At 40.3% G+C, this 72089-nt stretch overlaps 3 protein-coding genes across 7 annotated transcripts; all 3 read left to right on the top strand.

Moving 5' to 3' along the window:
- The first annotated feature begins 22999 nt into the window (after positions 1-22999).
- Positions 23000-27736, top strand: zc3h14 (zinc finger CCCH-type containing 14). 2 transcript variants are annotated; one of them, XM_027284597.1, is made up of 18 exons: positions 23015-23069; positions 23166-23212; positions 23420-23462; positions 23590-23704; positions 23790-23830; positions 24220-24391; positions 24485-24806; positions 24906-25066; positions 25165-25265; positions 25352-25510; positions 25810-25890; positions 26007-26169; positions 26303-26508; positions 26608-26743; positions 26826-26965; positions 27054-27136; positions 27283-27389; positions 27519-27736. In XM_027284597.1, exons 2-18 carry the CDS (start codon positions 23177-23179, stop codon positions 27520-27522), a joined length of 2070 nt encoding a protein of 689 aa, XP_027140398.1. In that variant the 5' UTR covers positions 23015-23069; positions 23166-23176; the 3' UTR covers positions 27523-27736. The 2 variants fall into 2 exon arrangements, with proteins under 2 accessions (XP_027140397.1, XP_027140398.1); XM_027284596.1 differs by having other exon boundaries at positions 23000-23212.
- A 6014-nt stretch (positions 27737-33750) lies between these two features.
- batf (basic leucine zipper transcription factor, ATF-like) lies at positions 33751-38911 on the top strand. The gene is made up of 3 exons (XM_010735250.3): positions 33751-34111; positions 35160-35264; positions 37994-38911. Exons 1-3 carry the CDS (start codon positions 34049-34051, stop codon positions 38198-38200), a joined length of 375 nt encoding a protein of 124 aa, XP_010733552.1. The 5' UTR covers positions 33751-34048; the 3' UTR covers positions 38201-38911.
- Positions 38912-39259: 348 nt separating this feature from the next.
- On the top strand, positions 39260-57921 carry flvcr2b (FLVCR choline and putative heme transporter 2b). 4 transcript variants are annotated; one of them, XM_019270621.2, is made up of 11 exons: positions 39260-40459; positions 44031-44172; positions 47006-47146; positions 48098-48165; positions 48745-48848; positions 49602-49712; positions 51182-51287; positions 52370-52481; positions 53815-53870; positions 55528-55680; positions 57321-57921. In XM_019270621.2, the coding sequence occupies exons 1-10, from the start codon at positions 39872-39874 to the stop codon at positions 55609-55611; spliced, it is 1512 nt and encodes a 503-aa protein (XP_019126166.1). In that variant the 5' UTR covers positions 39260-39871; the 3' UTR covers positions 55612-55680; positions 57321-57921. The 4 variants fall into 4 exon arrangements, with proteins under 4 accessions (XP_019126166.1, XP_027139787.1, XP_019126165.1 ...); XM_027283985.1 differs by lacking the exon at positions 39260-40459 and adding an exon at positions 42285-43364; XM_019270620.2 differs by lacking the exons at positions 39260-40459; positions 55528-55680 and adding an exon at positions 42256-43364.
- The last annotated feature ends 14168 nt before the right edge of the window (positions 57922-72089 follow it).

Genomic DNA, 72089 nt, shown 5'->3' with positions numbered 1-72089 from the left:
CATAAACACAAACTTACCAAGATGATCACTACCATCTTGGAAAGTCAGATTCTCGTAGTTTAAAAGGTCCAGTGTTTAGGATTTAGTGCCACCTAGCAGTGAAGTTGCAGATTGCAACCAAATGAATACTCTTCCATATTATACACTAATTAAAACATACTTATGGACATTGTATTCAATTCCTGCATGAAAGTACTCTTAAAATCTTACACACTGGACCTTTAATGCTCCAGTCAACTGATTGTACACACACACAAAGGACTGAATTTGTATACAAGACTCACTTTTGGTCTTACTCTTACTACTGTGGTGCCATTTTTATCGTGAGGCTGTCAGGAGAGAACTTTGTCCATATCACTGACATGGAAAGCACCAGCTGTAACCCCCTTGCCTGACCTCTATAGCCCTCTAACCCACATCCCAATCTGCAGACAAGACAGGATAAAACATGGGGCACAGCCCATCACCATGACTAAGAACGCTAATAGAGAAAAATATATTGTTGGTGCAACAGATGACAAAGATTAAAAATGTGTTCTTCATGAACACAAAACAACTAACACCACACCAAAACAAAGGGGGATATCCTGTTTTTCCAGAGCCCACTCCTCCCAGAATAGCCCAGCATGCCAGGGAGGTTGTTATCGCTCTTATCACAGCCTGCATTATAATGGTCTATGTGGCAAGGAAACATCCCTTATTGTTTTCTCACAGGCTTCCTTTCAGACTAGGGGTTGAAGTGGCTGAAAGAGCCCCCTACTAATGGTATCAGCGTTGTTCCCTCGCATTAAGACATCGTATCTCCATCAACGTTTTCTGCTAATGTTACACAAACTCCGCCCACAACCTTTCCCTAAATTGCTGGAGCATATGAAGGAGGGTGTCTTGTACAAACATGTACAGACACACACACACACTTATAACACAATCTCATCCCCCATTTGTAATATCTACTATGGTTACACAACCTCTAAACACTTGACATCCAGTGTGTCAGCAATGTTTCAGGAGCTATAAGTAAATAGCATAGCAATACACGAACTAACATGCCCCTTGTGCACATGCAGTGCATATCTTAGTAAGAATGCCATGCATCTATATGCACTGCAGATTGCTTTCACTCAGCTATGGTTTATGTATTATAAACACACAGGCACACACACACCAGACACATTCACACATGAGTTACACCCATATCTATGTCACTCCCCAGAGCGTGCCACTTCTCATATCCACACTCACTGATAGTTTGGTATGTGAAAGTATCACAGGCTCATAACAAGCAGCTTTACACAGCAGCTGCTGGCACACCTTACTCCATAAGTAAACCCACGCTCCGGGTATTCGTGGCATGCGATCCGGCCCACGTCAGGGGCATTGTGCACTTGTGCGGGGGTCAAGGCAAACTTCGGCGAGGTCAAAAAGTCAGTAATTTAAACACCAAGGTTAAAACTTTCAGTTATGGTGAACGGGTTGGGCAGAGGATTTGGGATGGGATGGTGCTGCAGCTTCATTTTTTCCCAGTGGAGGAGCTTTACACGCTGCCGGGCTGAAGATCTGTTGTTGTGTTGCAAAGTTTGTTCTGGAAAGACAGTAAAGACTTTGGTGTTTGCTCTATTTGGTTCACTGCAATTTTCTTCTTTATCGTTCTATCTCTAATGTTGCCTTCTGGGCTCATTTCCAAGGTGCTCATGCACAATGTTCTCTAACCCTAAGTTCAAACATTTGCGGCGAAAACACACCGCAAACCGCGAGTCCAAGTGTCTGAGTATCATTTGAATATTTAAAAAAAAAAACTCTGTTTTGCTTCAGGTTGGGCCCTACTTGCATCACTGCAACACAACACAGAAGGAAAACATTGGACAGGATTTGATTCTCCAGCCAGAAGCACCAGCTGAGCTTCACGAGGCATAGCGACACTCTGAACACGCGTTCTGAGTATTTCTAATAGGTGTCAATGATGGCTCATGATTTGATTTGTGGTCTGTGATGTGTTTCAGCTGCAAACGTCTGAACATGAAGTGTCCCCTGACCTCATTAATGTATGGAGTTATGGTACATACAGGAACAGACTTTATAGTCCTGGTTTATATTTATCCTTCAGAGCCAAACAGAAGATCCAGACAAAACACACAATGACACAAATGAGCACAAGTGAACGCCTCCACATGTAGACTCTGTCCAAACAGACTGCTTCTAACTGTAGGTTTGCATTGAGTCCTGTCATTTTCCAATATAAACACAAGTGAATTTAATGTTGGCGCCTGTGAATGCAAACAGAGAAGTACTCCCTGCTCACTTGTGAGTCAAGGTCATTACGGTGGAGTGGTGCTGACACCGAATGCACAGCATAGTGAAAGATGTGCACCTGTCTCGCTAACTGTCAGGGCCAACTGTCGAGGACAGACGGTCGTGGGAAAACTCGGAGCACGCTGTGCTCTGATGTTTTGTTAGGCTGTCTCAGCTGAGAGAAGAAAAATAATGATTTGCCAGCTGAGGGACATGAGCTAAATTTACAGTCCGGTGGAGCACTTGACTTGGCAAATGTGCCATAGCAAGAATATTCTATATATATATTTTAATCTACTGAGAGTATTTATAGAAGAACTGATTTAACCAAAGAATAACATCAATTTAGATGTTCCGATAAGCGTGTATCTTTGTTTTTGCACCCCAAAGGCTGTAAGATTATATTATATAGGGACATATAATGAAGAAACAACTGAAAAGCTTGTTGATTCATCTAAACAAATGTGTTATTTTAACATTTCTGATGAGAATTTATAATAAATCATATTATAAATGATGATAAATGAGTGAAATGAAGAATTTAAACATGTAGTATGCATGCAAAATTCTTCTGTTTGATGTTGAGCATTGTCTTTACTGTGGTTCAGGGGAGGACAGCTGACTTGGTTTGGCACACCACGTTCACACGTTCAACCCACGCTGTCTGAACTTGGGTGGTGCAGGAGAAGTGTCTATCTCCAGACTGTGTTTGGCTGCACGTGGTTAACCACATTTTTCAAGTGAATTGTTTACATCTCAGCAGTGACGTGGTAGGGAAGTAGACGCTCAGCTCTGTGTAGTCACCACACTGGACTCTTTCCCTTTCACATTCACGTTGATAGCAAATTATTCCTCTACCATGAACAGGTTATGGTGCTATAGTGTGAATTGACCCTGTTACTGCTGCTACGCAAGTCAAGCTCTCAGTGAAATAGTTTAACAGTGAACTTAACAGTTATTTAACACTTACACACACAAACAATAGATCCTTAATTTTAGACAAAGATACACAGGATATGAGCAGCTTCTCATTTCTGGCACAGCACTTCTCGAATTTTTTTTTTTTTTTTTTTTTTTGGGCTGGTATAACAGCTGTTGCTGACAGATTGTTATCAGCTGTAACACACTAGCTAATTCAGCTAACTTAGCTCCATAAAGTAGCTGAAAACATGAGAGTCCTGTAAAAGGGGGATGCATTTGACGATTGCATGCATTTTGTTGCATGCTGAAATGCTACGGCTAAAGCTGCATGTCCCAAGACAGCTGCAAGTTGCAAGTCAAGTTGCATCCTCCCAAGTTGAAGGCATGAAAGTAAAGAAACAGCATTGTTCTTGTATTGCAGATTAGTAAGGGTGAGAACTAACAGATGAGCACAGTGGTACAAACTAGTACATGACGTAAATGGTGCACTGGATGTTTGGATATTATGTTACCAGATAAAAACAGTTGAAATCCATTATTTACACCATGGCTCTTGTGTTTTTAGTTTTGAAAGGCTAAAAAAATATTGCAGGTAGCAGGTCTCGCTGCCTCTGTGAGTTCACAGCACAGTTACAGACACGACAGTCCGTTCAGATCACAGTTTAATACAGTAATGTCTTCCGTGCTCTCCTGGCTGCCTGGCATTTCATGCCAGGTATAATTAGTCTGGTAACAAAAGTTCAACTCAAACAGGCTTCTGTGTACCGTGTGCTTCTGTCTCTCAGGTCCAACACTGCTGCGTTAAAAAGGAAAGAGTGATTAGACAACCAGCTCCAGCTGTGTCAATTAACTCACCCGGTGCTGCTGGCCTAAACCGTCCCCACATCTCTCACCCCTGCAGCTGAATGCCAGGTTGTGGGGTACTCCAGCTTCCTTCCACAGTCCAAAGACAAGGCGACTCGTCCAGGGTGTACCCGCTGGAATAGGCTCCAGCCCGACTGTGACCCTGATGAGGAAAAGCAGTTAGGATGGACGGACGGACAGATGGTTGGTTGGTTGGTTGGTTGGTAGGGTCAAAGTAGGTGTTACCAATAACACTAATTAAGGTTCTGTATCATTGGTAACACCTTTGTTTACCCTACTATCTAATGTCAAAATGGCTGCTCTATTGGACAGCAAGTTGTTGGTTTGTTATATGACAGGGTAAACTAGTGAGTCTTGCAGCCTTTCAGATGCCTGCGCTCATCCACCACCTGGCCTGTGCTTTTCAGCGTTGACGTCTTTACTAACTTTTTTAGTGGCGGGAAAGTGCTCTTACTTTCTGTCAGGTCTATTCACAAACCACAATGACTCAACAAGTCAGTTCTGGCAGGAAAAGGTGAGAATGTGAGTAACTAACCTAAATGGCTTCATTGACACCAGATCTCTCCAGGGATCTGACTGAAAAAGTTTACTCATCAGAGCCAAAGGTCACCAGCGTGACGTGGCTTCAGATGTTTTCGACAGTATCTCTTAATTGGTCGGGGTGCCGTGCCAAGACTCGGTGTGAGAGTGAAGAAGTGAAGCGATGCCAGCAGAATAGCCAGGCCACAGGAGGAAGGAGTATTGTTCTTGGCATGGATCGAGGCTCCGAGATCCAAGCTCCCAGATGGACTCCAACAGGCTCCAGCAATAATACACATCGAGAAAGAATAGAGGTCACCTCAGGATACACACAATAAATCCATTGTGACTGGCTGTCTCTTCCCCGAGATATTTCACTGCTCGCTGATCTTATCTACCTATACAATGAGGAGAAATACTTGGTGAGCGATTAGTTTGAAAGCCAAACAGCGTTCAGGCATTAAAAACAATCATAAGTGAAGGTTTAAAGTGTATTAGTGAGCTGAATCTGGGCCAGATTGTGGCATCAGGCGAGAACCCACGTATTTACTGCTTTCCTGAAAATGGCAGATACAACATTCATAAAGCACTTGGTCTAGCTTGTATTTATTATTAATATTATATTATTCATATTATTCAAACTCACTTATGTCCGGAAGTGGCTGGATGGTGGTGACGAGAGAGAGGTCCTTTTTATTTCAGTGATGTTCGTGCACTTTATTGCCGACAGAAAATATACTCAAAGACCATTTTAGTAATTAATCCTCCTGTGTGGAATAGTACACCTTTGTGTCCCTGAGTGCTATGGTTCATACATTTCGTAATTATTTTATTTCCAGTTTTACAAAGGCGAGAAGGAGAAAGTCCTTCATAAATGTTGTATGTAGTGAATTTGGAGAGAAAGCGTGGACCCTTGAGCTCCACACTATGTTAATTTCGGACCTGACCTGACTGCATGAACGTGCAGAGCACTGACTGCTTTCTTTTTCTACTTGCACCACAATCACACACAGTATCCTCCTCATTTAGTTTAATCTTATTTTGTGTGTGTAAGAGTTATTGAGATCCAGTCATTTTTAGGCTCTTGTCCAAGTTATGAAAGTACACCAGCACTCCACTGTTTACTTGAGAAATGTGTGTGTGAGAGCTATTTCAGGAACTGGTGCATCAAGGGGTCAGTAAAAATGACTACGATGCATGTGCAGGATATTATACAAATGTTCTTTTTGAGTGCCTTGAGATGCTTTTACATGCAGATCTGACTGTCGCCACTGTAAACGGTAACATTAGTATCAGTTGAATGCTTTATAATCGCTGCAGGGATAAAGTAAACAATAAGAGGTACACATCTAGAAACTTTGCTGACTCAAATGTGTACCTATGCAAGTAGGATGCTGTGTAAACTCTGAACAGCTTGCTTGATACTCAGATGACATATGTAAGTCAACATGCTAGCAGACTAACGTGATAAAAAAGTCAGATGATTATATCCAATAATATCTACTTGTGGTAATAATGTCTAGACAAACAGACAGACACGAACATGCAGATATAAGAAATAATGTGAATGGGCACGCCGCAAAATAAGAGGCGCAATGTCCACCCACAGTATTTCCACACATCGTCCTCAAATGTCACTTTCACATTCATGCAAGCCAACACAGAGCCTGATATAATCTAGATTTAACCGTACATGTTAGAGTGTGAGTTTATTCTAGTGGATATTTAACCCATGCAAGCTGTGCTGGACATCGCTGAATGAGAGAAACTTCTCTCTCCATCTCTCTGTCACTCTTCACTTCTTCTATCTCAAGGTTTTTTTCTCCTAGGAAAACAAAAAAAAATGCAGCAGCCATAGCGACAGAGAGCAAAGGAAGACCTGGCCCGGGCCTGTCACCTTTGGAGCATCCTGATTGGTCGAGGCCTGCTGTGTGAGCTTTGTTGCCGTGTGGACGGCGAGGCAGGCAGTTCTCTCAGCGTTGCCGTGGACGCAGAGCTATCTCAGCAGTCCTGTCAGGGTGGATTTACACCGCAGGCTCAAAGCTGATTTTTTTTTTTCATCCCTGTGACACATTTTGTGGGTGGATAACAGGAAACCTCAGTAGAACAGTTCATATTAACATTGGTGAAAAAGATCTGCTGACTTATTGAGTGTTTATTGACATGGGAAATGTCAGAGATGTTTTTAAAGTTGTGGAAAATCAGATGGCCTTCAGTCTTTCTTTTCACATGAAAAGCAGTGTGCTGTGGCACAAGTGAAAGAGACATTCTAGAGCATGCAGTCTATGCACGTATGAATGGAAATCAACTTTTATAATCATTCGGGAAGTATCTTTTCAGAGACCACATTACATATACCGAAGATAACGAGCAGTCACACAAACACATTAATTAAAACAGAAATCACAAATCATTTTTTGTCCCTCTGAGGAATGAGCCTCTAAATTTAGGTTGTGTTTCACATGATTTGATAGCCTGTTCTAAAACCCCTTGATTTTCATGTCACAGAAGTTTTTAGAAATTCAAATAGTTGGTGCTCATTAATGTTTCCTCATTCGGAAAAAAAACAAACATTTAAAAGAGATTAAAAAAGATGCACATCATCTTTCTGTGCCATGTCCAGAAAGAAACTAACTGGCACGACAAAGCTGTAGGCCGACATGTTGTTGTTCGCCAACTTCCAGGAATAACAGCAATTAAATAGGATGAAAATGTGAAGTATGGAAAACACTCACATATTATCCCCTAATGAATTTAATCTGGTGAAAATATTTGCAGTGGCTTATTTTCACATCCAGCAGATACTGCATTGTACATTATAATTTATTTGGAGTCATGTTTTATACAGTAAGTTCACTCTTCATTCACTTTACCTTTCAGCTGGTGAACACAGTTGAGCATTATCTGTTGTTTGGCTCTGTGAGGGTAATGTACAGTCGAATTATCAGAACCTTTTCAAGGAAAACTGCTGTAAGCTGTTCACCACAAGTACATTTGTCATGAAGCCTTATCCAGCGTCATGTGGTCATTTGAAGAACTGCAGTTTTGACCCTGAGGTTGAACAAAATAACCCCCAGCCAAACAGAAAATAGCTTACATAAACAGACTGAGTAAATAAGGTCAGGCTAATTATCTGTAGTAGTGTAGTGTGTAGTAAAACTGTAAAAGGAACCAGTCTGCCTTAGGGTGGTTTTTACTTGAATTATCTATGAAAGGTCACGGTCTCACTTTGAACTCATCTAACAATGTTAAATATCTCTCAGATCAGTAGTTTGTAACCTTTTTGGTGTCAATGACCACCAAACTGATGCACATCCAGCTTGTATTTGATAAGATGTAGTTATTCCACAGGTGTCTATAGTGTAACAGTGAAGTGTGGAACCTATGAACAGATTAGTCACTCTTATACATTATTTTACATTATCACCACAGATGCACAACAATAATACAAAAATACTTGACTGCATACTGCACAATGCATTGTTTGCACAACCTGGAACTTGCACATCTCACTACCTCACCATGGTGCTACACTGTTGTTGTTTTCCTATTTATTGTATATACTTTTCTCTAAATTTAAATGCCTTTACTTTTTATATTTTTATATTCATATATATATAATATATTTTTTTTTTATTTTTTTTTTTTTTTTATTGGCTGCTCCGGGACCAGGGGAAACCAATTTTTGTTTCATCCCATGTTTACATGTGTTGTGATGACAATAAAAACTCCTTGAATCCTTATTACTTTAACCATTTAGTCAATGAAATGATCATGAAATTCAAAATGTCCTTCACTTTCTAGGCACTGGAATCCCCTCGAGGACCCTCGGAGGTCCCTGGACTCCATGTTAAGAACCGCTGTCTTCGATAACAAGGCCTTATGAATGAAGACACAGGTATGCTAGTACCTGTCAGCGATGATGACTATCTGACCTTTAACTCACACTGGAGATAACAATAGCGGTCTTGAGTGATTAAGTGGATGGCACTGTGGCAGCAGCAGCAGCAGCCATTATATTTTGCTGTTTCAGTGTAAGAACAATGTTAAACCTCTAGTGTAGTTCCCATCCAACCGTACCCACATATCCTGTCGAGGTTCACAGAGAGTGTTGGTGTCAATCCCAGCATGCACTGTGTCATCAGGTTCATTCATCTTTCATTCTTTCACTAAAGTTCAGGTAGGAAACGGTGCAGATGTGAACCGCTTTCTCTGCCATTGTTAGTCATCCTACCCTTGTTTGTTATTGCCCCGTGGCACAGTGTTGAGAGATGAGGTTAAAATACAGTGAATAAGCACTGACAGTTGTTTCCTCCATAGGAAGAAGACATACAATGAGTTCACTGATTCTGTTGTTCCCAGGCTGGATCCAGATTGAGGCGATGACTTCCTATGACTCCTCTGACTCACTTTTGTCTGCATCGTGGATCCAACAGTATGTTGATCCAGAGACCCCATGTGTCTCAGGCAAACGACTCAAACTCTCACCATGTTTTCACAGATTTCTGTCTTCTCAGCACTGCAGGTGCAATGAGTGATGTGTGTAAAAAGAACTGCTCACCTTATTACAGATGTTTACTATAAATTCAGAGACAGCATGGCTGATTAATGTCTGGTAATTTGATATACGCAGTCTTAAATTAGTTCTTTCCCTTAAGTTAATGTGTTTTTTTTTTTACAGTAGTCTGAAGACAAAGGCAAAGAAAGCCAACCAAAATATGGTCATATGGTGAAGTGAGTAATCCAACGCTGGTTTGGCAGACAAAGTCAAACATGACAAGAACTGAATGTGCAACTTGAAGTCATTATCAAACAACACTTCTCCTCGTACCTTTCTTCTCAAAGACCACAAATTACATGTGCACCATCCAAGAATGTATCTCATTTATTTAAACAAAGAGACAGTGTCCAAACAGTGTTTGTGTCCATGTTTTAGTGCATTCTGTTTTGTATTTGTGAATCACAATGTACACAGGCAATAAATGTCACTCCTACAGTCTAACAACACTATTCATAGCCAGTATGATAAATGCACTTGTGTGTAATTGTGTGTTTTTGTCTACATGCACGGGCTTGTTTCATCCAGCTGCAGAGTATGTGGCCTGTAATTACCTGCTAATGTGTCACAGCATTAGACAGAGCTGTGACCCCTGATGGTTGTTAGATTCCCCAGAGAACAGCCCGAGGCTTTCTCACACTGCATTCAACCTGAACTTTCAACTCACATCAGTAACACAATGGATAATAGCCGTACACACAACCATATGCAGACACATGCATACCAACTCTCTACCAATCAGGGCCTTCACAAAGACTCACAACTCACAGTTACATACAAAATCGGCAAACAGCCATAACTTTATGCATATTTGTTTTTCCAAAATGCCTCTCTGTTTGCTTGCAGGTGGTTCCGTGTTTAGTATTTCTCTATATTTCATTAGCAAAATACAGCAAACCATAGTAGCCTAGTTTAGTGATAGGACATCAGAGGTGTTGTACATGTACATGTACCAGCGACTCTAAAAAAAATAAAAGACTGCAAAAGCTACAAACACAGTCGTGATGTGACCAAATGGGCAGCTGCTGAGCTTTTAAACTTATAAACAGTGTTTGAGTAGGGCTAGATTTGTATTGAACTGACTTTATCCACTTTTGAACTTTGTATTTAAACATACACAAGATGAGATTTGTAATTACTTTAACACACATTCAAAAGGCACTACCAAGCGGCAACCTCTGTGGCTGTGAAGTAAAGTTAATGCGGAAGTGCCAAACACTGCAGTTCCTCAAACGGCCACTCGAGGCTGGCTACAGAATGAGTCAGTCAAAGTCTATGTTAAAATGTTCAACTTCACAGCAGAACTAAACATGTTTACAGCCTGGTACAAAAATAGTTTTGGTCTCTATAGCTTATTTCTTTTATGTCTCTTTTTTTTTTTTTACTCACCTGTTCTAGTAGGCTTAAAGTTATATCTGTTTAACAGCGTGGCTGCTTTGATTGACAGTTAGAAAAACGGATATGTCACGGAAATGACGTCCATATTTATCAACACCCATAGTTTTTTTAATCAGTTTTGGACAAAATAAGCAGTGGGCAGCAGAATCATGAGAGCCTTAATTAACAGCATCATGCAGAATGTGAACACGCGCATCACAAAGACAGACAGCATTCACAGTGCTTAAAATGCTTTTTCGCTCCTTTTTCTGACCAGCTGCCTGGAAGATTTCCCATTTTTAAGACTCACTCTCAGCTATTATCATTCACGCTGTCACACCAAAACCACTTATGTATTTTTTACCACCTTATTTAAAAAAAATCCAAACTCACTTTGATGTAATGATGGGCCCTTAATGACCTTTTTACCCTTGTTCAGCCAGAGTAGGTTTCCAGTCCTGATTTATGTTTGGATTACTTGTGACAAGCTAATCAAGGAATTTCCCACTGAAGCCCCTTAAAATTGATGAAGCTAAGAAAAGAAGATTCCTGGTACTGTCCCTGAGGGGATTTCTTTTTTCAGAACACGAGATGAGATAAAGGAATTAGTGGGACCTGAGAGACATACTGCATGGCCCTTTATGTTACATCTTGATGTTTAGAAGAGACCCTTTGTAACAAGATTAGAAAAAAAATGTCAAAACATAAGAAATTGTACAGAAAAATAGCTGCATTCGCAAAGGGAATTGTATACTGTCGGTTTGAGGATGACTTGCTGCATGACAGCATGAAAAGAAATGTCACTTTCCTGTTAAACCGTGATTTTGGATGCTCAGAATGATCATCATTTAAATAACCACTCACTATTTAAACCCCCTAAAAGCATGACCTTGTTTAGGAAGCTAAATTTGATGAGATATCCAACTAAACAGCAAGTTATAAAATCAACTATCCCTATTTTTCTGTCTGTGTATCGTGGAAAAAGAAAAACGTCTATGTCATCAGACTCTGCTCCTCATCATTTAGCACCCATAATCTCCCAAGGCTTGTCTAACCCTCTGAGATAAGTCCAGCTCTTCAGTGTTAGCCTCCCTTCTCCCAGCCGTCAGGTGTAGTGTGTCCGACAGCTTTATTCATGCAGTAACACCAGCAGTGAAGTTCACGCAAAGGTAATTAATCTGGAAACCTAAGGCTGCTCCCCATTCACAGCGCATTCGCTAGATAATTATAGCTACAGGCCTTTGGGGGGTAAGGGCAATGAAAGTGCTGAAAGACAGGCTTAAACGAGCGGCTGAAAAGTTATATTTAAAGTTTTTTTCTTTACCCTCCAGAGTTTCATTTGCTCATTTAACCAGCTGCACTTTGGAGAAATGAGAATTATGATACTGCGAGAAGAGACTGTGACAAGAACGCACTTGTGTACTTTCCCTCCTGAAAACAGAATTTCAAAATCATTACAAAGAAACTAAGCAACATATTTCTCCTCCCATCTTTACAAAGAGGGAGGCACGGCAGGAGGTTTGTGGTGGTGCAGGGGTGGAGCTGTGTAAATAATGGTGCTGATAGATGAGTTGAGAGGACAAGGTCACAGTTCAAACCTGGAGGCCATGACGGGCAAAATGACCATTTTAACGAACTTGTTGTTTGGACAGTGCCGACATCTGTGAGATTCCAGATCAGCTCAAATCCATGTGAAAAGTCCAGACCGCTTCTAATTAGGTAATTATTGAAACGATTGTCTTGTCATCACCCATTGACATCAACCATTTCTGCACTTCAGAGACAACATTTGTAGTATTGACATGCAGCCATTACAGCACCCTTCTGTCTGCATCATCCTGCATGTAATGACCTTAAACACATGCCTTAACGCCTGACAGGAGAAGATCACTGTTAAACTGACTATAAGGCTCTATTAGCCATAAATATTGAACGCAATCAGCTCATCAAATGTTCTCCCAGTTGCACCAGAAGGCAAGAAAACATTGGTTTAACTGCATCCTGTTCCTCCATGGTCATGTGCCTCTTGTGGCCAGTATCTTTTTATTGTTATAAGTGGCTAATGTACTATAACGTAGGGGGAGATAAAATGTCTCATTGTTTTTTTAAGTGAATGTCTTCTACATTTAATTTCGTAACCACAGCAGCATCAGAGAAACAAGTGCATGCATTAGGAAATGCATTAAGGTACGCAGAGCGTAACATTTTTGAAGCTACAGTTGATGGTTGTAACAAGACGGGGGGCATCCGTCATATCAATACTTTCAGTACAGCTCCACCCACCACAAGCAGACAACAAGTGGCATGCTCTGTGGCTACAGATCAAGTTCAGTTCAAGTTTACAGTCTGGTCCAAAAAAACGGTCTCTGTAGTTGACATGACAGCAGTACTGAGGGTGAATCGAAAGTACAAATTATGCATAATTAAGAACAAAATCCCTTTGACTGACAGGTGTGTGCTGCTACAGGTGGCTCGTTCGAGCAATCGGGCTAGTATAGTAGTTGTAACCGCTTCTTACAGTGCAGTTTTGGATGTTTGTGCGTTCACACTGAGTCATAGTGAGATACTTCACACCCTTGACCTGTCTAAATGAATATTTCCTGTAGCAGGGAAGAGTCCTTCATGTGTGTGTGTTAGTGCATCTCTATGTGATTTAGTGTTGTGTGTATTGTTTTACAGGTCGGGATGATAGAGATCAGCTGCAAATAAAACACAAGTTACAGGACATAATAAATCTGTCAGAAGAAACTTGTTGATTTATAAACTGTAATATTAATAATAACAATAAATATCTTGCTAAACCAAAAACAAGGGTCATATTAAACTTTGATGACAGTCAAAAATAATCAGACCTTTAACCATGAACTGAAATATAGTTATCCAAGTTGCAGATTGTCTCCTAATATATTCAAAAGTATCATGTTAATTATGAGATTTTCAGCTAAAATCATATCTCGGCATTCATGGAGGAGATTAGTCTTATCAACATCAGTGATAAACTAGCTCTGCAGGGTATCTTATTGTGAAACTTCTCCCTCCTTTGGTCTTCTGATGAAAAGCACGGCTCGGCATCCTGCTAATACTCTAATTAAAGGCAAACAGCCGCACAGCTTGCTCCACCACATAATCAGTCAACCTCTTCACCGAGATTCATTTTCACAATGGCATGCATTATCTCCCTTATTGTGTCTTTTTAAGAAGATTATTAGTTGAAATAGGCTGAACATGGTGTGCTTTGCATTGTAGGAGGGAGGGGGAGAGAGGCTGTGTTCAAGAAGGTCAAAGAAAACCTTTGGCTTTATGTTTACTGACCAGTTCTTTAAAAACAGTTTTGATAGCTACACTAGATGACAGACTTTGTGTCATTTTCTAAAATATTAGAAACCTCAGGATAAAGTGTCAGGTCCATAGACAAATCAAAAGTGTTATTGAAAGCTAATGAAAAATGAGGGGTTGAACCTTGGTGCAAACAAAGAGGCTCCACATATGTTGTCTATTCAAATGGGAAAATGCACTCGTTGAGGCCAACCAGCTGCAAATGCAATCAGCGGAGGCTGTTACACGACTCGGTGAGGCGTGCCAAGATGTGAAGGTTTTTTTGTTTTTTTTACAGGCTTCAGCTGAAAAGTGCCTTGAGTAGCTGCAAACTTAAGCTGTCATTGCCATCGATTGAGACCAACATATCCTCACCAAATGAAAAGTATTACATGTGCACATGTCTGTCTTGTTGTGTTGAGACCAGGGTCAAAGCAAGCTCCAAGAAGAAAAAGCATGTGGAAGGTTAATATACTTTTAATGTTGTAACATATCAGAGAGTCATCATCCTGGCTATTGTGCACTTGTCCTCATACACATAGATCACAAAGTTCTTTAAAAGTACAAATTCAAGCATCAACTGAGAGGAGGGCATTCACGCCATGCAGAGACCCAGATGTAGTAAATTCTGAACAACTGCTTTATATTTTTAGAGAAGCAATAAAAACTGAGAAAACCACATGCTCTGCTTTAACCCACATGACTCTCTCTCCATTCTCTACATGTCAAGGCCAAGTACCTTTGATTTCTTTCCAAATCAACCAAGATGACACCTTGTTATTAAAAGATTCATGTTAGACTATGACCTCAGTGTTAGGCAGAGGGAAGACAGTAAAAAGAAAAGCAACTGACAGTGTAGAACATGTAGATTATATGTAAAGATGTGGTATTGTCAGTGCTTGGTTTCCTGTCAGCTCTCATTAACATGTGTACTTTAAATTACCAGAATTTTCACACCTTGTTTTTCCACATAATCAACAGATGCATCTGATGTTTTCCTCTTCACTCAATGTAGGGTTGTGTCTATAACCACAAGATTTGTATTTGGCAGTGGTGTTAATGTTTACTTTTTCTGCCATTGTGCTCCATTGCATTTTTATTCTCCCATATCTTTTTATTTGTTTGTACTGCTACACAATTACAAGGGATGCTGCATAGGAAATTATATTTTCTGATTGCTTATAGATACTTTTTCGAATCTTCTTCTGAAAATGAAAGTGAAAGTGCTGATCCCCCAACATATAATCTCTCCAAACATGGTGGTGTTTTATTGGGCTTGCAGTGTCAACACAAGGCAAGCGAGAAAAAGAAAATCACAGATCTTTTGTGTGGAAAGAAATGTAAAATCTGAAAACCAGTTGACTACATTTGCAACTGCGTAACTAAGAACTCGCTCTGTAAACATTCAGTTATCTTAAATGTTAAAGGAATACCTACACAGTTTGCTTTCTTGGTGAGAGTTAGTTTTGGACACAGCCATGCTAGCTGTTTCCCCTTGTTTCCAGTCTTTATGCTAAGCTAAGCTAACTGGCTGCTGGTTGGCGTACAGACATGAGAGTGGTATCAAGCCACTTATACATAAATTTCTCCAAATGTCATTATTTCTTCAAAAACCCTGTTTTCTCCATGTCCTCAAGCCACATCTGTATACAATATTGCTTTTAATTTATGTCATCATATGATCCACGAAACCCCCCTCTCTGTACTCAGATCATAATCATATTAAAGGGAGAGACAATGTGGATTTGTTCTAAACAGCCAGCTCACATCTCATGAAGAAGCAACCAAAACATACCCCAGTCTGTGTGGGAGGTTGCTGTGTGTAAAAAATAGAAAAGGTTCATAGAGACAGAAACAAAACATTCAGTCCTCACAAATGATGCTGCTCTACTGTGGGCCAATTAATAATACATTTCTCGCATCACAAAGTTCACATATTAAACCCTGTGGTTAAGAGTTCACAAAGTTCTTTAAAGGAACACTTTTCTAGGTTGTATACTATTCTGAATATGCTCTTGAATGCAAAATCAAACCTTGACCTGCACTCCTACACAAGACAAAGACTGATATATGAAAATGTTTCCAGCTGTGTGACTCGGACTCATCCAGACTCGGTGTTGGGGAGCCTGCAGTGACCCGACAAGTCCCTCCACTGAACCTCCAGCAGGTTTTGGCAACCGCGATTAGACCAGCTGTAAATCTTAGTGGGCTTTCTCTTTCTTGCCAGACTAATGAGTGAAAGCGTCACCACTCAAGCGCTGTGAATCAGAGCTTGGTTAAACCTTTGGCATCTGGGTGTAATCAAATCTTGTCCTCAGTCAACCTTTTTAGGATTCCCTAACTTGCTGCAGAAAAGATAGATCAAGGGAAAATAAAATTTGTTGCACTTGTAACTGATTGCATGTTTTCATTTTTTTTTTTTACAGCAAACCAATAATTCCACTGGAGTTTTATGGCATCTGTCTCACTCTAAGTGTTTGTACACAAAATCTTTGCAGCTGTTACACTGTATGACTCCAGCCTTCCTTTCCGTGCACGTATGTGTGTGTGTGCACGATATGAAAATGATTGTGCATCGACACCCAGCTGCAGCAGCTTCATTCATACAGGTGTCATCTTGTCCAGGAAAGCCTGTATTAGATTTCTTGACATTGTCAGAGCAGGTGCAATGAATTATCTTCCTGTGCACGCCTTTGTTAAAGCCTTTTTTTTCTGTAATCTTCTACCTCTCCTTCCTTTCTTTTCTCTCTTTTCAGCCTCAGGGCAGGATCTTGACTTATCCAAACTGTAACGTGAAACTAAAAGAGTATTACTTTACTTAGTGGTGGACAGGTTTTAGAGGGATGAGAGATGAGCGGTGCACTGTGTCTCTAGGTCTGGGAAGTCGGTGGCAGAACTATCGTCATTGCAGCACATGTGGTTGAAGAATTCGCGGAAGTTAATCAGCTGATTCACAACTGAAGATGATAGTTTATGGCAAAATTTCGCAGAAAGAGGAAGTAAAATTACCACAGTCTTCTGTGTAGGTGTGGGGGGAGCCGCAGGATGGTGGATTTGTGGTCACATACACAGTACAGATGGTGACTGAATGCAGTACTATTGGACTTTACACCAAATTTCACAAATGTGTTTTCACGCTGTACTCTTATCTTGTGTTCAACTACCGGTATTTTGGCAAAATGTCCATGCAAATGCAATGCCAGTTACCCGGAACAATTCAAACACCAGAAACTTTTATGAAAAAAGAGGAGATAGAGAAGCATCAAAAGCAACAAAAATAAAACTTTTTACACATCACACATCAGGACATCCAAATTAATGTTAATGTGGGTTGTGAGGTGTCATACCCAGTGACAATATATGACAGAAATATGTTGGATGTATTGCTTCTGCTGCCTCCTGGCTAAACTACATACATACATACATACATACATACATACATACATACATACATACAAACATACATTATCTGTTACCGCTTATCCTCACTAGGGTCACGGTGGGGCTGAAGCCTATCCCAGCTGACTCTGGGCAAGACGCCAGTTCATCACAGGGCACATAGAGACAAACAACCATTCACACTCACATTGACACCTACAGATGATTAGGAGTCACCCATTAACCTACTGAGTGCATGTTTTTGGACTGTGGGAGGAAGCCGGAGTACCCGCAGAGAACCCACGCAGACATGGGGAGAACATGCAAAACACGTGCCAAACTAAATATCAGCAAAGACCTAGATCATCAGCGGACCTAAGGAGGGCCAAATAACGCCTGGGTGCTTTCATAAACCATCTGTAACAGCACTTACATGTCAGTCAAAGCAGTCCCACTGTTAATTATGTGTAACATTAAGCCTTAATATCATTTGAATGAGTGAGTTTTAAAAAAATCACCCTCAGTACAGTTGTCATGAAAGGCAAAATTAGCTATAGAGACCAAAACTATTTTTGTACCAGGCTGTAAACATGTATATTTCCGCTGTGAAGTTGGACATTTTATTATAGGCACTTATGAAGATTGACTCACTTCTGCAGCCTGTCTAAAGTGGCCACTCAAGGTATTACAGTTTTTAGCACTATCATCCTGTCTTACTCTTGTCATACAATACAAACAATACAAACATTCTTGCCAAACATTTAATAGCACAGATCTCCTCATTTAAAAAAAATATCTAAAGTGGTCAAAAACTTCACATCATACCTTTAATTTCTATGTCCTTGATATAGCAGCAAGACTCATATGTTTAAAAAAAGGATTCCTTGGTGCCTTTGTTAAAGGAATATTTCAACATTTTGGAAAATACATGTAATCACTTTCTTTCAAATGCAATGAAGAAATTACCAAGAATCTCCTGTCTCTACTCAAGCCGGGATATGGTTAGCCTAGCTTAGCAAATAAAGTGAAACCAAGGGAGAAAACAACTAGCCTGAGTCAAAAATACACCTGAAAGTGCAAATTGAAATGCTGTTTCAAGTTCGTTTCATCAGTACTCAACCAGTGGTGTAAAAACGACTGTCTGTCTGTGGTTTTTTACGGTTTCGTTGGTGTAACAATTTCTTGACAAATACCAAATGATCCAGACACCCAGTCTGTGCAGCATGGGTTTGGCTACAATGTGGTTTGTAAAATACCGTTAGTGAGGTAAAGGTTTCACAATGTGTACACAGCACACCTATCAAAATGAGAGCGTTAGCCGTGCAGCAGCTGTCTCAGTCCACTACGTCAGTGTCTACACAGTGATGCGTTCAGGTTCAGTATTGAGCATAGGTCACTACAACAAGCAGTCACTTTGTTTATGTGTGGAAAATGTATGAAAATAAACTAAAAATGCACTTTGGGTGAAACATAAGTCTTCTTGCAGCCTTCATAGACAGATTTATTAACATTTTGTTTTTGTTTTAAACAAACATGACAGTTGCAAACATGGCAACCTGAATGGCTGCCAACAGTCACTACACCCAACTATTTATTTGCCAAGAAAACGTCACCACACTTTACGGTAACATCATTTGACATGATGATGAGTTTATATTTATGGCCCATATAATGGTCTATATAAAATACGGTATGCACCTGGTTTGAACTAAACCAAAATCACAGTAATGTTGAACCAGAGGGCGTCCATGCTGGATGAGACATACAGTATGCACTACCAGCATGACTCAGAACATGCACTGGCTATCTGTGATGGTGCAGTACAAGGGTCGTTTTGACTGCTGATGGATGTTGCTGCAATACTATTGTTGCTGGGGTCACTGCAGAGGTCCTTCCTCTCTCTTGATGATAAGATGGAGCGCCATTCTGCCATACACCAGAGTTTCTATTGGGGCCATTAAAGGTTCCTGATCTTTCCATGGAAACTATAGTAAGTTGTTGGGCAGATTAGAAATGCTATGACCATTAGGCTGTGGTATGTGTTCAGCAGCTCACTTTTTGTCTGACAATACTGAGACTATTACCTGTAATTTATGTATCTGCTGAAGGAACCTCAAGAAAAGACGGTGGCACAACATGAAGTGTCAACATTTGTGAATAAAAAGACTGAATAAAAACTTGATGTCTCTAAACATTAAACACTTTGTGCATCAGCACTGATAGTGTGAACAAAGAAGAAACGGAGCAGACAGTGGCAGCTGAGAGAGTGTGTGACGCTCGTCTAGACGGCGAGCAAGATCCTTCCCGTCATTGTTGGTTGGCATTGAGGGGCTGCAAAACAGGAAATAATCTCTGAGGGAAAACATACAGCAATGAACATAGAAAGTCAAAGACACGTGTTGGAAAACACGGCATTGAAATATTGTTTTTTTAATTCAGTTAAAGCGTTTTAAGTGCAAGTTCATAGACTTCTCCTGTTTTACCTGGACCCTTGAATACCTGAAAGATAAAGCACAGTATCTATGATTATTCCAGTTTAACGGAATTAAGACTATAATATCAAACCAAAAATCCACTAGGTCTGTGTTTTCACAAATCTGTATGGATTGACTATTTCAATGCTCTGACAGTCAAGGTTCTGACAGTGCTCTGACAGTCAAGGTTCAAGGTTCTGAATCAGTTTTAGTCATTGTTTACTGATCCATTACTGGACTATATGGCATCCTTGTGGTTGGAGTCTTTCCCCCACAGTGGTTTGTTCTTAATGGTCTCTTGCACCATCTGGTGGATGGATACAGCAGTCAGGTACCAAATGTTTGTTTTCCTTTCTGCCTGTGAAGAAATGTTAACAAATGTGAAATGTAATACAGGTTCTGTTTATGAAACATCGATCTCCAGATACAAAAATGATTATTGCTGAGTGAGATGTCGTTTGTTTTACAGTAGTTAGCACTCATAATTAGGAGAGTGAGAATCCTGACAAAACTCTTGAAAAACACTATTAGAAGCTGATTACTGAAACTGCATCCACATAGAATCAGACACAACATACCATCTTTATACACACAACCTCGTTATTAACACTTTGACAACAGCACTTACAGAACTGTAGACTTCCCCCCCTTGCCCCACTATTTTAATATCACTTGTTAATATAAATCAGCGATGGTCTTATTAAATTGTCTATTTTTCTATTCCTGCCCATTGATGTAACACTTTATAATGACTCCCCTTCGTGCAGACAGAGGAAATTAATTCTGCACTTTGGACATTAATAAATACTTGCACTGAAAAATTCACTAATCACTAATTCACTGCACAGTGCACACAACGTTTGTCTATATTTTTCTTTTGTATATTTTAAATTAAAAAAAACAAAATGTATGATGCTAGTATCTTGTGTCTGATTCCTTGTGGATGGCCGTTTCAACAACAATCGACCAGCTTCTAACGGTGTTTTTCAAGAGTTTTTAAGGATTCTCACTTTCCTAATGAGGACGTAATGATAGATAGCAAGCATAATAATGTAGTAAGTAATGATAGTTACTGCAAAACGAAAGATATGTAACTCAAATGCTGCAATAATCATTTTGTAGTTGCACTGTACAGTGATAATAAACTGAATGAATGAATGAATCTATTAGTATCTGGAGATCAATGTTTCCTCTCAAAAAAATGTTCATCCATTTGAATTCCATAGGTTTAATATAAATTAACTAATAAACTTAATGTGAAGCAAGTAATAAGATTTATGTAATAGTACTAATAAACTCAAAGGGCTTCCACTACACAGTAGTGTAGTAGTAAGCAGGTTTATGCATTCAATATTAATAAAGTCAATTTATTTGTCAACACCCAACAGTGAAAAGCACTACAGTCATTTTGAGTTTATTAGTACTGTTACATGAATCTTATTACTTGCTTCACATTAAGTTTGTTAGTTTAAAACCATGGATGGAAATTTTCTATCTAATTTAAATGCATAAGTGGCCCCGAAAATCTTTCTGAGTGTATTCTTGGCATAAACTGGCATAGCAAGTTTAGTAGTTTGGAGGATAAATACAATGTAAAGAGTTGAAGAGAAGAAATACTTTATTAATCCCCGCAGGGAAATTGTTTTTTGTTACCACAGCTCCCAAGCGGTAAGTGAGATAGTAAGTGATAGTGAGAAAATAATAGCAAGAAAACAAAACTTTAACAATATACACCTATACGATATCCTATTTTAACACACGTATAAATAACAGTTTAATAAAACCAGTAACAGTAAAATAAAAACCAAGTAACAGTGAACTATGCAATATGTAAATCTAAAACTTTATAAAGAATTTAGTCTTTGAGAGACTGTACAGAGAATACACTGATTGTTTAAAGTGCAGTATGCATGTGTGGCAGATTTCACTTATGTATTGCACAAGCCAGTTCAATAGCTACTGGACTTGACCTGGAGTGTCTGATATTTTGAGGGAGGAGCTGTAGAGACTGATGCTGACAGGTAAAGAAAGACTTCTTGTGCCGCTCTGTGGAGCATCTTGGTGCCAGCAGTCTCTGACTGAAGGTGCTCCTGAGTCTGTCCAGCACCTCATGGAGTGGGTGGGAGTCATAGTCCAAGATAGCCCGCACCTTAGACAGCATCCTCCTTTCCAGCACCACAGTCAGCGAGTCCATCTGCACCCCCACAACATCACTGGCCTTACGAACAAGTCTGTTCAGGGGCACCGTATAGGGAGGAAAAGGTAGGACAATTCCAAGGGCCCACGACTGACAGGGGCCCCAAAAAATAGGCCCCAAAAAATAAGTAAACACCAATATAAAATTATTAAACCATCATTATCCATATATTTCAAATACAATGAAATGCATTATCGCTTTGTTTTTACGTGTTTTGGGCAGTGAAAGTTAAATAAAAATGGCCTTTAGCACATTTTTATCGTGGCTTTTAATCTCGCATCAAATAGTGAACTGCACTGCATACTGTATGCAGACTTGCATGCATGTACAAATCACCAGCAGTAAATATTGTGCTAGCACTAGTATTGAACTACAAGACGCAAAAGAGTTGCAAGCCTTTAATAATTAGAGCTTATTAGAGATTAGAGATAATTAAAGCTTTCGATGGGAAAGTTAGGTCCTAGAGATGTGGTGACAACAGCTGCACAGAGGGGGCCCAATTTAAATGTTTTTGTCATGGGGCCCAAAATTCCTGGCGACGCCCCTGAGTCTGTTCATCCTGTTGGCTTCAGCTACCGGCGACGCCCCTGAGTCTGTTCATCCTGTTGGCTTCAGCTACCTTCAAACCGAACAGAACATATAGCTCGATCTGTGTCAAATATACAAATAATATGGTTTATGACAGAAACATGTCTGTATTATATGTTATGATTATGATTTAAAACACTGCCATATACTTTTGTGTAATATATTTTATTCACTATAGCTATTTTTATAGCTAGCTAGATAGATAGATAGATAGATAGATAGATAGATATACTTTATTTATCCCAAGCTGGGAAATTATAGTGCAGCAGCAGCATTACACAAGTGACAAGTGACAACAAAAAATAAAAATATACTATAAAGCAAACTATACATAATAAAATATCAAAAAAGCAATAGTAAATACGATAAAATAAAATATATTGTACAGAGGTATATATTTTATTATGTATAGTTTTATTCTTATGTTGTCTATCCTCACTGTGTGTAATGCTGTAATTTCCCATCTTGGGATAAATAAAGTATAATTATCAATCTATCTAATTCGCGGATAGATTCTAGTTTGCTGGTTTGTCCCTGCTCGGCTCCCTTTCGTCCAACACGTGATCACGCGTCATCGTCAGTCCCAGCAGGTTAGCGGTGTAGCTGCAGAAAAACAAAAAAAACAAAACCCACAACACTCGCTTTTATTTTTTAAATACCTTTTTTTATTTTTTAATCTGAATACGAGGACAGACGATGGAGATCGGGACAGAGATCAGCAAGAAAATCCGAGTGAGTAACACGAAGTGTGAATGTAAAGGCTGAGCTAACGTTAGCCTAGCGTCAGCACGCAGGATGGAAACAAGGTTTTTAATTTACGAGGCCGGAGAAAGATTTCATTCAACACTTCACTGCGTCTGCAGCTTGTTTAACGAGTTAACTATAATGAAGTGCTGTCCATCATTCATCCAGCTTCATAACATCTCTGCTCTGTTTCAGGCTGCCATCAAAGGCAAGCTTCAAGAGCTCGGTGCTTACATAGGTAAGTGAGTTTAAAAAAGAAAACAAAAAGGTTTTTGTTGCTGCTTCAGTGGCTCCAAACAAACTTTACATGATCTGTGTGTGTGTGTGTGTGTGTGTGTGTGTGTGTGTGTGTGTTTCCTCTGTAGATGAAGAGCTCCCTGACTACATCATGGTGATGGTAGCAAACAAGAAGACCTCCCAACAGATGGCCGATGATCTCTCCCTTTTCCTCGGAAGCAACACTATTAAATTCACCGCCTGGTACGATCAAAACAAACCAACCGATTTATATATTCCCAGCTCTTAACACTCCTTAACTTGTTTTGTTTGTTCTTTATTATTTTAGGCTGCAGGGTGTCCTGGAGAAGTTAAGATCCGTCGCTGTCGGTAAGTCCAGAATATATTCAACATTTACAAATGTTTTGTTTATGCATTGACTTCGTAGTTAATCTGTGAGGCTCATGAAGTCTCAGGTGTTACAATGGGACAGGAGCTTGAGATGTTACAGACTTTCCTTTGTGTGTAAACACTGACACAGGACTGATAATACTGGATAAGAGACGACATAGTTACATTGTTTTGTCTCCGTCCTGTCCTGGTGGTGTTAATTACACGTCCATCCGTATGATGGGCGACATGATGTATGAAGCCGAGCGAATGCAACGAAGATCCTCCAAAGATTGACCAGGACTACAAGTTTTTCACGTGACCTGTAGTTTCACTTTTCCGACGAGCTCTTGTTTTTCTTCCTCCACTCATCTACACGGTTGTTACAGAGCCTGCATCGCTCAGACACCAGCTACAGTCCGACGGCGGCGCTGCGGCCGGTAAGAGCAGGTCGTCTGTAAGCGAAGACGGCAGAGCGGAGGACACTAAGGTGCTGACGGTGTCCAGCTCACGCTCCGATAGGACTGAAGCACGCGTGTCCAGTTCAGCTCATGAAAGCAGGTGTGAATGCAAAGCCAGAATTTTTTATTTACATTTTTGTGCTCATGTGCTGACATCACCTGCGAATGTAAAAACAATACCTCTGTTCATCAGGAGAGGCGCCTTGGAGAAGAGTTCTTCTCGACTTACCTCCGCCGTGAAGCCCCTCATGGAGCCGCTCCCCTCAGAAGCTGTTATCGACATCAAACCAGAGATGGATGACGACCTCATCGCTGAGGACCCTGTGGAAATGGGCACAAACCATGGCCGAACACGTGGCGCAGCTAGTAGACCCACAGCTGAAATCTACAGACCGGGTCAGAGCAAGTTTACATCGGTAAACTCTACGGACAGGTGTCGACCCACAGAAGGATCCTCCCACATCAGGCAGCAGGACGGAAGAGGCAGCAGATCCTCCAGAACCGGATCCTCTAAGGTACGAGACAGCGAGACGTATACACAGATCCCTATGAGGCTGTTCGCAAAGCATCAGACTGGGGCTGAATAATAATCTTCTGCTGTCTTTGTTCCGCAGGATGAGTTGTCACGGAAGCGTAAGGCGCCAGTAGCGAGTTCGGTGGTGCGAGTGAGCCGAGCAGCAGACGAGGACAGCGATGACATGGAGGAGGAAGATACAGGCTACGGAGGCAGAGGCCTGTCCAGCAGAGTGTCCCTACCCTCCAAACCAGAACGCAAGTCAGTGTGAACACCTCATGATATTTTTACCGTATTTATTTATTTTTTGCTATATTAAATTATCAGCTGACTTTCTTTGCTGGTTTCTGTTATTTCAGACCTACTCTCCCTCCAGCCAAGCAAGCCAACAGGAATCTGATTCTGAAGGCCATCTCTGAGGCTCAGGACTCGATCACCAAAACCACAGCCTACCCCACAAGTATGTTTTTAACCCCGTTACCATGAACCACCTCATTTGCCGCTACCACCTTTCTTCCATTGACTCCTCTTTCCCCCCTTTCCTAGTACCACAGAGGCAGACTGTTCCTGTGGCACCTCGTACTCGCTTGGCCAGCAGCGAAGAGATGACTGCAGCCATCCAGCTGGTCCAGGAGCACCTCCACAGCTTGGCCCCGAGGGTTCAGGCGTACACCTCCGCAGAGCTACCTCCTTCCAGAACAGCTGGTAGGTGAAGGCGTGTGGAGGAGTGCCTTTAGCTGATCGTCAGAAGCCATAATTACAGTTGCTACATGTTTAGAGAGGCAAACTAATAAACTGATGTAAAAAATTCTTCCAGTATTTAAACTGCAGACTGTTAGGACAACTAGGATATTGCTACTAATTTCATTTTAAGTGAACTAACATCAAAAAATTGAGTGATGTTTATGGGCGTGATTTCTATAATAGAATTAGAAATGAACTACTGAAGGTTTGGTCTTATGTTTTTGTTGACGTTTTTTATGTTTGACCCGTCGTCCTCCCAGCTCCAGTGAAATCCTTAGCTTCACGCCTTCAGTTGGACTTGGCAGCAGACAGCAGCGATGGAGGAGAGCAGAGTGACTATGGTGAGCCCGCAAATGTTTACTCAGCTTAGAACATTCAAAAGCAGTAACTAATGACAAATATCCCATGAGGATTGTCTTTCGTGATGGATTTATGTGTTTTGTGATGTACCCCCCAGGCATCGAGGTCGCTGCAGGCAGTGAGGCCAAGCCATTTGATACCCGCTCCTTCATAGTGAGTCGACCACAAATGCAAGAACCTCCAACCAGAAGCCAGCAGCGTCTTCAGTCTTTAGTCAAAGATGAAGTCCAGTCTGCTTTGCCACGCACTGTTCAGGCCAGGTACACATTCACCCACCCACACACACACGCACACACATATACCATAAGCATTAAAGTGTGTGCCATTGTTGATTTGTCATGTGTTTTTTATTTTCTCCTTTCTGTTTTGTGGATTTTTTTCTCCTCACTCCAGTAAGGAGAGGGGCGACTCTGCCAGCCCCAAGTTCATAGTGACATTAGACGGCGTACCAAGCCCACTGGGGGGTCTTGCAGAGTGTGAGATGGAGCTGGATGATGTGAGACCATCCGCAAAGGTCACGGAGGCGACCGTCCACGCCAACAGGGAGCCAAAAGTCAGCGTCCTTCACAGACTACAGAGAGGCATCGCATCGTCAGAAGGTTCAGGGATAATACACATTTACAACGTGATGTAGTAAAGGGTTGTGGGTTTTTACTTGTTCCTTTAATATTCCTTCACATTCTGTCGTCTTCTGACAGATGATGTGATGGACATGGAGGTGGTGGAGGAGGAGGTCCCTGTAAAGAAACAGAAGGTGCTGGAACGCTGCAAGTTCTGGCCTGTCTGTAAAAGTGGTGACGAGTGTTCGTACCATCACCCTACTACACAGTGCAAGTGAGTATTTCTGTTAATAAACCAAAGGAAAGCAGTCAGTCAGGCATGATTCATGATTTAATTGTGTTTTCTTTCTCTGAAGGACTTTTCCCAGCTGCAAGTTTGGGGATAAATGCCTTTTCGTTCATCCTAATTGTAAATACGACGCCAGGTGTAGCAAGCCAGATTGTCCTTTCACTCATGTCAGCCGCAGAGGCGCAGCTGCTCCTCCGCCCAGGCCAGGTACTCTCACATTACCTCTGTCAGCACATACTCTCTCTCTGTGCCTACAGCACAGTTTTAAATGAAAACCGACTCTTTGTGTCCACAGCCGTGCAGCCGGCGCACACCACCAGTGTGTGTCGATTTTTCCCAGACTGCAAGAAGATGGACTGTCCGTTTTATCACCCCAAGGTAAAACACTCTGAAGTGTAGATGCCGAGCTTGGATTTAGGGTTAATGAGGAAGTGCTTTAATTAAAAACTGATAATATTTCCACATTCTGTACAAGCACTGAGGTGCTGTCGTCTGACTTTTCTAAATGTCGTTCCTCTCTACAGCCGTGTCGTTTCGCAGCGCAGTGCAAACGAGCCGGATGTACCTTCTACCACCCGACCACGTCTGTGCCTCCGAGAAGTGCCCTGAAGTGGACAAAAACACAGAGCAGGTTAACAAATGCCTCAGTTTTTTAGTTTGTTGATCCTAATAATAATTGATCATAAAGCCATAATAAGGCTGAAATGTATCTTCTTTTTTTTTGCACCTGCTAAATGATATTTCTTTTTCTCTCCCACAGCTAATTAAGTCCAGGGAGTCTGACAGAAGTCTGATGGTTAACTCGTGAAGCTGTGGAAGATGATCTGTATCCGTGTTCATGGAACTTCATTCTCAGATTTAACTGTTATTTCATTTCATTTTAATGTTTCGTTTAGACTGATTTTTAAGAGTGTTTTGTAACGTAAACAGGTCAGGTTTTTTCTGATTATCTGAGAATATTAAAAGACTTCACATTTATCTCATTTGTCTCATTCTTAACAATGTGTTCAGGTTCATCACTGACGGTCACTGTTGGTTTCACTGTTTGATAAAGTGAAAGATCAAGACATTTATATTGCTGAGCCTCTGACACACAGACAGAGCACAGGACATCAAACAATAAAATAAAATATTTAAAACAAAACAATGTACACAATTTATTTTCTTTTGGAAAGTCATAGATTTAATTCACTGTTATTGGAAAAAGAAGTTTTCTACTGATGAACCATGAGATGCTGACACACCATTACTGCTTTCTTATCTCTGAAGTCAAGATTTGACCTTTTTGTAAAATGATAATAAACTTTATTTATACAGCAAAACAAAGTCACAAAGTGTTTACACGTTTGAACCAGGGTTGAAAATCTTGAAGGAAATCAACTGTTTCAATACAGTATAGAAAATATCTGAAATGTATATAGTTTTTATATAATTTTATTTTTTCTAATGTAATCTAATTCCTTATTTCTCTATTATTTTACACATCATACTGGGGACAAGACGAGGTCGTCAGCCAGCCCTAGTTTGTGTTTTATTATTAATAATTTAAATATAATATAATATATAATATATATATATATATATTTTATATTTTGTTTTTTTGTTTTTTTTATTATGATACAGTTGTGTTAAATAAGGGGACCTGTTATAACATATTTATTTAATCTATAGATTTGCTCAGTGTAACACATTACATACAAGTGAATTAAACAGATATATTCTGATAATTTATTATAAATATTATATCATTATAAGAGACTTTGTCGTTAAAATGTGTGAAAGTGTGAAAAATAACCACGTATTTGTCGAGTTCTCGCTGCTGTTTTGATCCTTTTTTCCACCTTCATCACAGCAGCTGCAGTTTCATTTTCCCGCCACTAGAAGCCGCGTGGTGACGTCACTTGAGTCGATGTTAAAAGTCCTATGCGCTCGTGTCTTCCTCGCCGGGTGCGGTGGCGCGCGCCTGTAATCCAAGCTACTGGGAGGCTGAGGCTGGCGGACCGTTTGAGCTCAGGAGCTCTGAGCTGCAGTGGACTATGCCGATCGGGTGTCCGCACTAAGTTCGGTATCGATATGGTGCTCCTGGGGGAGCCCGGGACCACCAGGTCGTCTAAGGAGGGGTGCACCGGCCCAGGTCGGAAACGGAGCAGGTCAAAGCCCCCGTGCCGCTCAGTAGTGGGATCGCGCCTGTGAATAGACACTGTAGTGCAGCCTGAGTAATACAGCGGGACTCAGTCTTTTCATACTCAGCGTGGAGCCACTGTCACAACACGCACACTCACACTTTATATCTTTGCTCCACACGGAGCTTCAGCGCTGCTTCTTCATCTTCTTAACCCGTGAAACACACTCACAAACCGGCCAACTCTGCTGCTTCCACACCGCCTCCACCTGGAGGACACCTGCAACTACATCAGCCGCACTGAACGCTGACGTCCTGCAGGTGGAGACACACTAAAAAAACTACAAACATGAAACGGCTTCCTGTTGTCAGAAACACACTTTTCCATTCAGCTTTATCAGTTTTTTTTTTGTGTGGCGATAGTTTCGTTCTAGTGAAAGTGAAGCAACCGTTCAGATGAAGGAAACATGGAGGGAAACCACAAATTACAACAGAACAGGGAGTGTCTGCAGGGTCGCAAAGACTGAGTGATGTTTATTATTAAGTTAAGATGAAGCTCACTCACATTAATTCATGGCTGTTTTGCTGAGATACATAAATTAACTATAGATTTAGTCTACAGTGTCTCCGGTGATCTAAAGACCTGGAACATGCCAGAAAACGTCTTCAGCGCCTGCCTTCACACAGTTTCTTTTAGTCACTTGCAAAAGGGCAAAAAACCCACAAAGGCCTAACCTGCTAACCTGACTCTGTGTGTTCTCAGCAGAGCCAAAATGCCAGAACGCAGGATGATTAACGCTTCATCCCACACTGTGAGGACATGGACAGTTTGATCTTTTTCAAAGGGTAACAGGCGGGTCATAATGTGTGGAGTGTGACAAGTAAACACCTGTTTAAAAAGTGGGGGAACAGTTGTTTTCCATTGAAACTACAGGCGCCCATCCTGCTAACTTGACTTCATATGTTCCCCTCAGTGTGAACAATCATATGTTGTTTGATGTCTCATCTCACGGTGTTTAACTGGTTTTCATCAAGGTGAAATATTTCTCTTTAAGGTTTGGCGACACAAAGGTTTACTCAGATTTTGAAGTTTTGTGCATTGCTGTATAAACTTTTGTTACTTTTAGCAAATTGATTTTCTGTTGATTTGTATTGTTTTTGATTATCATACTACTACGTTGTTATTGGTTGTATTGTCAGTCATAATGTGTCACATGTTTATATTTTATATTGACCACATTCAGGGCAGCAGTGAAGTAAGAAGGCTCCTGGTTTGAATGTTCGGGTCTCTCCAGGTACTCCGGCTTCCTCCCACAGTCCAGAGACATACACTTAGTAGGTGAATTGGTGACTCTAATTTCCCCATAAGTGTGAATGGTTGTCTCTATGTGTCACTGTCTGTGATGAACGTAAACCACCTCTTGCCCAACGCCAGCTAGGATGGATGTCCACATTCAGTTCATGGAGTAGTTCCTAAATGTTTCCTGTGAGAGACCCATTTTCTGTCGCCGAGTAAACTGAGCAGCCCTGACTGAGCAACATATTTTATGGACATTTTGCATTACATTCACTGCATAACGATATTAGTACAGGACAACTGATAAACTGTACAATCGACCCAAAAATAGCGAACACAAAAACTGCAGGATGTTTGTGTAAAAGGAGGAATTTGGATGACGTTCGAGCTGATAATTTCCTGTAAATATTGCATCAGAGGTGAGATTTCATGATATTATCAGAACCTTTTTATACATTTGTCTGTCTGTGTTATGTTTTATCCAAATCCTGTGGTTTTTTTTATCTGAATAGTGAATATAGTTTGTGTTCGGATCTTCACGTTCCCTTATCCTGTGAGATTTATATTAAATAACAATCAAAACGTGTATTTAGTTTTCTTTCTTCTAGTTATAGGCTGACTTACAGCTCTTAAAATCAAGAAGGCCTCATAACCCCCTGTGAAGTTTTGGCAACCTCAGTGGGAAGTCAAAGCCCTCATCAATTAACTACTGTCACACACTCACTCAAACATTATGTTATTACACCACATAACAGCTTCATCAAAATCTTTCACAAACCTGCTGCTCTGCCGCTTCTACACCGCCTCCACCTGGAGGACACCTGCAACTACACCAGCCGCATGATGTCCTGCAGTTGGAGACTGTAAACATCTTTTAATCAAGATGTCTGTTAAAATACAGTATGCTGTACAGGAAAACCCTCAACAAACTTCAGGTTTTTATTAGCAATTTTAAATTTATGGTTCATTCTACTGAAATGTCACAACATGTTATCAACATCATATCTCCACGCATGATGTTCAGAAATCAGAAAGTTGTCGTGTGTGTTTCCACATTCAAAAGATCCTTATACATCCAATATAAAAGGTGTAACAGTACAATGGATATGTATATAAGTTATAATCTAAGATTTGTCTTTCCATGGTGATCCAGTTGTTACAGATTATAAAGTGGAATACTTGCAAATGTTCTCAGTTGGTGAGGAAGTGTTGCCTCACATTCAAAATGACGCAACAACACAATACAACATTTTGGAATAATTTGAAGAAATGTTCCTGTCTTAAATCATCTTTAAACACAGAACAGCCTGTATTACCTCATTTTAAACTTTGTAAGGGGTAGGTGGGAAATTAATGTTTTATAATGTACATCCATCAGCCAATGACAGATAAATGTTCATATTCACCAGCCACACAATAGTAAACAAAGTATTTTGTGTCTGAAGTCTACCAGCCACTTTCATTACCGACATTTGGCTGGAGGTTGGTGATAATTTCCCACCATTGTGGGAATTTACCACCATGTTGTTTCCCAGACTAACACAGGGCTAGACTAATTTGTTTTTCACAACAAACAGGTGACATTTGTGGTCAACCACAACCACTATGCCGGCAGCAATATAATGACCATTATTTCAACTACAGTTATTATTGTACTCAAATATCTGAATATTGATCAAGTGCTTTCTGAGGGGTTAAAATAACTTCATATCAGCGTGATAAACTGGACTTTACACCTTTCTACAGTGACTCATACATGTCCTTTGTTTCAAAGTGAAAATCTATCTGCGTTCACTGTAATTAAACCCACAATATGCGTGTCAGTGTTATTTTTACGGTCATCAGCGTTAACACAATTCTTCACTTTCCCTCAATAATTCTGTGTTTATTAGAAACCTCCCACGGCCATTTCCAAGGAAGATAGACCACAAATGAGGGCATCTTGGTTTTCTATCTAAATAAATGGCCTTTGGTTTTTCCAAGTATAAATGTGGATTGACTGCTGTTGACAGCTGCAGTTACACTCTGCTATATCTGTCGCTTCTGCCAAATTTTAGTCAGAATTTATGTTGTGTGAGCAGATGTGTCAAGCTCAAACTCTATTACTCTTTAACAGATGTATCTACAGCTCACTGAAAAAGGTCATCATTAGGCAGACAAACAAATAAACTATTCTTCTTGACATATGCTGAAATTATCATAATCCACTCACACACATTTTAAAGACTTGCTGTATCTCCAGCACCTTAAGGTCATTTAAGGCTTAGAAATAAACTCACTACAGAAATTGGGCCAAAGACTTGTTTTGTTTTTCTATATTTGTACTGTATCGCCTCTGTGTCCTGTTTTAAAGCAGAATTTGACTAATCAGCTTTCCTCTGCGCTCCTCTCTTTTCTTTTTAACTCTTTTTGGACAGCGCTAAATGCCAAGCATTAGAAATGTCTGCCCTGGCCCAAGCTCTTCAAAATTCCTGTGATGGTAGAACATGTTTTTGTGTGGGAGGGCTGTTCTGCCAAGCAAAGCTGTTTTGGTCCTGATTCTTTTTTTCTGTGTTTTTTTTTTTTTTTTTTTCTCACAAGAAAATCTTGTTCTTGCATCACCAAATGCTACCTCGTGATGGGGGCAAACAAGAAAATAATACAAGCAGCTTCACCGCCGTCACTTCAACGTGGATGTTTGTTGGACATTAAAGCTGCAGTATGTGTTAAGACACATACCAGTGTTTCTTTTTTAGGCACATTCTTAAGTCATACGGTAGATTTTTTGAATTTCCAACACATTCCCCTTCAGACGACTTTGTACATTCAGTTAATTCAACCTCCTCAAAATGTACATTTTCTTGAAGATTCCCCACATCTTCAGAGTCATAAAGCGTGAAAGAGGGAACTCAAGGTGGGGGTTTGGGGAGCCCCTTGGGCATTTCTCAATGCCCAAGGCCTTCGACATTGCTTCACCTTATTGCAGCTGGTGACACACCGGCAAGGCAAGGAAAGCGTGGTGCTGTTCTGGAAATTACCATGAAGCATGTGTAAATACTTACGAGGCAGTCGTCCATGTGGAGTTTTAGGATGCGCCGTCTCTTGAGGATTAGGTCGAAACATGATATCATATGTGGCTGCTAAAAAAAAGAGGAAGAGGGAATACCCATGATGGTTGCCTACCACATTGTCACCAGACATACCCCACGACCACCCCCCGACACACACATAATAACACGTGCAGGAAGGTTATATTGTGTCTCATTTTTCTTCCATTAAATTTAAACATGTTGCTACCAAACATTAATTTCTACAAAAACAAATATTTATTTATTTGACATGTGGTCAAGTGGTTAAGTCTTAAAAAAACTTTTTTTCTGAGCTTGCCAATATCCACCCATGTTTATTCAAATTGTAACTATAACCTTCAGTGTGTTGTTTTTCTGGAGTTTACAAGATTACCTTATGTGCTTTAACTTTCCATCAGACATGTGACTTCCAGTCTAATGCAACTTACCCAGATTCTTACCAGAAGCCACATCAGATACAGCTAATTAGGCAGCGAGTCTCACTGTGTATGTGTGTCAGAGAGAGAGAGAGAGAGAGAGAGAGAGAGAGAGAGAGAGATAAAGGAAGAGAGCATGAGCGAGAGAGTGAAAGAGAAGGAGGAGTGAAAGAAAAGAGGGAAGAAAGAGACTCATTAAGCCAAGTTCTTCTCAGCACTCGTTCTGCTACACAGACTCTCTCTCTCTCTTTCTTTCTTTCTTTCTCTCTCTCTCTCTCTTTCTCTATCCGTCACCAACATACACACTCATACCGCACACACACACATACTCAAAAACACAAAGCAGAAGTGGACAAAGACACACGGTTTCAGTCGCCACGGTTGGCTATGGCTCAGGGCTCTGACAGCAATGACACAAGTTACAAGTCCCCATCTCCTGGAAGCAGACCGGTAAGTGTGTACCTCCGTGTACTTTCTAAATTATGTGCTCAGTTTATGTTCTTACATCCTATTCTCACTGGGGATCTATAGACGTTCATTTTAATCACAAGTCATGTGTATTAAAATGCTACATCTCTCTCTTAAATCTCTGATTGATTTGATTGGATGCAGCGTGTGTTGATGCATGTTTAGTGTGGCAGCAACAACCAAAGAGACACGAGCTCTGCCTTTGCTGTCTTTTTTTTTCACAGCTTCTCGGGGTGTTTCACTTGCACACATGGGCTGCAGGCATGACTCGCTTTCAAGTGTAGTGCTTTTGTGAAATGCAAAATGTTTATCACTTATCCAAGCAGTTGGGAATCCTTTGTTGTTAGTGGGTTTTTAATTTTTTTTGCAAGTCTTCAAACTGTGAATGATTTGAGAGCTGTCAGGAACAGACACCAAACACAGTACGTTCTGTTTCTGTGCATGTGAGACTCATCATCCTCACTGCCGTCTGGTTTCACGTGTGCTGGTATTCTAGCACATTGTTGCTCAAGAGCAATGTGGTGATAAAACATTCAAATGCTGTTTGCTTGTTACACATGTTAGAAGATGGAAGCCTCACTTGATATGATAAAGCACTTCACAGCAGGATGAGTTGTTTGGGGGTATTTTCAAGAATGCGTTAACGGACGTTAGATCATTAATTTGTTTCCTCTTTGATGTACAACTGACTCAGCTTTTTGAAATGAGATTAGTTATTACGATACCAAGAAAATCGAGGGCTCAGGACACGAAACAGGGTGTGCGTTATACCTAACGGATGACTCAGCCCCTCCCCGACCCTGCCCTTCACAATAACTGTTAAGTTGAGCCCATCTTCTGTCAAACTGTCATTAAAACAGATAACACTTCCATTACGCTTGTAAACCCACCAGCAGGAGCCAGTGACAGTCTGATCTTAATCAACAAATTCACTCTTTCAGGTACAGGAAACTCTGTAAGTGCAGTTTGCCACTTGATCTTTATGTCGCTGTGCACACACATTGAACTGTCGGCATCTGTATCTTCTCAGAGCTCCTCAGACGATGCAAAGAAGGTGATGAGGCGGGAGAAGAACCGGATCGCTGCTCAAAAGAGCAGGATGAGGCAAACTCAGAAAGCTGACAGCCTACATTTGGTGAGGAGACTTTTCTCTGCAACACACACCGCTCTCATGCTCATACATCGAAAAGCTTCTTGAGACATTTGCCAAAGACATGAGGAAGAAAAGAGAAGAGAACACATGGTGTTAGATGTAGAGTGTAAACAGTGTTTACTTTACTTTGGGGGGGAGGTCAAAGATGGAAAGTGAAGGATTACTCTGTACACAAGCCAAACTTCTTGCCTTATTCTACTATGCTGCTTAAAGTAAGATTATATATCATAGCTACACACTGATTTAGGAGATACAGCTTTAGTGAAATTCGCATGAATAATGATAAAAGGTATTGAAGGCTTTACTAGATGATCAATTTCCAATCTAACTCCACGATATATGGACATGTATTACAGTTACTGTCTCTTTCTAAGTGCGCATGCAGCACGTTCAAGCCTGAGGGAATGGGTTTGTACTATATTTACAAAATGCTACCTGACCATGTGGCGAATGTGTCATGGCTTCTGTTGGGCTGCACACTTGGACGCTCTTCTGTGTGTTTGCAGAAGCTTAAGGAATAAATTAGCACGTGTGGGCAATCACTCCCTTTTGCAGCAGAATCCAACACCAGAGACTGCAACGCTGAATACGATACAGGCCAGACGCTTTGCTCGTCGCCCCCCATTGTTCTTTTTTAATGCAGCTCATTTAATGCAGGGGATCGCGCTGTCATTTCAGCTTTTACTTGTTTGACTTGGCACAGGATGATATTCATTAGCTAAAGTGTCAAAGTGGGGCTTTTTTTCTGAACATCTGGACTTGCTTTTCAAATCCCCCCCCAAACCTGCGTATGCAACAGTGATTGTCTTTTGAATGCTTTATTACCTGCAGTAACTCTACACGCTGACACTTCTTACCTCAGCACACATTTGAGCACACTGACCACATATTCACTCTCTGTGTGACTTCCTCGTTCAGGCCGAGATCGTTTTGCGCTGTACTGTACTATGTCACCGTGACGTTTTTCACAGCAGCTTCTGTGAACTTCATCAGATGAACTGGAGAGATTTTAACGTTCAGAAAAGCCACACTGTAGGCAGTAGTAGATTCATCGATGTGATGAGGATCGTTTCTGTGAATAATGGTGTATATTAACCATGCCTTTAAACCCTGCCTGAGAGAACACCAGAGGACCACAGAGTATATTTTGTGGTTTTGCTTTCATCGTCTCACTAGATAAACAGGAAGGCGAATTTTCCCTCTCTATGACACAGTGGCTTATTTCCTGTTTCTTCAGTAGTATTTTTTTCTTCTGTGTAAATGAGCTTGAAATTGTATGTCGTGGGCAGGAGGGGAGAAAAAGGCAGTCACTTCTTGTAAAGCGCTGATAGCAGTGGGCTGTATTTGGCTAAGTGACGCAAGTGAAGGGGTTTGCCCAAAGGTTCTGTGACAGTAAGGACCCATAGCTCAGTATTGTGATCTTTCGGCCACGGTGTGATGACCTTTTCATTAGAGTGGAAGATTTCTCCCCTGCTGTTCCCACATTAAAGAAAAAAAACATTTTGACGTAGAGTTTGCTCTACTTATATTATCTCAAAGTTGATGATCACTACGAAAGATACGAGACACAAGAGCTTGTTTTGGAAAATGTTCTTACATCATCCAAAAGTATCTGAATGGCAACTTTTCAGATTGTGGTGTTTAGTGAGCTGCAGGCAGTTTATATTGTGATGTTTGATGTTTGAATCGGTATGAATGGGCTTCACTACTGTAGGCAATTTTTAATGTTTTACTCCCAAGCGAACATTTGTCCTTATTCAAGAAAAACAAGTTGAGTAGATTAAAAAATCACAACCATAATCATCTAGTTTTATTACTTAAACAATTCATGATTTCATCTGGTTTTCTCGAAACTTGTATCTGGAAACAAAACAAAAAGAAGCAGCGAATGTACATTTAGCCCACATCACGTACAACTATTTTCCAAAGAATACCGATACCGAATACGATAGCGACTTGCAGATGCTGGAGATAGACAGCCCATTACAGATAACTTCACGTGCAACATTCCGTTTTTGTTGGATGATAATATGTGGTCGAAAGCACTAAGTAGACGTGTTGCCACCACAGATAACCTATCTCACGGAAGATTCAAGCGAGTAGTGTCTACGTGTTGGTTCACACCTACTGAACTGACTGGAAACTGATGCCTGCCATGAGTTTAGAGAAATAGCCTCCAGCCATGCTAGGCAGCTAATGCCATGCATGCTTACAGGTGGCTATGCTAACATGCTAACTCTTATAAGTCATAGTTCACCATCACATTTTAGTGCATGCTAACATTGCTACCTGGCACTGTTGGGGATGTCATTAGTTTTGTATTTGGTAGAAGAAAAGATCACCAAATTATTCAATTATGCTGAAGGGGGTATGCGTGTACCACAGTTCATGGCAAATTATCCTAGTAGTTGCTGTGGAAACTACTCAAAACCACAAATGTCACCATCACAATGGTGTTATATTGTTCTTCAAGGTCCACAGGGCCATTCATAAGATGCCAGAGGGTTAAATGTCAGGGAATGTAGTATTCAACCTCTGAGGAGCAAAAAAAGGTTAAACAACTGTATGAAAACAGGATTTAATGCTGCATACTTGGCTTTTCTTTGATGACAGTTGAATAGTATCACTTTTATGGCTTCCAATCGGACAGTACAACCACTTTTATAAGTAATAAAAGCCACTCACACATCTTGTTCCTGTGTGTTTCCCAGGAGAGTGAGAACCTGGAGAAGGAAAACGCTGCCCTGAGGAAGGAGGTGAAGCAGCTGACCGAAGAGGTCAAGTATCTGTCGTCCGTGCTGAGCAGCCATGAACCAATGTGCGCCGGCCTGACTCCTCAGACCCCCGACCTCCTCTACCCTCCTCATCACAGCAGCTACCACCACCAGCACATCACTGTACCACACTACCAGCACTGACCTGCATGACTACTGAGACGGCCGAAAGACGTGCTGTGAACAGATGACTGACCTCAATGGAGAGAAAGACTGACCGGAGATGTGTCTATAAATGTTAACCGTTGTTCAAAACCGATCAAGGAGTAACGTGACGGGCCAGACAATGACAGTATGGAACCCAAACTGTAACATGAAGTATTCAAAACTATTTATTTTGCTTCTGCTCACCTCTTTGCTTTTATCTGATTAATATCAGTGATCTGTCTGTGAACTTAAACGGCTCGATAAGTAGAATTGTCACCCAGTCTATGTTTACATTGGGAGAAAGAACAAAAAACAACTTACTGTATGTTCATGTGATTCATATGACACAGTATTTTTGTAAATGGCTTATTTTTAGTGTCATGGAGAGCACCTCTGTCATCCTGTCATGTTTAGAGTTTCTTAGTGTTTATTCATGTGTTTCATTGTGTAAATGTAGATCGATAATGCTCAGGAGATTTTTGACAGATTTGATTGTGGACAAACAAGAATGTAAAGTCAAGATCCTATAAAAAAAAAAAAGAAGGAAAAAAAAAAGGTTTTGATGTACCAAAAAGAAACAGCTGACAGTGAAGAGTGGGAATTCAAAGAAAGGGTCTTGACTTGTGTACTGGTGATAATGCTGGTGTGTGAAGAAGACCCAGCAGAGATATTTATTAAATGTGATGCCTTTTAGGTACTTGTTTCTGACCTCCAGAGATATTTCTTATCTTCATGCAATGCAATGTGTAAAGTCTGAACTTGTTTTATTCTTTTAATGAGCCCTAGATGGCGCTGTTCACCATCATGAGAGGTGGAGCTTCTGTAGCTTATGTTGTAAAGCACAAAAATAATCATTCATAGCCTGAATCGTTCTGTGTGGGTATGAATTAACCTTTGTCCTTGAACACAACTGGGGCTTTCATGTCATTCATTCTTTTTATACACATTTTATTGTCAGTATTATTAGATAAGAGGCTAAAACACACGATCTGCTCTAAATATCTTTAGGAGGCTGTATGAAGTTATTACAGGCATATTCTAGCCTACATTTCCAACAACAGGCATTATCTCAGAGTAGACAATGCACACATTTACAGGCGTTTTTACAAACTTTTTGAGATATCTCCGCGTTACAGACTGCTCCGATAACACAAAGAACAGTAAATGTAACTCCGCCCTTGTGCTTGTGTTGACCAACTTGTTTCAAGATCCCAAAGCGGGTTTTATGTCCGGGTGGAGGGTCATATGAGGCACTCCTACACGTGTTAACACTCGGATAAAGTCGACCTGAAAGGCAGGATAATATACATACATAAAATTATCTGTGACTTTAAATTAGATTTTTATTGTACAAACTTTGGGCGGCTACTTGAACTCACTTCAACCCGGGGGAGGTAAATGAATTTATGGTGCCGAGAGTGCCGCACAAACTGGAAGTTGTTAAAGCCTTCACTACTTGTTTAATAACTATTCCGATACAGACTCAAACATATGTCTGAACTTCTCCTTTTGTAGCGGAAAACATGAAGTCGTAGGACTGACTGTCGTTACCGTGGCGCGCTGGATTGTTTAGTGTTCACACATGAAACAGGACGACTCTCACTTAGTTATTTAACCACAATATAGTTGTTAAACTTTATACTCCATGAGTATATTGAATAGTTTAATATGGGCGAGAAACAATCGTTAGGAGATGGTAAACTAAACGGGGAACAGATCAAGGCAGACTTGGAGGACCATGTCAAGCTGGAGGCGGGTGAGGCGGCGCAGTGCGCCGGCGATCAGGCTCCGCTGGACGGTCAAGAAACGCTACAACCCACCCGCCTGTACAAGCGACGCTGGATGATTGTCCTCCTGTTCAGCTCCTATTCACTCTGCAACTCCTTCCAATGGATACAGTACGGCATCATCGGCAACATTTTCATGAAGTTCTACAACGTGGACGCCTTCACCATAGACTGGATGTCTATGATCTACATGCTGACTTACATTCCCTTAATCTTCCCGGTGACCTGGCTGCTGGACAAAAAGGGGCTCCGGGTCATCGCGCTTGTGGCCACAGCTCTAAACTGTGCGGGGACGTGGATCAAAGTGGCCAGCGTTAGACCCAACCTGTTCGCCGTCACCTTTCTGGGACAGTTCTGCTGCTCGTTCGCGCAGGTGTTCATCCTCGGGATGCCGTCGAGAATCGCTTCAGTGTGGTTCGGTTCAGAGGAAGTGTCCACCGCCTGCTCCATCGGAGTCTTTGGGAATCAGGTAGGCTGTGAAACAACACTGTGCTTTAGTCAATAACTAGATAAAGTTATCTATTTGCCTACTTCATCATGATTCAAACTAATAGCTCTATAACTAATCACTGATCATATGGACAGCCCCACATCTCTTTGGCACACGTGCGTAATTACGCGCACACAGGCGACCACAGAGCATCTCCTGCGCGCTCAAGTCACAACATTGCCTGCTGAGAATGTGAGAGAATGAATGGGAGCAATATACAGTGAGCCAACATGCAAGACGAACCATAACCACTATGTACCATGTATAACTTTTCAGATATTCAAGCTCACTGTCAATGTCAGAGAAATGATATCAGTGACAGATGAAGACAAACAGCTGCAGTAATCATGGTCTATACACGAAGGAAGAAAACTCCAAGTCACTGATCATTCGTAAGCACGAAACACATCTCTGTTCCTCAAACATGACCTTTAAACATGTTAAGTCAAGTTTATTTACTTGCCACTCAGCTACAATATTAACCACAGAAAGTGTAAGACAAGTAAAACAAATCTTTTAATAATATGTTTGAATAAAACAACCTAATCCAAATAAATATAAATCACAAATACAATAACTAGTTAAAAGGCAGCAAAGGAACAATTCCTAATTCAATGTAGAGTGTGTCCTAAAGAAATAGGGAACAATAAAAAGAAAATATTAATCTAGTTTACCACTATGTCCCGTGTTACACTGAAAACGAATTACTTGCAGCTGTGAGTAAGTTTGGATGCTATTACAGTAAGTTCTCTGAAAAGCTGTTCCACATATTTTGGAACAGCCCTGGTCCAAAGATCACCCAAAGGAGAGCTGTGTATTACAGTTTATTCAGAGATTTCTTGGTTAGACACAAAGAGGGCATTATAGTTGGCTAAAACTGATAAAGATACAGTACTTCAGGCCTGAAGTTACTAAAAAATAGAGACTAGAACAGATCAAAGTTGTAAATACACACAGATGTAATGCACAAATTGTTTTTTTGACATTAAAAAAACACAAAATTCTTCACATATATGAAATTTATTTGACCTTTTATGAAAATGTATCCACCCAGTGTAACCGTTTGTGTGCTGCTCTATTGTTGTATTCTGTTCATCTAAATTAGTAGCAGCATGGACATTGTAAAATCCACATGAGCAGCCAAATAAGCAGACAGGAGTGCCAAGACCAGCATCGTGCCTCTGTTAATATAAGATCACAAGCATCAGATTTAACACTTTAAGACTTTGAACAAACAACACTTGAGTCAGTACATTAACAGTACAGCACAGTAAATGTCAGTGTAAAGTCATCACTTCGTGCTGGAAAATGTGCTGTGTGTATCCCAAAGTACGAGCTGGGCTTTTGGATGCAGTAAAGACAAACTTGCTGGGATACTTCTAATGAGGATGTCTTTTAACTTGCAGTCTTTTCGTCTTCAATGCTTTAGTCTTCACTTCACTTTCTTCTGACAACTGTACAAAGCCAGTGGGCATGTCAGGTTATTTTCTTAATATCAGAAGCATTTTTTGCATCATTTGTGCACAACAAACAGCTTTTACATACTTTATAATTGACTCTCCTAAATATCCGGCGTCCGTACGAGTTTAGCACCAATTTGGTTGTCAAATTGCTTTATTATATCAGTGCATTTCATCATATCTTTACCCATCATATCTTCAAGAAGCAATATAAGTCTGTGTAATAGACTTTGACTACGTCTGTGTCATATCTTAAAGACGTCACATTGCAGGCTCTATTGCTACGTCAGTGTCTTATCATTTTCTGTGTTTCCAAAGGCTTGAATATATAATAATTTCAATTAGGAAAGTTCTGATCTTATAAACATATGAATCAAAGTCTATAGTCAACAGCATGCATAATCTGAGGAAAAGAACATCCTATGTATTATCTTTAACAGTACAGGTATTTTTACAGGTGATCAATAACAAAGACCTATTAACCCTCAAATCTTCTTTTCTCGCTGTTATTTGCACTGTTAACTAAAGAGACAATACAAGGTCTGAGTTGGTAGGAGTGGTTTAGGTAGAATTGGAGGATTTCCTATATTAACATCACATGACAGGACTGATATACGCAATGAGTTGTGAATGGACTCTACTACAGCTGTGCTTGCTCCTAGGCATCTCTGAGAAAACCATCTCTCTGCAACGGGCAGTTTGCACACAGGACAGAAAGCTGTTGAGGACAAACGCTCTGAAAGACCCCCACCTCTCACGCTTCAGTGGCTCACTTTGGGACAGTTAAAATGCCACAAAACAATACCTTAAACTCTGAACTCTGTGCTGAAGAGTGGCCGTGGTCTGAGGCTGCAAAGAATCCGGCTCCGGGCCTCGGTTCACTGCAGTGGAGTCCGGGACCTTTCGGCAGAGCCATCTCTGTTGGTTCACGGTTAGACGTTGAGGCTTTACACGGTGACCAGGCAAAGCTGGTCCCCAAGGCTGAGACCAAACTTTACCATCGTCGCTGGATTATGCTTTTTCTCTTCAGTGCCGTCTCAGCCAGCAATGCCTTCATGTGGCTTCAGTACGGCATTATTAGCAACATATTTATGCGCTTCTACAACATTGACTCTCTGGCTATCGACTGGTTGGCCATGATTTACCTTCTCACTTACATCCCACTTATTATGCCAGTCCTGTGGCTTCTGGACAATAGAGGAATCCGGGATGTTGTCCTCGTTGGGTCAGCCTTCAACTGCATTGGTGCTTGGATAAAAATTGGTAGCGCCAATCCCAATATGTTCTCAGTCACCTTTTTTGGCCAGTTTATGTGCTCAGTAGCCACTGTGTTTGTCCTTGGTATTCCTTCTTACCTTGCCTCAGTGTGGTTTGGAGAGGAAGAGGTTTCCACTGCTTGTTCCATCGGAGTTCTGGGTAACCAGGTTTGTCTGAATATCAAATTAATCACAATTTAATTTCTTTTTCTGCAGCAGGCTCCACATAGCGCGGTTGTCTGGCATCTGTTTGTAGAATATGCAGGGCTACACTGGATGCCAGAGTCACATAAGCCTTCTAGTGTCCTGGTGCGAGAGTCCTGAGAAAATTGTGTTAACTGTTCGCTGAAACCTTCTCAGCATACTTTGTCTGCTTATCCGTTTAAATGTAGAAACACTCTTTCCCAATTGTGAAGTGCTGTGTGGCATTATTCAGATGACATAGATGCTGTTTTCAGTTTCGGATGAGTGATACTGAAGTATTTCAAATAATTCATTTGAATAGTTAAAATCTAACAAGCAAGATGTGAGCCAACTGTATGTATGTACTGTCACATACTGTAGATAACACTGTTTAAACCAATAAATATTATTCAGTTACTATATTATATACTTCAAGTGGTGTCAAAACAAGCAATAATAGCCTCTAAATACACATGTTGTGTCACCTTTCAGTCATCATGTCTCTATGAGATTTAGAACAAGTTGCAACTATGGGGTTAAAGGTAAAAACCTATATGTTTTTAAGGCCTTGATTTGCTTCAATAATGTAGCACTTGATGTGTTCACTTCTGAACTGTTTTTTTTGTGTGTTTTATGTGTTCATCGCCTTAGCTGGGTATCGCCATTGGGTTCCTCGTGCCTCCTATCTTGGTGCCGAATGTGGACGACATGGATGAGCTGGCTCACCACATCAGCATTATGTTCTACATCACAGCAGGAGTGGCGACATTCCTCTTCATCCTTGTTGTCTTTGGTAAGATCTGTCATGTAGCAACGATGATGTCCAACGAAAGCAGATAATATCAAAGTCTGTGTATTATTCAGAGTAACATGGTTTTCTGGAGTAACATGATGGTGAGCGGGTTTTCAAATGTAATTTCTGCCAACTTCTCCCACTTCCGTCACGTTTGAGTGCCGGCAGTATTCTCAGAACTAGACATGCTAAAACCTCCGCAGATAAACTGAAACTTTCTGCATGGATAGGCACCATGAAATATGTTTTTTTTGCAGCATAGGCAGTTTTTGAATTTACATAAAATGTAGATTAACTGTATTTAAATACAATCTCAAAATTACTGGACCGTGTAACCAATGCCTTTTTATGAATGGAAAGAGGTGAAGTGGTCAGTGAGGCAGCCAAGTGAGTAAAATGATTATGATTATTAAGTAATGATTATTTCAACATGTGTCATCACCTGAGTCACAAAGCTTTTCTGCTTTCCCTCATAAACATACTCCCGCTGTTTTTAATGTGTATTGTCTCTGCCTTTTTCACTCAGGTCAGTGGTAAAAGTGCTGACTTGTATGTTTGCACCAACACAAAATATCCCCTGGAGGGGAGATTGACAAAAAAAGATACTATTGTGGTACAAGTAAGGACAGGAGAAGTCACAAAATGGGCACAAAATCACAGAAGGACTGAACATTTTCTGGTAGAAGGTCATGGTGTGAATTCACATGACAAACAGGATATGAGCTGTCAGGAAAATGCTTAGTTTTCTGGTTTACATCTGCTATCCCTGCATTTTGACCCTCTTTGTCTTCTTCCTTCTGTTCCCTTTATATGAGACCTCACTTTCTATGTTTCATTGCATGTTTATAACTCACAGCAATTGCAAAAAAAACTAGAACTGTATGCTGTGTCATCAAGAGGGGAGGTATGTAGTACGTTTCTATAGAGAACACTTTGTTGGGTCGTTGTCAGAGGAGCAAGTTGGATGAAAAAGCTCTTGTCCTGTCCGGGCAGGCGGAGGGTGGGGGCGTCTGTAAACGTACTGCATTCAGAATCACAAAGGATGCTTGTGACGGCATTCCATAGTAGCACCAAGTACAAGATTCAGACTAAACTGTCAGTGCTGTAAGTATTTTCAGTCTCCTGTTGTTAATAAAGTAGAGTTCAGCTCATTCTTGGAAGTTTACTTTTCTGAGCCTGGTTGATGATTAGCTCATTCTTGGAAGTTTACTTTTCTGAGCCTGGTTGATGATTTATTTCAGTGGCGTTCCTTCAACGCTAAGTACTTGCTGCCCTCAACCCAGTGTGCACGTCTATGAGTTGCAGCCTTAATCAAAGAGGGATTTTCCCTATCTCGGACGGTTTCATTTTAATAATCATAGATGCATGAAGAGGTAAAACTCTATATTTTCCCTTTTTTTTTTTCTTATTTTCTATATATGATGATATATTTCATGTTATATAAACAACAGTGCACTTAAAAGATATATATAGATATAGATATACTGGAGATAAAGAGTCTGAATTCACCCACATCATATAACTCATGGTGCTGATTCTGTACAGGATGTACAGACTTTCCTCACTTTCTGTCACGTGACAGATGGTATTGAGCGGCTTGACTTATGCTGTTCTTGGTTACTCCAGCGAGATCATTTACACCAGTTGGTCACAGTAGTTTCATGATATGACACATATACTCACACACATAGCACACCCTCACACATACATGCAAGATGCCATGTGTGAGGGTTGTCCTGCTGGCCGGGCCATCTGTAGCCCTGCAACAGGCCTGTGAGTCAGCAGGGCAGACAAAGTCCCTGGATTTGCATAAACTGTGTGCAAAGAGAGGTGAGAGAAGAAGTTTGGCTGCTGCTTTCCTCTAAACAAATTGACGGCCAAAGTTAACCACAGAGAAAGTCTGCAAAAAGACATAACGTGACTGGATCTGGTTGACTGAATATGGGGAATCCCTGTTAAAAAAAAAAGATGATAAATTATTTTAAGCAGTTAAATAAAACTTTATGTTTCCTTTTAAATTACAGTGAATGTAGTAAAACATAGATGAGACCTTTTAAACTTAAGTTTCTTCATGTGCTGTCAGAGCAGCTGTCTCAAAGAGCAGGTATGTTTCTTAGGGTTGGTGTGAATTGGTTACCGAACACAAAGCCTCAGGGTTTGCTTGTGGGGGAGAAAAGGCTGGCTCAGCTCCAAGAACCACAAAGATAGACATCTGTGTTTCCCCATATGGTCTGAAGGCACGTGCTTAGGAGAGTGACTGACCTCACTGACAGCCGTCTTTTGGGTCAAGGACTGGCTGTCCTTCAGCCCCGAGAATATGAGGGTCTACATCATGCATTATGTGGAGGTGTGCTGAGCACGCTGTACGTGTGCTGACCTGTCCAATCGTGTCTCAGTGTGTCCCATTCCAGGTGAAATCTTTGCAGATGTTCAGGATAACACACTGCACAAATAAAGACTTCTCATCTGTGCTGTGGCACAGCTCCATGCTCGTCTCAGACATTAATTTGGTGGACATTTAGGAAGTGTGCAGTTTTGTTTGCCACACTCTGAAAAGAGGAAAAAACATCATGTCCAACTTCTGTTGTTTTAGCCAGTTAAACCCAAACTTACACAATATTCCCCCTTACACTTCCCTAAATAAAATAAATGTTACATGCACTGGTTTTATTTCCACATTGAAATTGTAATACCCTCCAGTGACAATGAACCTAACAGAGTTGAATCTCGATTGTAACTGCCTTTCATTGATTTTTGTGTAGATTATTTAAACAGTGTTGAAATGGTTTTTATTTGTTTTTAACATTGATTTTTTAATCTCTCCTCATGTTAGTCTTCCAGGAGCATCCTAAACTTCCTCCAACTCAAGCCCAGGCCAGAGCTCGTGTCATCTCACCTGAGCAGTACTCCTACACTGCCTCCATCCTCCGGCTGCTCCGCAACAAGCCCTTCATCCTCCTCATCATCACTTATGGTTGGTTATCACTTTTCTAGTTATTTCTTTCAAATCTAGGGGAAAGGTCCATTTGTAGACAATATGAAGCAATGTTTTAAAATCATTTAAAAACAGGGTGTTGATGTAAAATCTATATTTATAATGCACCGTCTGTAGCTGACTCAGAATGATTGCCAGATTCAGATATTCTCCAACACATCATCAGTCAGCAGTCATCCCCGATAATAGCTCTTAAAGTAGCATGGAAACCACCAAAAGGTTTCCAAGAAAGCCTTGACACAGGCCCTTTTAAAGTGTAACAAAGTTTCTTCTCACTAGATCTCATTCAAAAGCAATAGTTAGTTTATCCTGGACAGGTTCAAAGTTTGTTTATGGTCTGATAATGTTTAACAAATGATCGAATTGACCCAAAGGTCAAACATTTCATGAAGGGAAAGCACTCTGGGATTTGGAGTTACTTTCGGACAAGTCACAACAACCGTGTCAAACGGCTGTGAGCAGTTTAGGGAAACTTTTTTCACCTTGCTTGACCTCACAGTGTCACAGTGACAAAATTAATGTGACTATTATTAGTGTGAGTGTGAGTGTGAGTGTGCGTGTGCGTGTGTGTGTGTGTGTGTGTTGGTTTCATATTTACCTGTGATCCTCACTCTACAGGCTGTGGCTCCACCTGTTGCTGTTCGTTTAACTGAGCTGAAGTTCCTGAATATCCAGTTATGTTCAAGGAACAGGCTCATTTATGTAATCTCTCTTACCAGTTTTCCAGAAATGATGTTGATGATAAAAATATGTATATACATATATATATAAATAATGAAATAAAAATCATTGGTCTGTGGCAACTCTCTGTTTAGGAAATAAGCCTGCTGCTCACTGCTTCCTTAATATAGTGAAAAGTTTCCTGAAAGATATTTTGTCCAGTGGTTTGTGGTGTTCATAATTCGTTTAATGATATTTTTCAACTCACAGGTTTGAACGTCGGTTGTTTCTACGCTGTAGGCACGCTGCTGAACCGCATGATCATCATGCATTACCCTGTAAGTTCTGCCTGCTGTGTACATACTGTATTGCTTTAGTACTGCCTCTGTGTTGACTTCCAAAACTCTAGTTTATTCTTCCCATAATTTTTACTTCCATTTCAGGGCTTGAAAAGCTTGTTCAGTTGTTATATTTTGTATTGCAACTAAGCTTCACAGCTTCACATATTGGCAGTCTCATCTGTAACCTTTCAACACCCAGAAATAATGTAACGTAACATCAATAAACTGCACTGTGGTAATAGATCTAACAATTGTAGGTCCTGTTTTCACTGGACACATCATTCATCCATTCATTGCCGATTACTTTTCACTTGGGTTGAGTTTGTATTTCACAACACAATTTAATGTGGGGCAAGTAGAAGTTGTTGAAGTATCGATACAGGTCGCCGCCAAGAATTAATTTTACTGTCCATCAGTAGGAGGTCTGCAAATTGTTTGATGTGACTGCAGATTCATATAGAAACTCACTGAAATAGCTTGAAATGATGTTTGCTGCCTCCTTTCAAACTGCCCCACCTTTCTTTGGTATGTTAGGCCATAAGGTTACTAATTTAAGCCCCGTGTTCCACTCTTTAGGGAGAAGAGGTGAATGCTGGGAGGATTGGCCTCACTATTGTCATTGCAGGGATGGTCGGCTCCCTGATCTGTGGCATTTGGTTGGACAAAACTAAAACCTACAAGTAAGTGTTGGAAATCAAGAAGATGCACAGAGAGGGAATTATTATGTGACGGATTCGTTGACAGGCCGAAGTCCGACATCAGGCGGCTACACAAGTTTTAGTTTCATCTAGTTTTTAATCTCACTGAAGATCTTGTTTGGCGTTTACATGTTGGCTGTTGGAGCTCTGTGTCTGTTTATCCAGGTGCAGCAAGCGACTCTAACAGTGATCTTTCTGACCTTTTGCCTCATGGGCCCTCTGGCTGTGTAGTGACAGCAGTGGCCACCCTGTGGGAGGTTTTACTCAACCCCCCTCTGTCTTATTTACAGATGTTTTTGTTATGAAAATGGGGGAATGTGCAGATACAGGAACATCTTGGCTCCCACCTGACTTTGTTTTTCTTTCAAACGCTGTTTAACATAGATTTAAATAGATTCCTTTTGAATTTAGAAATGCTACCACCTACTCTATTATGATCACTGTGATCAATACTTATTTCAACATTTATTCCGCCATTCTCGTTGGTCTCTTCACCTCTGCTATCCTCTGCCTCAGTCATGTTGTCTGCTCACCCAGCTGTTGGTTAAAGTGCCCATACTGGTGTCGTTCCCCATCAGCATTCGCCTGGGCCTGAAAACCTCCTCTTTGCTCAGTGCTCTGAGCCCACAGTCAGGGCTGAACTAAGATAACTAAGAAAGTGCAGAAATGCTCTGAATTTATCGTGATAATTATGATTCTCATGTTCAGTGTTGTACATTTTTCATGTTTTTCCAGGCAGACAACTCTCGCGGTCTACTTCATGTCTCTGGTCGGGATGATAGTCTATGCTGCTACACTCAGTCTCGGACACCTCTGGGTGGTCTTCATCACCGCTGGATCTCTTGGGTATTTCTACATTCATTCTTTTTCTGGTATAGACGTAATATATGTAATTTCTGTATTTTTAATGTTTTTTTCTGATGTGTATGACAAAATATACTAGAAGTATATTCACTGCAGAATCACCAAAATACTCAAAGATGGATCATATCCTCAGTAACCGAGCTGGAGTGAGCTCAGTTTAAGTGACTAACTATTTGTACATTCTTTATACAGCAGCTGTGTCTCCTTCACTGCAGTTTTATAAAATAATATAAATCAGAGATGGAATTTTGTGCAACCCTGTTCCACTCAATTCTGTTATGGTCATTTTTTCAAGTGGCATATTTCTGATATTTGCAACAATAATTTTTAACCGCGTTTCTTTAGTTGTCAACTCTGGCTTGATCAACTTTTCACACATACACCTTACACATAGTAAGACCCAAGGTGAAGATTTCCTTTGTACACATTGACCTGGTATTCAAATTCAGTATATATATTGTTTAGAGCAGAGGTAATAATGATGTAAAAAAATTAAAAAAAAATAAAAAATTATTGAGTGTGTGGGATCATCTTAAACAGCACATTTTAGAAAATTATCCACAAGACTACATATATGTTTTTTCAAATCTTTTACAAGCTCCAGTATTCATTTCACACGCAGTTTAACCTTTATGTGGCTGTTGTGAAGTCATTACACCTCTTCAGTAGCACAGATTGGTCTTCCAGATTGTGCTTCCCCGTTCTGTGAAGGCACACCTACATAATATACCATGCATGCACGCATGCACGCCAGACAGAGTACATCATTCATGTGACTCAGGCTGAATTGTCAAATAACTCACACACAGCTTCATTTGTTAATGGAGACGAAATGAGCTTCACATTCCTGCTGGATTTCCTGGTATACAGCTGATAAACTTACTTCCAGTGTGTACAGCCATTGTCCCAAGTATTTTTACTTATTGTAGTACCTAAAAAATATATTTTTAATTACAATTTCTATTTTTCTATGTGTTGTTGGCTAACGGTTTTGTTATCAAAGCATATTTATATGCAGAGGAGTCATACGTAAATGTCAAAGAAATGTGTACGGTGAAGCATCTACTGACTGAGGTGTTGTGCTGCTGTAGCCATGTGAGAAGCTTGTGTTATTGTGTTTCAGTTCAGTGTGTTGTCACTTCAGTGGGAGGATGACATGGTGCTACCGAGTGAGAAAATGGTCGGATATCATTGTTCTGCTTTCAGAATCTGTTGTTCCTGTACAATATCACCGTCATTAAGCTAAAGGCAATATTCTTACCTTTATTCCTGAGGACACGTTGGCATTTAGCTGGTACAAAGAATTTCATTAAGAAGAGGGAGAGGCAAAACACGTCACTGAGCAAACCTGTGCAGCCTGTTTAGATAAATTTAGAGATGTTGTGATTATATATCATTACTAATGTTTACTGTGTGTCTTTGTGCTCCTATGTGTGTGTGTGTGTGTCCAGATTCTTCATGACGGGCTACCTGCCTCTGGGCTTTGAGTATGCAGTTGAGCTGACGTACCCAGAGTCAGAGGGAACCTCATCAGGACTCCTCAACTGTTCGGCACAGGTACAGCTCAGGTCTCAACATAAAGTGTGTCAGCAAAGACAAAGCATGAAAGCTTCATGTTTATGTTTTAACTGGTTGTATAGACAAAAAAACTTATTTTACTCAGCCTTCATGCAGGTTTCCAAGAAGACCTGTTTACATATACTAAAGGTCCCATATTTTACACTTTTACAGTGTTTTGATATCTTAAAAAATATATTTGTTGTTTTAAGTACCAAAGAACATCTCAGTACAGCTTTACATCTCCCTCACGCTTCTCTCGTTAACTCCGGTAAGAACACAGTGTTCTGTGTCGCAATTTCCTCTCCTTAATATTAATACGCCTCTCTTCTGATTGGCTTACTGTTTTCTGAATGAGGCACGGCCCAGCCATCACCAGGTGACAGATTGTACCCTAGGGCCATACTGCAGACATAGCTGAGGCTGGTGACAGAACAGGGAAGTCCGTATGGCTCATTTAAAGGCATTTCTCTATGAATTGAACTTTTGGATACTTTCAGTTATTTATACAGTAATCATAAAAGGCAAGCAAATCTCACTTTCTACAGTATGGAATCTTTAAAACAACGCAGAGCTCACACAATAGTACAGTTATTGCCTTCCAGTAAAATATGCTAAAATCCTGATGTGACTTTGCATCTGAAAGTCTGCACATTAGTTTGTTCCTTGACGACCTGGAACCTGTTTCACCGAATTTGCAACATGGCAGCTGCAATTCACAGTACGAGACAAAACAAGCACCGTACTGCAGATCATGTGCAATTCCTGTAAAACTGAACAACAATAATGAAACATGATGCGTTTACCATTTACAATCTGTGTGTAGGCAGTGATTACGAAAGAGTTCCCCTGGATAGTTTGGCTGCAGACAGCGGCTCTCTGCAGGCTTCCCCTGAATGCAGCCTCCCTCCAGGAGGTACTGATGCCACTTCTGGCAGGCCATAGTTTCTAACAGGCCTTAGCTGGAGCTGGACAGTGATGGGAGTTATTGTAAGCACATTTGTTTTGTATTTCATTGTTGTTGTTGAGTTGTGAGGTTGCTTGTGTGCGTGCAAACATCAGCTTTTGCTCTGCTCGCACAGGTGTTTGGCATTATATTCACTATCTGCCAGGGGAAGATCATCGACCACTTTGGCACGCTGGCAGGAAACATCTTCCTCTGTGTCTTTCTTCTAATTGGCACAATAATGACAGGTAAGACCTATCTGACTTTGAGCCATATGCTGCGTTGAGTCATAGCAAAACACCGATTTTATATCACATACAGCAATGCATAAGAATGATCTGTCTGTCACCATTTCTGTTGTGAGTTTACGGATGTTAGAGGTTGATTTATTACTGTGTGACGTTCAGGGTTGTGTTATGATACAGATATTTGTTTTCATTGTTGCATATTCTTAACAAAGAATTGTGTCACCTCCTTACAGTAAAATCGTTTTAATCCCAGGAGCAGCTCAGGGTTTAGATTTCTTAGAAAATCTTTCATGACCTTCAGAGAGTTTCATAATAACAAAACACTGTGCTTGTGTTTAACTGAAGTTTAGGAAAAGACAGTGTGTAACCACAGGCATTTTCCTGTTCTGTAGACTCCTCAGAAGTCAGTGTTTTTCATTAAGTCAGAGGGTGGAGCGGTAAACATTTTGTTGTCTGTTGACTGAGTAATGGAAAATTTTGCATCAGGTGTTCAACACGCTGTCAAAAAAAGGCTCCACATGCACTCTGACACACATTACCAAGTTTGTTTTCAGATATTCAACGTGAGATTCTTTAGTCAGTATAAAGCCACTTATTCTATTCGTCTATTTGAATGGCCCATTTAATGTTTTTATGAGCAATGTATAGCTTTTTTAAAAATACTTTACCCACTGGAGCGCTACACTCTGTGCAAACACTGCTAGACTATTGAATAAGACTTTTCTGCTCCCAAAGGTCATGAGTACTGACTCACTGTCTTTTGTAACTTACCCAGAGTTTAGACACATGGGCCGATTTCTCGTTGTTGGCATCGTGGCAGTTTATAAAAGAAAAAGAACATCTTTGTGGTGAAAACAACAACTGAACTCCCACATTGTGCATTCCTATGCGAAGCTCTCATCAAAATGCATGCACAGTATCGGCTCTCTGTAATATATTCCGTTACAAAGGTTATAATTTGTTGTGAAATTTAAGTGGAAGGTTGAGATTAATGATTAAGCTGTTTGCAATGCAATGTTTCAGGATGAGACAGACTGACTTGAGTTAGACAAACTGTATTTTCTTGCATTTGTTGGCACAGTCTTTGGAAATATTTTCAAAAGTATATAATACTTTAAGAGAGCCACTATTCATTAGTAATATGTCTGTACATAAGAGCCACCTACTGGATAGTGACCTTTATTACATCACTTTTATATCTAAATCTAAAGATCTGCACACACCTCTTAGGTGTATTCCTGTATGCAGCAGGAAACTAAAAATAGGTTTTAGTCGTTTGAAAGAAGTTGTGTGTCTCACAGGTTTGACCTGTTCTGTCTTTACGTCCCTGCAGGCTTAATAAGGTCAGATCTACGGAGACAAAACGCGAACCTGTTGGCCAAAGCAGAAGTAAGTGTTGAAGCTTAAACAAACAAAGTGATGCTTCTTTTGTCGTATTGGAGGGGAGCAGCGCGGTCTTATTCACAGAGAACGTTTTGATGTGTCCCGGCAGGAAAAGCACAGTAAATAATCCAAACGAAAGCTGGCTGAATTCCGTTTAGCGGCTTCAGTTTCAGGGTTTTGATATACTGCCACTGTCACAGCACTGTTTGAACAGGACAAAGTTATTGTCAGTGTTATGAGGAACACATGTGTTTTTCCTACTGTGACAAGTCAAAATGTCTGCTGTGACGTGTGTTATTTGTTTGCTTGTCATAGGTTTGCATGGCAAGCATGCAGGCGAAGTCACATGTGCGCTTTGAGCTGCTCCAGAAATAACTCTGTGCTCCCTATTGTGTCTGTTTTTGCTGTTGTCTTGAATCGGCCTGCATGTCCGTGACATGCTGCATGTCTGCGTTCATCTTTCTCACGTGTCTGCGTGTTGTAAAACACCAACTGCATCTCCTTGCACAAACCTACCTGTTATATAACTGACAAATATATTAGTAGTGTATTGAACTTGGCTTGATGATACTAACAGTTTGTATCTGTGATTTCACCCCTGGTCTTAACTCATCCTGTCTTACTTTCTGTCGTTTCTTTATATTTCATCATTGCTTAACTTGCCAAAGCTTGGGTGGCTAGTTGCTTTGAGTAGGTAGTTGAAAACAATAAGGGTGCAAATTAATCAAATGAAGAGAATGTTTGAATGTGACAAAAAAAAGGAGGTAAAGATATCATGGACAAAATCTGTGTTATTGATGCCAGCGGTGAGACTCCAAACTCTGTGATGAAGTCATTGATGAGTGCTGACTCACATTTAATGCTAACACAAGGCGAAGAATTGACATGAGGGTTCAAATATTCGCTTTCTGCTGGAGAGTTAGATGAGATGATTGATACCATTCTCACATCTGTTCGTTAGATACAAAGTTAGTGCCAGGAGATGATTGGCTTGGCTTGGCATAAAGACTGGAAGTGAGGGTAAGCTCTTTCGGTGGAGATAAGCTCACATATAAAAACAACAATTTACCATTTTATATATGGTTTACATGCCAAACTAGTTTTTGGCTGGGGGCTGAGCTAAGTTACCATGGAAGTTACCATATATGAGAGTCATCCTATTTCTGGCCAAAAATGAACAAATTATTTTCCAATAATGTTTTTGCAAGTTTGATAAATATCTCCTCAAGTCCCTGCTGGTACATACTGCCTCTGGGAAATAGCCATAAACTCTTCTCCTGCTTACTCAGCGTCTATATGTCACCAAATTCAAACTCCAAATACATCATTTAGAGGTCCAGATCCAGCTAAACCAAGGCAACATAGCACTCAACTTCCAGCACTAAGTGGTATCAATTTTCTTCTCTAACTCTTGGAAATGAAACAAATAAATATATTTCCCAAAATGTTAAAGTATTCCTTGAAGGGTAACATTCAAATTGGATTGTGTTGGAACTTAAAAGGTAATTGAAGTGAATGTAATCACCTATAAAAAAAATATAAACATAAAAGAACTACAAAACTGCCTGTTAGATCAGATTCTGTGGCAGCATCTTCATTCCAGACTGGAGACTCACGACACAATAAATGCTGAATGAGAAGTGATCAGTAGCTGTTGTTTTAGGCGGAGAGGCAGATGTCCGGACAAGACTACGGAGCCACGGCGCTAATCTCCCAGCCGCAGACTCCTCTCAACTCTGATCAATAAACTTTTCTGTTTCCACAAAAAAAAAAAAAAATCTGCTCAAATCTTAGCTCAACACGCAGATGCACAAAGGTAGGAGCACAGAGCAATCAGCACACACTGTCGATAATTGCCACATCTTTCCACCTGTCACTGTTCAACATGGCTTCTCTCGGTCTCTCTGTTCCTTACAATCATGCTCAGTAATATTCACACAATTATGTACTTCTTCTTACAGTTTACGATTTTCTCCAACTACATCTGTTGAAATTCCATCTTAATTGAAACACATAACTTAAACCTGCAGCGTGGAACATTTGCATATAAATGAACATGTGTTATTCAAGTTCACACAATGCTGATTAAGCTTATGACTGCCAGGTGTTGTGGAGAAATAGCTGAAGTCAAAGGTCAATGGTGAGGTCAGGAAGGAAGAAGGTGTTCAGGAGCTTCTGATGTCTTATGCTGTATTATTTATTGACGCTTGGCCAAGGAGAATTAGAGACACTCTCAAAGTACGTCAGAAGTGCCTGAGTCAGTCTCAGATTCTGCCAAACTCGTGCTGGTGGATCGACTTTAAACCCCAAGATAACACCACAAATACTATATGCCAAGAGTTTTTACCCATGGAGGTGTTCTAGTCTGGAGACACAGATGTCTGTTTACGCAGATTGGAACGTCAACGGCAAGCTATCTATTATGTCTAGGAAGGCAGCAATAGGTCTCTTCGACCCTCGCCACCACAGAGTTGAGATAGACTGGCACCTACTCCTCCCAATCAAAGCCAAACAACTAGCTTCATGGTTTACTTTCTGGTTATGTGGCCCACTGAATTTGTGCAGTAGTGTTTCTCGCTCCACCCGTGAGTTCCCGCTCGATCTGTAGAGTTTACATCGTGATAGATTTTCAAATCGCTTTTATTTGCTCAAGGTACATTTATAAAAACCTTCATGAATGAAGAATTCATAATAGAAATATTTATAATTTACTTTGTTTGCCTGTTAACGGTACATAGGTCTGTTTAAGGAGAATTTTTCGCAAAAGGCCACTCGCAGTACTCAGGTCTTATGATGCATCCACAGGAGCAACTGTAGTGACGGAGTAGTCTACAGCATGGCAGAAAACTGCATTTCACATATTTACTGTCACTACCAGAGAAAGGAGACAAAAGCTCTGCGCTGCAGGTTTAAGTAAGCTCGAGTAATAATTCATCCCATCATAGCCAATTCACCTGATATGCATTTGATAATAGCCATATAATGATAAAGACACATTCACATGGGAGTGTTTTCTTATTTCTGTTGTTTGTCTTTAGGAGCTCTAAAATTTTGTTCTGCTCACAGCATCACTGACGTGTCGTTCTTCATCAAGGACTGAATATATTTGGAGGTGTTAATGAATGCATAGTACAAATAACTACACAGAAGCATGTTGTTATGTTTCCTCACTGAAGCTAAAGAAATGGCCTCAGTTTTCTAATTGGTCGTTTTAGCCCATTGTAAATAGATCTTTAAAATAAAATAAAAAGTATTGTATAGATTGTCTATCGTTAACCCGAAGCAACAAAATTCAGACATGTACTATGATGTCTAGCTGAACATTTGTTATGTTTATATGTGTTAGGTCATTTGAAGTCTCTCGCTGGACAATTCAACTCTACAGCGACAAAAGGCTGTTTTTGAATCCATAAATCCATAAAACTGTTTGATTAACATGCCTCTTTTGATTGATAGGGACCTGACAGCCCCAACGGGAGCCTGCCTGTAACTTCAATCATCAGTGAATCCAAGTTTTAGACACACACACGATACAAAAAATGACCATGATCTCCCTCCTGTTACAGAGTTAAAACAGCACAGTCAGGACCCACTTCCCTTTTAAGATGTTAAATGTACAGAGTTGTATTAACTATTTATAAAAATAAAAATAAATCACTACAATTAAATCTTATTTGTAATGCACAATTCACAGTTTGGAATTATGTTTTATATGTAATTGTACATGAAATGCTCTCACTAAATCCACAAGACAAATCTGTGAAACATTTGTTCGTACCTCAACAATTGTACCTGACAGTATTTTAAAAGTGTATGGTTGATTATGTATGTAAGTATGAGTAGGTATGATAGCCACAATGAATTTGAATGAGTGCTAATTTTATTACTGCATACATGAATCATGTGAATACACGATTAAAATGATTCATACAGCGGCATGTTGAAGTGTCTTCTAATCCATCGCAGTACACAGCAAGGGATAAAATACTGATGATACAGTTTGTAACATCATTCATGTTTACTTATTTAACATGAAATAAACCTTTTGTTATAAACATTTTTGATTGGCAAAGTTTCTTTTCTTCACGTGGTGTCATGCTTACGTGGCTGTGTACCTCATGTTGAAACTATGACTAAAAGATGCACCACACCCAAAACATCGATACTGAATGTCACAGTGACACTCTGTTATCATGATACAGATGCCACTGATTACATTACATTATGTCAGACATAATATGTTGTTGTCTTTCAGCAGGTCAGATCTGGGGTACACACTGCAGTGATCTCACCCACTACATGACACATTGATCAGAATATTAAGTTACATGCAAATAAATAAATAAACTGGCAAGTATGTATAGGTAATGTTTCAGTCATTTCACCTGTTAAAGGTCCAGTGTGTAAGATCTGTTGACACTCTGCCATGTTTCTACAGCAGCTCAGAGTGGACAAACCAAACACTGGCTCTAAATAGGGCCTTTTATGTGTTTTGCAACCACTGTAGTCTCCCCTTAACACTGTGTTCAATTGGTTGCAATTTGCAACTACACTGCAAGGTGACACGAAACCCACACTGGTCCTTTATCGGTGTTATCTTGTGACCCTCTGGAGGGTGTGTTGTCCTTTCTACCACACCCCGTTGGGATTCTTTAAGCGAAACTAGTGAACCATATATAAAGTATAAAGTGTAGAAAGTACTGTTTACAGCAGCACAATTCTTTTGAATGCAGGTGTTTGAGATTTTAACTTTGTCATATACTTTCACTTCATTTCATTGGGATTTTTTCATTATTTAAATAGTCTACAAATGTATTTTTATTTATTTTACAATAACATCATCCTATGTGCCAAAGGTAAAAACAAAATGTGCATCACACCTGTGAGCTTGAAGTGACATAACTTTATATACCATCCTCTCATACTGATCACATTTTATTTCAATAGGATTGTGTGTACCACTCTTGACCACATGGTGGGAGCATTGTTATGTACAAGCAGCACTGAAGGCACTGAACCAGAAGGCCCAGAAGGATTCAAGTGAGGAGCACAAGAAAAAACTCACTCTTGTGCTCCTCACTTGAATCCTTCATAATTAAAGCACATTGTTGATTGAGTTCTCAGTGTCCTGTTAATCATTTCTACTGTGATCTAATCAACTTTAGGCTACAGAGTAGCCCCAATAAAGCTTAGATCTGCTGGTCTGAAGAGTTGGTCTGAATAAATGACCACATTAAATATTTCATTGGCATAAATAGAGATAAAGTTGCCTCCAGGCAGCTCTGTTATGAGATCATCGTAACTTCAGGCCAGTACTCGGAGAGCAGCTCCCATTTGACTGATTCTCTGATGATCTCATTGTTCTCTAGTTAGCTAATGACTGATTCTTGGCATGGATTGGTTGTTAAAGTTTCTGTCATGGGTTTTTCCTGGTACTACAGGTTCATTAGCACATAGATCTGTGGAAATACTATCCATTAATGCAAAATCCAGCTGAGAGGATGACATAAAAAATACCACTCTCTGCCCTCTTATCTGACTCACCTCATTCTAGCAGTTTTACAACAGTTGCCAATCATCAATCAAACCATCATCAAATAGGGCTTTTATTATTTTAACACTTCAGTTCTGAAGAGAAGTAGGATGGGAAAAATGTAAAGAAGCAGAAGGAGAGATTTCTGTTTGTTTTCTTGAGAAGCTACAAGGCTGACATCATGCAAACTCTGCCCCTTTTAGTCATTTGTTGTGTCAACACTATTTATAAAGTATGCCACACAGCAGAGTTTCCTTCTTTTTATGACCTTTATTAATGTGGAATATATGAACTGTAGACAGGAAGGTCACAAAAACGACGAGGACGAGCAGGGTGTGACCTGAGGCTTGCTGACGGCCTGCCCACCCACATGTAGAGATGGATGTTTGAATAAGGCCCCTTGTATACATATGACATTTCAGAGCGGCATGGAAGAACTTACCGCACATGCAAAACGTTAGGTCACTTGGTTTTCACAAAGAGCTTTTGCTTGTTTGTTGTCATTTCTTTGGTTCCTTGATTTTTCTTAAAAAGTATCTCTGCAGATAAGATACAGATCGTGTCTGGGAGGCAGATAAAACAGTTTTTGTCAATATTATGTCAACAACTAAGAATATGTTTTTTTTTTAAATACTGTTGGGTCACATGGACATTTTAGGAAATATGTTTATGTGCGCTGTTGTCAAGAGTTAGAGAGAATACTGATACCACTGTGACATCTCGGCGCTCTGGAACGCAGGAGGTGATTCGCTCAGCTTAGCATAACCACTAGAAACGGGGAAATTGTTCTGTCCAAAGGGGAAAAAAACTCGCCAACCAACACCACTAACACCCACTAATTAACACTAATTTGTGGTTTTAGAGGGAGTTGCTACATGTAGTGTAACTATTTCTTGATGGACATAGTTTATCCATCTGCTCTGCAACCCTGTGCAGCAACCCATTTGCTGGTTGCCCTGACAGCCTCAAAGTCTTTGGGAAGTCAAAACCACAAACTGTCGTCTTTACATTTCTATTTTTGTATGAATTAAACATTCATGTTAATCAGTGAGCTTTCCAGCTACTATTAGGTGCATTCTTGAACTGTAGTCAGAGCCAGACTTTGTGCTAAGCTAAGCTAATCGCCTCCTGGCTCAAGTCCCATAGTTAAAGCACAGGCATGAGAGTTGCATCAGCCTTCTCATTTAACTCACAAAAAGAGATTATAAGCGCGGCAGTAGCTCAGTCCATAGGGACTTGGCTTGGGAACCGGAGGGTGGCTGGTTCAAGTCCCACATGGACCAATGGGATGGAACGACCAATTTCGTTCCATCCCATGTTTACATGTGTTGCAATGACAAATAAAACTCCTTGAAAATATGGAAGGTGGACTGGTAGCTAGAGAGGTGCCAGTTCACCTCCTGGGCACTGCCGAGGTGCCCTTGAGCAAGGCACCGACCCCCCCCCCAACTGGGCGCTGGTCTAGCTGGCTGCCCATCACTCCACCATCCACATTTGCATGTCTATGCCGTTGTACTGCATGTATGTGTGTCCGGGTTAAAATGCATGTAAATAAAAAATAGAGTGAAAAAAGAATTTCCCCATTGAGGGATAAATAAAGTATATCTTCTTCTTTAATGTCAAACTATTCTTTAAAACGACAGCATGGCATTTCACAGTATCATCTAACGCTATATATCATCACATCGCCCTCGCCTAGGCACGGGTACAAACTGCCTTGCAGGAATGATAATGTGGCAGATTACCAGTATGACCAGCATTACCACAGAATGGGTGATGGTGTACCTCACTCTCATGGCACGCTGCCCTTGAGGACGAATACTGAATACTCCTCTGTGAGGATCCCCGGCATGATGATTTATTCCGCAATGCTGTTGCATGATGGTCACATACGTCATTACCCTGAGGGTGGTTGATCCTATCTGCCTGCTGGCGCTTCACAGATATTATCAACGATCCACACCATGATCCATCCTGCACCCACAAACCCAAAACCTAAAATACGCAGCTAAAATTACAAACATTTAGTGTGTCTAAAGAGGTGGGAGGAAAACAGGATTCTGCAATGAGCTGTGTGTCGTTTATTTCAAATCAGGTTTAGGGAGGAGATCACAGGCCTTCTCACAACTAGTTAGAAATAAACCATCAATTTGCCATCGTTAATGTAGGAGTGCAGATAGCTATAAGACTCATAAAGCATGAATCGGAGGGTGAAATGTGGAGGGAGGAGGCTGATGAGAACACAGCATGACGAAGTGCCTCCTGTTTGTGTTGACTTTTCAAACAGAGATTGATGGCGCTGGCCACGTCCAACACACAGTAGTAAAGAGGGAGCTGTGCGCACCCGAGCACAGGCACATGGGCGGGAATAAGAGAATTAGATAAAGCCTTATAGCATTTTATGGAGATGAGAAAAACAGAAACGGGAGCACTAAAAAGCGAGAGGGGCTAGCTGACCGAAAGATTATCAAAACAATTGCGATGAACAAAATACACGAAAGAGAGGAGATGAAAGTATTACTAGGACTGAAAGTGAAATACAAGTAAGTGTGGTGAAGACTTTGTCATACACAGATGGCCACTCGGTATATTTTGGAGAGGCTGCTGAACGAGCACCTCATCCATGCACATTCTGGAGAAATAAAACTCACTCACAGATGGACTGCAGAAAAGGGAGGTGCTGCTATGAAGTCAAACTGTAAACTGAATCTTGATATTCAACACTGGCTCGGCGCCAGATGAGCTGTGCTTGGTACCGGCTTTTCTTCTTTCTCACTCCACAGAGAAGATAAAGACTTCTCTCTCTCTCTCTTTCTTTTTTGCTCAGTCAGTCTTTTGTGTATATTTGTGTGTGTGTGTGTGTGTGGCCTCCTAAAGTCATTAGATAATACATGTTTGAAAGACCAAACTTTCTTTTTCGATTTTGAACCTACAAAAACACACGTTTGTTTGGTATTCTTGGCATTTCAGGTGGGGCAGTAAATGACAAAAGCCATCCCATAATGAACACGAAGAAGCTACATATTTTCTTCTGGTGTACAAAACAGAGAGTGAGAGTGTTGTATATTATATCTCACTCTCACAGAGATGATTTACATGTTATGTGGACTACCCTTGTCAAAACTACTTTAGCATTCCATAAATCTTTTTTATGTCATTAAACATCACTCCTCTTTAATTATCTCAAATTTTAAATAACTTTGTGTCATCGTGAGCTTTATGTGGTTCACCATGATTACAGCACAAAACCTTCGGGTGCCACACTAGCATTCGCCTTCAATTTTGTCACAAAAAAAGGGCGTCTCAATGTGTGTTGCGGCTGTGTTGATTAGCTACTGCAGTTGGGGACTAATTTCTTCCAGTGTTCCCCGAGGCTTATGTGTTGTTTTCATTTTATTGTTCATGGGAAAAGCGGCTCAGCCGGTAAAAATGGAAAAATCACTTAATTTTTCCTCCACTACCGAGCTACTGTTTTGGCTTTTACAGTGCTCTCCTCCGCCTACGCAGCCGCTCAGAGACTGGATCTCCATTAAATGGTTTATGTTTATGGGCATGTGGAGGTAAAGGTGCAACCAAATCCTGTCAGTGACACATTATAATGAATGCAGGTCCTATGGAACATTTTTTATGCTACAGCACACACTTTATTAAAAGTGAGGTATTCACGCAATGCCTTTATTTACCTTAATTTACCTTTAAATTTGTCTTTAGGGTTGAGAGGCCTGTGCCGTAGCTTTTACGAAGGAGGTTTCTCTGGATGCCTCAGGTTTCAAAGCTGGCAGGCTGATCAGAGCGTTGAAGGTTTGTGAGCCTTGGCACTAACACACAGCACCAGGCTTTGAGGACCCAGATTAACCTGCACAGTAGTTAAATAAACACACATCCATGCGTGGCCGCATGAATGGACATTTCATCACCGCTTGCCACATTTCCGTGATCATACTGGACTCACACCCTGCTGCACTCCATGATGCAATTAAAAATAACAGTCGAAACACTAAAACACATGTGGAAAGGCAGAGAGGTATAGGTATAAGTACAGTGTGCACTATACAAAAAACTCCCTAAATCACTTCACTCCTTCAGTTTTGGAGCTTTTTCCGTGTGTATTTTTCTTGAGATTTGGTTTAGATGTGAGTGAGTTGTTCGCTGCTTCACGTGGTCAATGATCAAGCCTTGCATTGTGCACTTTCGTCCCAGTAAAATGACCTCAAGACCAAATTGGCTTGACAACAGTGAGTCTGTGGCAGAGTGGGGGTTGACTTTCAGACAACTGCAGGACGGGAGCTTAGTAGGGTGTGAGGTAAACCCCCATAGTGGCGGGTCATGTTAAAACAGCAGAGGTGGAGGGGGGTAGGGTTTGTGTTTGTACACAGGGAACCCCTGGCAGCTTAGTAAAAAGAGCTTTATTATTTAGGCCTCTGCCAAGTAGAGATCAGGGTGGAAAATACACAGGATCCCCGGCGCCAAGTCCCTTGCTCTCGGAAAATCCGCCCCAGAAGCGTCCAAGCGAATGGCCTGGATTTAATCACCCACTGCGGCATTTGTCCTCAGTCTGAAGAAAGAAAGCTACAATCAATCTACATCAATGTGACTCTCAATCCATCTACCAGCAATCATATTAAAAAGACATGTTTTCTATTATGTGAGTAACCCTCCATTTTAATTCTGGACACGAATTCAGAAATGACTGATGTCTGTTAATAGAAACTGTCAAAGTGTTACTTGTTCTGGCAAAGAAAGTTGTATCTCTTTAACTTCATGTCCATTGATAATATACACATTCATACAGTGTGTCATGGTGACATAATATTTACTATACTCTCTATGAAGATTTAGTTCATAGGTTATAGCAACTACGTTCTGCCCAACAAGCTTAATTTTAAATAAAGAAATGGGAAATAAAGCAGCAGAAGATTTGTCTATTGTTTTAAAATGGGGTCTGAAGCAGTGAACCAGAAGGATGTGTAATATTGAAAATGGCCTGCATGGATCTACAAACACATGAACCTGTCACTGTTCCCATTTGCTTTTGGACAAATCCAATAGTAGAGCATTGACACAGAGCCAAAATACTCATTAGTTCAGAGAGATCTTGGACTTTCCATATTATAAAGTTCAATATAACTGCTGATGTACCGTAATAAAAGAGTCAAATGGTTGATAAATGGCAATAAGCCATATCTCTTGCATTTGTTGGGGTTGTGGGTTTGTTTGAAGATGGAAACTTCCAACCCCATCAGCCTTTAGTTTTTTCATCTGACAGGAACTTTTATAGCCCTCCTCGTATCCATAAACACAATACAGATGATAAAGAGTGGAAAATAATATCTGACCTCTGTAAAAGCTATTTCAAAACTCAAGAAGTCACTGTGCCAAGAGTTGATACAGTTTTGGTTAATAAACTCTACCTGGGTTGAGGACTACTCTATCAGGCTTGAACTTCAATGCTCTGTAACATCATCACTTAGGTATTATAATTTTTGGCAGAAAAACTTGGGGACAAATGTGAGGCCTGACAGAGGAAATCCTCAAACAGCTGTTTCTGTTGTTTTCTTGCATCTTCTCTCACACCCTGCCCACAGGCAAAGTCATATCTGATTCAAATCATCCACCTACAGTCTTCTGCCCAGAAAAGACAAGGTTGTCTGCTTCCCTTTATTGAAAGCCAGAGACGATTACCTCAATCCTAATGAAGAGCAGTGAGTGCCTGGTTTTGTCCTTTACCAAATATGTCACACACCCATCATTATTTGATTCAGTTCCTGCATGGAAGTCAAAATACTCTGAACTGCACGTGCGACCTGGAGCACCTACTTAACTACGATGGTGGTTATTGTAGGGCATTAATAAACAAGTAATTTAATTTTTATTTAAATCATAACGCAGTTTATTCTTTCTGGCTGCTATTCAGACACTATTTAAACCAACATGACATACAAATTGGTATTTTTTGCTATTTAGTGCTCCGAGTTTTCAAGTCGTAAATGTCATATCATCGTAAATATGGACACACGCATTAGTTATGATTACATTACTTTATAATCAAAAACTAGCAAGTTGACAACTTTGCTAACAGCCAAACACAAGACATAGCAGCCAGTTAATATTACTTACTAGTCCAACAGAAAGAAGCCCAGCTCGGCATCTGTCTTTCAGCCTTTTATTTCACTGAGCTCTCGCCAACATCTAAAGTCACTCCTAGATTTACTCCGGTCCGGCAGCTTCTTGCTCGATCACTCTCCTGTTTGCATTCCTTCATGCCCCCTGGCCTGAAAACAGTGGTCTATTATGCCTGTGGAACAGCTAATGAACTGTGCTAGTATTAACTAACAGCAGCTATAGCTTAGAGGATTGTACCTTAATGTCCATCAGGAGAGAGGATACACGGCAGAATCAGAAGGAAAACCATGATAAAACATTTCCGTCATTAAATATGATCCTGTTTCATCAAAGTTAAAGTCAGTGTAAAGTAAGAATAAATATGCATTCTGAGATTGTCAGACCAAAGAAGAAAATGTTTTTATCCACCCAGCCAAAATTAGGTGTCAAATGCTGGTAAAAATGAGCAGTATTCTAATCTCCAGGACTGAGGGGGCCACGCCCACTTGTGGGAGCAGTCAAACAGCAAATTTGAAGTGACTGAAACGTGTTAGATGAGTTCCGAAAATGACATGACTAACTTTACAACACTCTGAGCGAGATGAATTAATCTCTATCTCTCTGCTAGGGGTGGAGGGGTCTGTTCAGGGTGGCCTCAGTGTGTCATCGAGCCACCCTTTAGGACCGCCCAAAAAATCCTGGACTGAAAACTGGTGAAAAACTGTTTTAACCTCTAACTCCACATTTCAGTAATATATCAATCAAAATCTTTTCACATGTTTTCAGCAACTATTTTCCAACATATTTAATGTATTTCGAAAGAAATCTTGGTATTGCCTTTACACAGACTTTAAATATTTGGTGGTGTGTAACTTAATGCTCGAAAGCATTATGTACTTCTTGTGGGTGGTCTTACCTGGAGTACATAGTTACATAGTGCAAGAACAGACATACGGGGCACTGAGTGAAGAAACACCTGATCGTCTGATGACGATTTAGCCTCCGGGGGCAACAGCAAATGTTTTTGGGTTTCTGGTGTAGCCAGCGGATATCCAGAAAACAGATAACAGTTATCCATGCCAAAACTTTCTCTGCAGTCCGATTAGCAACTTGATATGTAAGAATGACGAGAACAGATAGACAGATTTCTACCAATCTCTATAAACACATATCTGCATGCATACTGCCTCTTTTGCAACCAAAGCTCACTCAATCAAACTGGTCAATACCACTCAGACTATAAACTGAAACCAGAGCACTTGTGGTGCCAAAATCTTGGTTCCTAGCCGACAGATACCTATCATAAGTATAATTATCACCTCTGTTGCTTGATGCTATGTTTTGAATTCAATTCAAGCGTTTCTGAATCAGTGGAGCCTTCCATTCTATAATTTAAAGAAACACTCATATTTTGTGAAAAATATAGTCCTGAATGATCGAAAGAACTGATCAATGCAATTACTTTGCTAAGTACAACAGCGGATAGACACAATGACCAAATCAATGAATATAAAATTAAGGCTGCAATAAACCAGAAAATTGTCTCTGACACTGTACATCCAGTTCGCTGTTCCAGAGATGATGCTGATTTATTGAGACCAATATCACCTGCCAGGAGCTGTCACCTTTCTCTGTATCACTTTTGCCTGTTTGCTTGTTTACTCGCACAGCTCATTAAAGATAATCACTGCTCTCCCTTCCATGTTAACCTCAGAAAACAGCCATAATAATCAGGTCTCATTTTTCTTTTTATTCTCAGTATAACTACATCATGTTACACTGTTCCAAAACACTGCTGGACAGCAACGCCCACAAACATGTGTTCAAAGAGAATCTCTCCTGAGACAAATACTCCTGAGATCAATCAGCTGCCATAAAAAGGGAAAATTTAGACGCATCACCTCGACGTTCCACTTTGATCCGCCAAACAGGTTTTGAGATCACAAGAAAACTTGAATTCTTCTGCTGACAATCATCATCTGGATGAAGATGTTAGAAAGTTAAAGCAGAGAGAGTTATATTCACAACACACCCTGTTTGTGATTCACCAAACAAACACAGCTGCTGTTGGCCGATAGCGTCCAGGCAGACATCCAGCCTTAACACTGTTGCAGAGTACAGTAAGCACACCACTGAAAACACAACTCTTTACAAATCTGCCTTGTAATTTTAGAGCCCAATAATTTAATTAATCACTGTATTAATTACGGGTATATTCACAAGCAATTTTGCATTGTATAAGTAAAGGTACATATTATCATATCACAATTAAGCATTTTATGGTGTTTCTGTAATGGTATCATACTGTTATCTTTGGATTAGTGCCTTTTAAGTAGGAGTAATAATGACTTATAATAAGTTGTTGCCTTAGAGGTTAAAAAAACTTGTTAGATGCTGAAATATAATATAAATTACTTTGACTTGTATTTATTAATAATCTCATTGATGTTTCTTTTGTTTTATACTTTCTTTTTTTATACAATCCCTCATTGTCTTCACTTCACAAATTTTTTACTCATTTTTCATTTTCTATGTGTTAACAAGATAACAAATGACCACGTGTAATGTGAAAGGCATTGCTCATATAGTGACAAACTTATTCTTACTCATCAGCCGACTTTGCAGTTCCCCTCAGCTCTATGACTAGTCCTGTAGTGGAGATATTTCCCTCATGAGTTGGTGGAGAACAAAACAGAGTGAACTGCATATTTTTCCTGCCAGATGTGTGAATAGGCTATTAGGTAATATGTTAATGTTGTCTTTACAGTTTGTAATGCTGCTCCCAAGTGGCAAAAAAAATGAATACAGGTTTAATAAACCAAATAATTTTTTTCATGGCCGAATTCTATTTATCTGCTTCAGTTTCAGGGTATTGTGCATGGTGACTTACTATCATGTCAAGATCGGATGACAGAGATAAAAGATGAACAAAGATGTCTGCAGTGAAAAAGACTTATCATAGTTAAACCATAGTTTATATATATATAGCTATTACTAGATATATATATATATATATATATATATCTATATATATATATATATATATATATATATATATTTCATCATCTCAACATGTAAACACACATCACTGTATGTTTATACTATAAAATATACAGTATGTATATATTATATATGGGACTGTCAGAATTAGCTAATTTATTTTGTTTTTAGATATTTAAATTTGGAATAACTGAACTGAATCTTTAAAGCACCTGCTCTTGTTGTCCATGCTGTGCAATCTTTGTCCTCTTTGATTTACTCAGCGTCAAAAACCTGCTGTTGAGTCATTGTCTGGCCCCCACAGGCTAGTCTCGATCCAGGATCCTCTGGCCGGCTCTCATTTGTTCGCCTCACTATTGGACAGAGCAGGTGTATGAGTCATCACACAGATCTCTGATTTGCTGCATCAGCTGTCTGTCTATTTGCCTTTTTGCCCTTCTGGCTGAATATCATGTAAACTCTTCATGTTTGGATTTTAGTGAGGTAAGAAAACGCCATTCCTCTGGAAATGATCCCTTGGCAGGAAAAGGTCAACTGTGAATGTGATCACTGAGAGCGAAAAGGGAAGTTACATCAGCCCTCCAATAAGCCAGGATAGTGAATTATTATCAATCATAGTCTGAGACTTCCACAAAGCCCAATGAGTGTGTAGCGATGGCAAGAGCTGGCTTTGGCTTGGTTAAGTCAACTACCGAACCCACTGTCTCTACAGCCTTGGATTTGATCAAAAAAGACGTATTTCTAACACACCCAGTGTTTAGCTAGCTAGCATGCATGAAGGGAGCTGTGTTTCACTTAACAGCATTATACTTTTTTTTCTTGTGGGTAAGAAGACATGTGTGTCTGTGTGCATGCTTGTATTTTTCAAGTCTGCCACTAAATCTAGAATAAGAGCTTACAGGGTCAAACAGGCTCCTGGCGGCTGTTAAAGCCCATTTTTGAGGCTGTAAGACCCCTTTATCCCAGTTCAGCCTATGCCTCAGTGTAAGGGAAGTTACTATAGTTATTATTTTAATCCCACACTGCAATTATCCCTCGCTTTTGTCTTGGCCTTTTTGTATTCCTTTCAAAACATCAGTCACCACATAAAAATGTGTGAGTGATGCAACAGATATCCGTCTTAGAGAAATACAGGCTGACGATGCATCACATATAGTTAGTTGTTGGGGTTTTCCCCCCACTCACTGCTGAGTTTGCTGGAAGCAAAACTACAGTTAATCACAAGCTAAAATGAAGCTTTAATGATGCATGAGGGGAACTTTGGTTGCTCTATCAGCAAACAGCAAAAGGATGTAATAGAGAGAAAAGTTAATGTGAATGGTCTGCACTTATATGGTACTTTTATAGCAGGACAAAGCCTTCACGATGCTTCTAATTCACCCATTCATACACACACACAGTCTTGCTCATGGAGACTTTGGCATGTGGTCAAGGGGATCAACCACAAACCATGCAATTAAAGAACGACCTGCTCCTGAGCTACAGCTGAAAATTATGTAATATGTAAAAACTGTAATAAATACACTACAGCATGTAGATGTGGAAAAATATACCTAATGTGCTGAATGTACAATATTATTGTATTATGTGAAACAATGAAAATATGCCAAAATAATTCATTCCATATGTGCTCAGTCTAAAAAACAGGTAGACAACTGAAGAAACTTCTTGGATGAGAGGTGAAACGTCTTCAAAGATCTACAAACAAGTCTACTTAAGCCACATTTAACTCTTCTCAAAGAAAAATGAGCTGGGAGAACCTTCACAGACTTCAGGTACACAATATGCTTATTTGAATACACAATATAATACAGTATTATTATCATGGCCTTTATCAAGTTTCTGACTGGAGTTTAAAGTCTGTGTAAAGTAAGAATAAATATGTGTTCTGAGCTTGTCAGACCAAAGACGAAAGTGTTATTAACCACCCAGAAATATCGACAAGTTTATGAAATTAGGTGTCAAAATCAGGTAAAAATAAAAAGTATTCTCAGCACCAGGACTGTGACTGAATGTGCTGAAGCCACACCCACTCATGGGAGCAGTCAAGCAGCCAGTTTGAAGCGACTAAAACGTGTCAGATGAGTTCAGAAAATGACATGACTAACTTGAGAGAAGTAATCTCTGTCTCTCTGCTAGGGGTGCAGGGTTAGGCTCAGGGTGGCCTCAGTGTGTCATCGAGCCACCCTTTAGGACCGCCCACAAAATCCTGGACTGAAAACTGTTAAAAAACAGTTTGAACCTCTAATTCCACATTTCAGTAATATATCATTCAAATCAAATCAAATCAAATCAAAATCAAATCAAAATCAAATCAATTTTATTTGTATAGCCCAAAGTCACAAAGTACATTTGCCTCAGAGGGCTTTACAATCTGTACAGGGAGTCATTCAAAGTCTTTTCACGTGTTTTCAGCATGTTTCCTTTACATGGACTTCATTGCCCAGGAAAACAGTGCCCAGTTTGAAAACGACCTAAGTTTACCCTTTAACCCAAAACCAAATGAGCAACAAGTAGCACTGAGTTAGTATGTCTATTGTGTGCGTATATAAGCATCACACTTGGACTAGGTTTACAGAAAATAGGAGGAGAAAAGGAGCTATAAACACTAAGAAGAGTTTAGTTTAGTATAGTGATGATGCTGGATATCCAGATGTGTAAAATAGTAGCACAACAGAATTTAAAGCACATTATTTCTCAATAAACACTAACACAAGTTGTCTTAGCCTGTTAGATAAACAAATTTAAATGTATGCAGTCCTCTCAGTCTTTTGTGTGACTGAGTGTTAAATCCTGCCTGTGACTCTATTTCCTAAAGTCTTGGCCACCATTGCTCCTTTAAGATGACGTAAAATGCTTTTACTGGTTTAAAGCTAATATTGTTGTATGGGATTTGCAAGGAAATTAGGGTTTTGCTTGAAGCCTACAGGGCCCTTCGGCAAGCTGTTCCCAGTGAAAAGTGATCTGACGGGGGCTCCAATCATCTTTATGCCCTTTACAATGAACTCTAGTTTATTTCCCATAAAAAAGATTGCTGGTTTATAAAAATACATATACAAAACAATGTCTCCCTGAAATAAAAATCTGATTGTGCTTTGCAGTCAGAACATGATTGATTTTAAACTACAGGGTTTTTTTTTTTTTTGCCGTATACAATGACAAAATAGATGTGAATCACACAGTGCAGATTGTTGTGGTTTTATGTTGATACATGTTGTCAGTGTTCAAAGTCACTCGTGGTTATATTGCTCATTTGCTTCTAAAAACCACGCATTATGGAGTGGCTGCTACTTGCACTGAGTCCTGGTGTCTGTTTTCGCAACAGCACAAGAAAAACACTGTGCTGCCATGATCTCTCACTGTAGTCCCCACATCAATCCCCAATGTGGACTGCTGATGCCTTTTTCTCTCCATATGACTCTTATTAGTTTGATATGAAAACCCGGCTTCATCCTTATTCTCATGATCGAGAGCCATTCTCACTGTGTGTGATTTTTAACCTCCCATCTGTAGCCTATGCTGCCTCAAACCAGTCCCTGGCCAACCAGCCACAAAAAGACTTATTTGTTTTGGATGTACAGTAGAGTGGT

The sequence above is a fragment of the Larimichthys crocea genome, chromosome XI (genome assembly GCF_000972845.2).
Source record: "Larimichthys crocea isolate SSNF chromosome XI, L_crocea_2.0, whole genome shotgun sequence".
Lineage (NCBI taxonomy): Eukaryota > Metazoa > Chordata > Actinopteri > Sciaenidae > Larimichthys > Larimichthys crocea.
The sequence above is the reverse complement of the archived record's forward strand: the minus strand, read 5'-3'. Positions and strand labels throughout refer to the sequence as shown.

Bases quoted from the DNA above. Each gene is read 5' to 3' on its own strand.
- zc3h14 (XM_027284596.1), top strand. From the start codon at position 23,177: ATGGAGATCGGGACAGAGATCAGCAAGAAAATCCGA. The intron at 23,463-23,589 runs GTAAGTGAGTTT...TTTCCTCTGTAG, and splicing joins AGAGCTCGGTGCTTACATAG to ATGAAGAGCTCCCTGACTAC. The intron at 26,966-27,053 runs GTACTCTCACAT...TTGTGTCCACAG, and splicing joins TGCTCCTCCGCCCAGGCCAG to CCGTGCAGCCGGCGCACACC.
- batf (XM_010735250.3), top strand. From the start codon at position 34,049: ATGGCTCAGGGCTCTGACAGCAATGACACAAGTTACAAGTCCCCATCT. The intron at 34,112-35,159 runs GTAAGTGTGTAC...GTATCTTCTCAG, and splicing joins CATCTCCTGGAAGCAGACCG to AGCTCCTCAGACGATGCAAA. The intron at 35,265-37,993 runs GTGAGGAGACTT...TGTGTTTCCCAG, and splicing joins AAGCTGACAGCCTACATTTG to GAGAGTGAGAACCTGGAGAA.
- flvcr2b (XM_027283985.1), top strand. From the start codon at position 42,729: ATGCCACAAAACAATACCTTAAACTCTGAACTCTGTGCTGAAGAGTGG. The intron at 48,166-48,744 runs GTAAGTTCTGCC...TCCACTCTTTAG, and splicing joins TGATCATCATGCATTACCCT to GGAGAAGAGGTGAATGCTGG. The intron at 51,288-52,369 runs GTACAGCTCAGG...CTGCTCGCACAG, and splicing joins TCCTCAACTGTTCGGCACAG to GTGTTTGGCATTATATTCAC.